This window comes from Bos grunniens, chromosome 4 (assembly GCF_055505025.1).
Source record: "Bos grunniens cultivar Pamir isolate PY7600 chromosome 4, Bosgru_T2T1.0, whole genome shotgun sequence".
Taxonomy (NCBI): domain Eukaryota; kingdom Metazoa; phylum Chordata; class Mammalia; order Artiodactyla; family Bovidae; genus Bos; species Bos grunniens.
Window position 1 is genome coordinate 99,384,294 of NC_141168.1, and position 72,089 is coordinate 99,456,382.

The following is a 72,089-nucleotide window of genomic DNA, read 5'->3' on the forward strand; positions in this document are numbered from 1 at the left end:
AAAGACTCTGATGCTGGGAGGGATTGGGGGCAGGAGGAGAAGGGGACGACAGAGGATGAGATGGCTGGATGGCATCACCGACTCGATGGACGTGAGTTTGAGTGAACTTCGGGAGTTGGTGATGGACAGGGAGGCCTGGCGTGCTGCAATTCATGGGGTCGCAAAGAGTCGGATAAGACTGAGCGACTGAACTGAACTGAAACTGGAAACAGTGTTTCCCTGGTAGCTCAGCAGTAAAGATTCCTCCTGCTAATGCAGGAGATGCAGGTTAGACCCCTGAATGAGAAAGATCCCCTACAGAATCCACTCCAGTATTCTTACCTGGGAAACCTCATGGACAGAGGAGCCAGGCTGGCGATAGTCCATGGGATCACAAAGAGTCAGACATGACTTAGTGACTAAACAGCAAACTGGAAACAATCCACATGTCATTCCACTGGTGAAAAGATAAACTGTGGTACACTGCACTCACCAATAAAAAGGATGAAGAACTGATACGTGCAGTAAAACAGATAAATTAAAATGCATTAAACTATGTGAAAGAAATCAGATTCAAAGGCTGTAATACTGTTTGATTCTATTAATATGACATTCTTGAAACAGCCATACTACTGGAATAGAGAAGAGAGATGTGGCGTGGGGAAGGATTGCCACCAAAGGGAAAGAGTCTACTTGGGAGGTGGTGATGAAACTGTTCTGTATCTTGATTGTGGTGGTAACTACATTTTATCAACATTCATAGAACTGTATACTTAGAGTAAATTTCACTGTATTTAAATTATATGTTAATGCTTTCAATGAAGAAAAGAAAAAAAAGAATAGGATATTGGTCTCACTCATGATTCATATCCATAAAACAAAATCTCTGGATAAACTCCAAGGTACTACTATACGGCACAGGGAACCATATTCCACATCCTGTAATAAACTAGAATGGAAAAGAATATGAAAAAGATATTGAAAAAGAATATGGAAAAATATAACTGAGTCACTTGCTGTATAGCAGAAATTAACACATTGTAAACCAACTCTAAGATCATGTATCAGGTCAACTAAGATCATGTGTCTTCACCTAGATCATTTGCATGTTTTTTAAATTAATTTCTTTATCATTAATTTTGTGTGTGTTTACCTAAATAAGCATTATATTTGAACACTTTAGGAAATCTAAGAATTGTAAAGTGATCCATGTTATACAGTCTAGAAAGTAAATATTTCTCAGTAATTCTCTTGGGTTCATCTCCCTGCTAATCCAGGTTTCTTAAATTAGTGACAGTAATAGGAATAATTTAGGATAATCCATTGACTCATAGATTTAAAAACTACTAAGATTAGCTTGTACTGGAAAGGGAACACATTAGGAAATAATGATTGGTAAAAGCAGGATCAGGACCAGAACAAAGGCCATAGGATATGTAAATTCCAGAGGGAGCAAACAAAGAAGTACTTCGTTGGGACTTCATGCTGGCAGCCTGGGTACCTTGCAAGATACCAGGAAGGCTGCTGCTGGATGCCGTGCCCACATCAGGGCTGTTTCCTGCCATGGCTGCAGAAGAGCATGTGTTTCCCAGGTCTGCTGCCAGACTGTCTGCTGATTAACACACTAGTCTCAAGCATGGCATTGGGTGGCATTGTCTCCTCACCAATGCCCCGCAACTGTGTGAACCTGGAGCAAACCATCACTGACAGTGAAAAGATTGACTTTGTGAATTTGGGAGAGAAAATACTGTAAAGAACCATCCTCAATCTCTAACTTCTTATATATCTCCTAGCAAAAAAGTCAAATGATGGGAGAGGGAACAAGAAGAAGAGGATAAGAAAGTGACATTATACAATTATAAGTTGTATATACAACAAACTTCATCAAGATTTTGATCTTTGCAATGAAAATCATAGTGCATGTGAAAGTGAAAGTCTTAGTCACTCAGTTATGTCTGACTCTTTGCAACCCCATGAACTGTAGCCCAACAGGTTCCTCTGTCCATGGAATTCTCCAGGCAAGAATACTGGGGTGGGTAGCCATTCCCTCCTCCAGGGAATCTTCCCAACCCAGGGATTGAACCCAGGTCTCCTTTATTGCAGGCAGATTCTTTACCATCTGAGCCACCACAGAAGCCCATACAAGACTACTGGAGTGGATTGCTATTTCCTACTCCAGGGGATCTTCCTGACCCATGGATTGAACCCACATCTCTTGTGCTTTTTGAGTCATTGCAGGCTGATGTTTTACTATCCCAAAATTACCAAACTGTAAAAATCAGGCGCTGACATTTTTTCTGCAAAATGTTTGTTAATAGAAACAAAAAGTAGAAAAACAATGAATAAATTAATAATAAAACAGACATTTGTAACACACAGCCAGGTTGGTTACATGAGTGATCTCATTCAAAACTCAAAACAATGCAATGGGATTGGCAGTATTAATTACTTGGAGTTTTAAGCTGAAGAAATGAAATCTTGGAGATGTCCAATAACTTGCCCTGAATTGGACCTGGTAACCTTATCCCTTTCCCCCTTTCAAGTTAGTGCTGCTCCCAAAGTATGAGGAATGAGCCTCCTTTTCCAATAAAAGCAAAGTGCCCTCCAGGGCACTTACCAAGATTCACCAACCATGATCTTAGGAGCTGATAGTTCAAGGAAGGAAAATTCTCTTTAATTTTCTTATGCCTCATGAAGCTTAACATCATCAGAGGAAGTAGAGTCATCTCTTCCTTTTAACACTAATTCATCTGCAATGTGAATATCAGAGAGATGTCTTGTACCACAATAGCACAGAACATAAGGCAAGAATTAATTTCCAGCCCTAATTTCACTTATCAAAAAACAAAACCATAATCAGGCCTTTTCAGCCTATTCTATAGTATCAAGGATATAGCGAATCTTCATTTAGAAGGCCAGAATAGCTACCAAAATATTTTCAATATCCACCTAAGTATAAACTCAAACTAACTCACAGAAGTTTTTAATCCCTAAGTAGAATATAACTTGAAACATTATTTTTCTATCTACATTTTCTTTGGAGAAAATATAAAGCCAAAGCCAATTATACATTAGCCAAAGTACAAAAATATAAGACTCAAAAAGTACAAATATTATATGAATAAAATGTGAAATCATAAACCAATTTATTACATTTACTGGGTTTATTTACACCTTAAATATATTTGACTTGATGACTACAATTCCCAGTACATAACCTCAGATATGCAAATGATACCACCCTTATGGTAGAAAGTGAAGAACTAAAGAGCCTCTTGATGAAAGTGAAAGTGGAGAGTGAAAAAGTTGGCTTAAAGCTCAACATTCAGAAAACGAAGATCATGGCATCCAGTCCCGTCACTTCATGGGAAATAGATGGGTAAACAGTGGAAACAGTGTCAGACTTTATTTTTCTGGGCTCCAAAATCACTACAGATAGTGACTGCAACCATGAAATTAAAAGACGCTTACTCCTTGGAAGGAAAGTTATGACCAACCTAGATAGCATATTCAAAAGCAGAGACATTACTTTGCCAACAAAAGTCCGTCTAGTCAAGGCTATGGTTTTTCCTGTGGTCATGTATGGATGTGAGAGTTGGACTATGAAGAAGGCTGAGCGCTGAAGAATTGATGCTTTTGAACTGTGGTGTTGGAGAAGACTCTTGAGAGTCCCTTGGACTGCAAGGACATCCAACCAGTCCATTCTGAAGGAGATCAGCCCTGGGATTTCTTTGGAGGGAATGATGCTAAAGCTGAAACTCCAGTACTTTGGCCACCTCATGCGAAGAGTTGACTCATTGGAAAAGACTCTGATGCTGGGAGGGATTGGGGGCAGGAGGAGAAGGGGACAACAGAGGATGAGATGGCTGGATGGCATCACTGACTCGATGGACGTGAGTCTGAGTGAACTCCGGGAGTTGGTGATGGACAGGGAGGCCTGGCCTGCTGCGATTCATGGGGTTGCAAAGAGTCGGACACGACTGAGCGACTGATCTGATCTGATCTGATCTTTTTGAAATTAATGCTTAATTGACATGATTTCCATGTTATTAGACTTGGAAATTTTCTCTTGTGCTCTCCTGCCCTTCAGAGGTTATTTATCATTTTGGGTAACTGAGTCTATGGTTCTTTCATTAATGTGTTTTCTTCCCATTTATGTGTGTATTGAAACTTTAAAAAATTTCTGGCACGAGTTAAAAAATTTGTGAAAATGGCAAATTATTCATGATCCTCCCTTTTTGCTTTGGCTCACCTGTCTTCTTTGAGATTTTATTCTCTTTAATAGACCAGCAGATAGTAATATGTTAGCTCTCAGAGGTGATGACTGTGATGTAACAGAAGTTTCTGCAGATTTAAAGGACAGATGCTATTGCTGGGAATATCAAACTGTGTGAAGTTTGAGATGAATGGCTCCTTGTAATGCCAACAACTCAATTGTGTCTGGGTTCTAAAAAAGCAAAAGCAACTTAGAAAAGTAGAATTATTAGAGTAAAAAAAAAGTCTGTACTATTTTTTAAAAAATCAGCTCTTTACTCATAATCCTACAAATCAATCCAACAGCATGAAGGAGACACCTGTTAGGAACTTGTCTTTCTACTAGAGATGCTAATAAAAAGGTAAATACAGTCTTGCTCTCAGGGAAGTCCTAAGAGAAACTACAGAGCAGTCATCACAGTGGCGCCGTGCTGTGCTGTGCTTAATGACGTCAGTCGTGTCTGACTCTTTGCAACCCCATGGACTGGAGCCGGCCAGGCTCCTCTATCCATGGGATTCTCCAGGCAAGAATACTGGAGTGGGTTGCCACACCCTCCTCCAGGACAGTGGCACTATCAGTTCCATATTAGGAGTAGATGGAACAGTAGAAGCACAAACAAGTAGAAGCCAAAATCTTCCAAGTGGGGGCAGGATGAGAAACATGATCAAAGTATTTGGAAAAGGGAAAAATACAAAAAGTGAGTTTTAAAAAATAAAGAGATATGGCATGGTGACAGGGACTTTAGGTGTTTGGGAAGCATCAGGTGTCACGGCTCAGTGAGGCAATGATGGAACTGTGAGAATTCAGAAGAGCTGGGAATGTAGGTGAAGTTGCAGAAAGAGACCCAATTAGGAACGGCCTTAGAATTCATGTTGAGTTTGATATTATCCTCTGAGTAATGATATGATGGTTAATGTGTCACTGCTTCTCTGGAGAATCCCAACTAATACAGAGAGGAAAGCATAAAAAATAATAACCAGAGAGTAACATGATCAGTTTTACATTTTGAAGAATAATTCTGGTGATAGTGAGTGGAGTTCCATCTTTTTGTTAATTTTTAAAAGATGTGTGTGTGTGTGTGTGTGTGTGCATTTAGTTATCTACCATGTGTTAGGCATCGAGATGGCATTAAAGTTATAAACAAAAAATAAACACAACACTTGTGAGATAGTAAAAGTAGTTACAAGATGTATTTATTAAAAGGAAATCAAATAAGAGATTAGTGGAAAGCCCCATTAGGAAATAATGAAAGCAGAAGTGACAAGCTAGTTATGACATGGATTCAGGAGATATCATTGTCAAGACCTAGCTAAATAACTGAATGTGGGGTAGAGGTGGTTTACCCAGGTTTCTATCTTGAGAACAGCTGGAAGATAGCATTTAGAGTAGAAGATAAAGCAATTCATTAAAGAGTTAAACTTTATTTGCATACAAATCTAGGCCATTTATAAAGATTATTCATTTAACTTATAGAACAATCCAACGGGGTAGATGTTCCATTATTATCTCATGATTCTTTTGTGGATAAAGAAACTGAGTGTGGGGAAGTTTATAATGTTTAAAGTGAAAGCGAAAGTTGTTTAGTTGTGTCCAACTCTTTGTGACCCCATAGAATATACAGTCTACAGAATTCTCCAGGCCAGAATACTGGCATGGGTAGCTTTTTCCTTCTCCAGGGGATCTTTCCAGCTCAGGGATTGAACCCAGGTCTCTGGCATTGCAGGCAGATTCTTTACCAGCTGAGCCACAAGGGAAGCCCAATAATACTGGAGTGGGTAGCCTATCCCTTCTCCAGCAGATCTTCCCGACCCAGGAATCAAACTGGGGTCTTCTGCATTGCAGGTCAATTCTTTACCAACTGAGCTATTAGGGAAGCCCCTATGATGTCTAAACTAACACATTTTGCAAGGACCAAAACTGGATTCAGACTCAGATAGGGCTGAAGGCATGTTTGACTTCTCAAGGGTAGCTTAGTGACCATAGCTAGTGGCTCTCATTTGGTTCTCAGATGACTGAGTAAATAGAAAGATGCAGACTTAGAAGTTCTCTCAAAAAATGTAACTTTATCACCAAAAACATCGTTTCCTTGTTTGATTCCCTGGTATATGAGTTTAGGTTGATTAATTAACAATCTCTTGAAAGTCATAGGCCAACACACACTTTCTGATTAACTGGTTTATTGAACTTGAGAGGTTTTCTTTTAATAAACTATTTGCAAAATGTTCTTCCAACATTTCCTTTAAACTATTTCAGCCACTGCAAATGATATCTCTTAGATATAATCACTGACCATATGCATGTACTGGTTCTGATTTGTCATTAAAATCAATGTTCAAAAAACTAAGATCATAGCATCTGGTTCTGCCACTTCATGGCAAATAGATAGGGGGAAAGTGGAAACAGTGACAGATTTTATTTTCTTGGGCTCCGAAAGAACAGTGACTGTTAAAGAGCCATGAAATTAAAAGACACTTGCTTCTTGGAAGAAAAGCTACAACAAACCTAGACAGTATATTAAAAAGCAGAAATATCACTTTGCCAAAAAAAGGTCCGTATAGTCAAAGCTATGGTATTTCCACTAGTCATGTGAGAGTTGGACCATAAAGAAGGCTGAGTGCCAGAGAACTGATGCTTCTGAATTGTGGTGCTGGACAAGACTCTTGAGAGTCCCTTGGATAGCAAGAAGATCAACCAGTCAATCCTAAAGGAAATCAGTTCTGAATATTCATTGAAAGAACTGATGCTGAAGCTCCAATCCTTTGGCCACTTGATGCAAAGAGCTGACTCACTGGAAAAGACCCTGATGCTGGGAAAGATTATGGGCAAGAGGAGAAGGGGGTGACAAAGGATGAGATGGTTGGATGGCATCATCAACTCAACATACATGAGTTTGAGCAAACTCTGGGAGGTAGTGAAGGACAGGGAAGCCTGACGTGCCGCAGTTCACAGGGTTGCAAAGAGTCGGACATGACTCAGGGACAGAACAACAAATGTGCATGTACTTGGTTCTGATTTACAGGATCAGCTTTACAGGATCAAATCATAGGATTATCATGATTTACACATGATAATCCTATGCCAGTGTGCAATGATTTGGGTATATTTAACATGTGTGCTCTTGTTATACTTGTGAACAGTCTCTTTAGGCTTAACAATGATAGGCTGTGCCACTATTTTCAAAAATGCAAAAATAGTTCTTCAATGCCAAATGATACCCAACATTTATGTAGCACTTATGTGACAGGCACCATTGTAACCACGTCATAAATATTAGCTCATCTATTCTTGACAATGGCCTTATGAAACAGATACTATTATTATTATCCCCATTTTATAGATGGAGAAACTGAGACTTTGGGTAACTTCATGGTCACAAGGCTAGAAAGCAGCACAGCCACAAGTAGAACCCAGAGTCCATAGTCCACTTCTAACCACTATTCTACACTGCCTCTCACATACAGGATCTTCCTCTTTCAATCTTCAGCCTTCCACTTTCAGAACCAGTTGTAGTCCATCTTAGGGAATCCTGAGACGCAATGGTGATGAAATTTTTTCAAGTCACAGAATAAGAGTTGGGCATGGGCTAGAATTCTGAGTCACTACAGATTCTGCAGCACAAATTTGGAGGAGCTCTACATCACTTAGGTCTCATTTATTTTCCCCTCCATATAGACCCAGGAATTGAAACCCTGAGTGGACTTCATGCCCCACCTTCCACTCAGATGATCCTGTAGAACCACGACTAAATTCCCTACTGCTACATACGGGGCAGGGTGAGGGCTGACAAAAACCAAACACGACTGTGGCAGAGAAGAGAAAGATAACATGGCTGAAAATGCACCTCTCTGCCAGTCATTTAACTGCCAAATGATCAATATTGCCTCTTTTCTTTCTGTTGCAAGATTGAGGCAGCTTGCGTTACAGGAAAGAGAAAAACTTTTGAGTTTAGACAAGCCAGATGTTCAGGCACGGTCCTGCCACCTGCTTGGTGAATGAACCCACAGAACACATGGATCTTCCCAGAGTGTGTGTTTATGCATTTGCACAAAGGGGATAGAAATAATTTCACAATGCTATCTGACAGAATAAGCGGAAGAACTAAAAGCACTGCTCAGAGATCAGATGTTATCATCATGGTTCAGCAACCAGAGTTCATCACCCTCCAGTTGCTATGCACATTATCCAATTGGCTACCCCATTTTGTGTATGAACTGCTGGCTTGGAACATTTTTCTCTATCAGATGGTTCACGTTTCATTAATATTTATATGCATAGAAAATATCTTGTAAATATACATGTATACATATTCTTATTAAATGTTTGCTTTCCAGAATAGTATTTTTCAATAATTTGCTGGCTTTATTATATTTTATAATTCTCCTCAGTATCTTAAACCTACTGATACTTACCCAATGATACCTTTTTTTGGAAGATGTAAGAAATGTGGGAATATTATAAAAGAGGAGATATATGTAGCACAGAGGAAATATTTTTGGTGGAAAATTTTCACAAATAGCTTGTTTACAACAAAACTGTTTAAATCACTGTTTTCCATAGATATTTATTACTGAAGATCACATGTATATATGTTCTGGGGAAACCTACACATTTAAACTTCTTGAATTACTTTCTAAAATTATATTAATTACTAAATATTTCATAAGCAAATAACAATGAGAAAAGAACTCATGTACAATTGTTTGTCAGAAGAGAAGATCATTCAAATGTAAAAAAAAAATAGATTTTTACAGGTTGTATACTAGAAATTAAGTTTAAATTCAGTAAGAAATTGCTCTTTGTTTTAAGGAATAAGAAAATTGTTGCAATAGTAACTTTCAAGATTCTGTTTCCTTGGAAGAAAATAGTTTTTAGTGGCAAAGGCCCAGCATACTGAAAAAGATATATCTTACTGTTAAAGAGAAAAGTAATTTCCAGGTAAAATCTAAATACAGGTAATTAATTTAGTGAAAAATGGCCATAATATTATCTACTTTTAGGACCTGTGGAACTCAAGATATTATATCTGAATAGGGACAAGAAAGGTCTGGAAGGAAACATAGCAAAGTTCAAGATAATAGCTGCCTTAAGAAGGGGGCAGAAAAGGGAATAAAGTCAGAGATGATGTTTGCACTTTATCTGCCATGGAGAAATTTCATTTATATTAATGCAAGGACATTTTAAGTATGACTATAAGCTTTTTGGCTTCATTAATTTTATAACTTAAATTTTAACTCTGTTTTGCCCCTAGTATTTTTGGAAACTGCTCAGATATAAAAGCCCAGATATAAAAGATAATGATTATGGATAGCCACACTTTTAATATCAGCACTAAAATAATGTATCATTTCTACTACTGTTTCATTCAACTGAAATAACAGATTTTGTATTTCTGCCATATTTAAAAGTATGACCTATTTCTCAAGTACTTTCTAAGTGGGGAGATACAAATGAAAATATTTCAAATATAGAAAGACTTCTGAAGTAAAACATAAATAAATATGATATAGTATGCTTTCACAAACCTAGTCATGTCCCTTGATAGAGAGATGCTCATTTTTCTTTTAAGTTTTGAATAGACTGCCTGGTGTCACAAAATGACATACCACTGCATTTAAAACTGTGGTAATATCCCAAAGACAAATTCAGAGACATAGCATTTTCCTTCACCACAAATGCAGCCCCCAAAATAACAACACCTCACGGTGAACACATTGGGCGCCTGGTGTAGTCACGTGAGTACCAGAATGAGAACAACAACCTAGGCTTCAATGATCAAATATTAACATGACATCTGTGGGTAACTCCTTGGGTCCTAGAGTCTACCAGTGATTGCATTGACCTGCAGTGAAAATCCGAGAAGGCAATGGCACCCCACTCCAGTACTCTTGCCTGGAAAATCCCATGGACCGAGGAGCCTGGTGGGCTGCAGTCCGTGGGGTCGCTAAGAGTCGGACACGACTGAGCGACTTCACTTTCACTTTTCACTTTCATGCATTGGAGAAGGAAATGGCAACCCACTCCAGTGTTCTTGCCTGGAGAATCCCAGGGACAGGGGAGCCTGGTGGGCTGCCGTCTGTGGGGTCGCACAGAGTCGGACACGACTGAAGCAACTTAGCAGCAGCAGCAGCGGTGAAAATGGTCTCCATTAATATGAATACCAAAAAAATATTAATAAAAATCTTCAGCTCTGCTGATCTTATTAATGAGTGTGAAATTAGACCCAACACTGGCAGTTTTTTATATTTGGAGATGAGATGTTGAGAATATCTTTGTAATTAAAAATTCATGTCCACTAAAAAAAAAATCTTGACTGAACAGCAAATTCTGTGGAATTTTTCTTTATATATTGGAGGAATTTTTTGAACTAGGTACACTAAAATTTTTTTTCTAGCTATTGCCTTTTATATTTACTTGCTGCTGCTGCTGCTGCTAAGTCACTTCAGTCGTGTCCGACTCTGTGCGACTCCATAGACGGCAGCCCACCAGGCTCTGCCGTCCCTGGGATTCTCTAGGCAAGAACACTGGAGTGGGTTGCCATTTCCTTCTCCAATGCATGAAAGTGAAAAGCGAAAGTGAAGTCGCTCAGTCGTGTCCAACTCTTAGCGACCCCATGGACTGCAGCCTACCACGCTCCTCCGTCCATGGGGTTTTCCAGGCAAGAGTACTGGAGTGGGGTGCCATCGCCTTCTCTGTATATTTACTTACTTCTTTATTAAAATAATCAATCTAGGGATAGTTAACAACTCCTTTATATGCCATTAAAAATAATCCATATGTTATATTTTTGTTAAAATCTGATCTGTAGATCTAGGAAAAAGCTATCATGAAATACAAGCATAAAAACTTAGGATACAAGGATTTGTCTTCTAGAAGGTCAAAGCTAAGTCTACTCAAGATTTTGTTAACCTTGGAAGGTTAACAAATTGTGATGTAATTATGATTATTTTCTAAGATGGTAAAGGATAGACAGAATATGCCACCCTAATATATGCCACTTTGGCATATGGATTATTTTGAGCTGAAGGTACTTGAAAAACTGGAAATATAGGAAGACGATTTCTCTGAATTCCTTATCTGCCTGACGACAGATCCTCCAAAGTGATTCAGTGGTCATAAATCCTCTCCCTGGAAGTTTCATCAACCAGGGAAGGCTGACTCTCACCATAGGAGAGAAAATTGGAAGCTAATACCTAACCCCAACAAACTTTGTCATACCTTCCCTCCCATCTGTTCTTTGACTGCCCATTCATCTTTCCTAAAAATCACTTTTTCCTCTCTGAAACCTAAATCTCCTCTCCCATTTCCTATTAAAATGATGTTTAAGCCTGAATTCTAAGCTACCTCTTTGAGTTACTCACTTTTCCTCAGTATCTCTCAGGTATACACAAGTTATACATGTTAATAAATACCTGTTTGTTTTTCCCTTGTTAATCTGTCTCTCATTATAGGATCTCAGCTAAGAAATCAGGAAAGTAGAAGGAAATTTATTTTTCCTCCCTTATAGAAGAACACCAGAAAGGTTATAAATATTAAACAATAATATCACTTACATCAAGTTGAAATATGGGCTATCTGACACAGCCTCTGACAATTTGATTACAGTTCTGTGTGGAAATAGGAATGAGAAATTCATTTGATGTGAAATTCACATATGTCTTCATGGAATTTTATTTTCAATCAGATTTCTGCTCCAAATGGCAACTTCTGAAGTCAAACTATAGTTATGCTGCATTTATTGAAGGCCAATAAGGGGTAAGTGCAGGTGATATTTTCTCTTTTCTGGAATCATTCAAGAGAACACCAGGATCATTTTGTAAATTTATTTTACTATAACAGTAAAATAGGCTCATAGTAAAAATTTCAAAACTATTCAGAGGCTAAAAAGGAAAAGTTAAAATCTATCTTATCCAAAACAATCCTGCATTTTCACTCCACAGAGGTAAACATTTTATAGTTTCCTGTGCATCTTTCCAAAACTCTTGTAAAATTTGCATTAATTTTTAAGACTCTACAAGGTTATAATTGTCTAGCCTTGGACTAAAATGAATAGAAATCAATAATGAATATGATGCAATTAATGTGTCAATTGGCAACTTTCTTACATAGCATCTTTTAATTTTTCTGTGCATACATATAGGCTACCTATGCAAACAATCATATAGGAATGATGTAACTATCAAAAATGACCTGAAGTTACTAAAAAGTTTCCAGAAATTTATTGTTTATCACATAGAAAATCTTTTATATTGGCAAAATTGTAAAAATCACTTTAAATATTTTAATAAATATCTTTATTCTAAACTCTATGTGTTGATGTGTTAGTTTGTTCAGTCACGTCTGACTCTTTGGGACCCCATGGTCTGTAGCCTGCCAGGCTCCTCTGTCAATGTAATTCTCCAGACAAGAATACTGGAGTGGGCAGTCATTCCCTTCTCTAGGGGATCATCTCAACCTGAGGACTGAACCCAAGACCCTGCATTACAGGCAGATTCTTTACCATCTGAGCTACCAGGGAAGCCCAAACTCTATGGGAGAAAAGCAACAATGACTGTCTGGGCTTAGACAAAATTGTGGCTATTTTTAATACAATCTGTGTAAATCCTGGGTGTCATAGAAAAATGTTTGCCTACTCAAACCATCTGCATCACCATTTAGAAAAAACTCAGCAACAAATGGCAGTATTAATTCCAAATCACAGTTTCCAAATAGGCCAGAGATTTCTGGAGAGAAATTACAACTGGCCCAGACATTAGGAAATCTCTTCACCGACATGAACAAAAATGTTCCAAAGAAAGCATTTTTTATCCTAAGGTAGGAAGAGAGGGGAAAGTACAGTAAGAAAGAACTATGAGAGCCACCCTCGCCCTCTGAGATGGTCCACACTCTCTCTGTGGAGTGTATTTTTCTCTAAATAAATCCACGTCTTACCTATCACTTTGTCTCAGTAAATTCTCTCTGCGACAAGGCATCAAGAACTTGAGCTTCACTGGGTCCTGAAACCAGGCATTCTTCTCATCCTAGGAACTTGGGATCCAGGGGTAAATCTGCCCTAGTCTAGTGGAGGAGACATCCTGGCCATATCAAGCGGAGGAGACAGAAAGGAGGTTGCCGTATAGTACACAGAAGACAATGCATCCAACTACTGGCTACCGGCCTGCCGGATACTATTGCCAGGACTGTTTTTCAAAGAGTGCAAGAGAAAGAATACAAGATACAAGAATACAACAGGACATCTTTGCTCCTCATCCCCTGTCCCTGACGCTGAGCCTTCATCTTACATCATCCCCCAGAATCTTCACAGAAAGGGGGCATAGTTGGGGCACAAGGATACTGTGTTCTCTCTTTCTGCCAGCTGAGGATTATTAAAGCTGCCTTCTATTTCCTCCAAAAAAAAAAACCAAAAACAGAAAGAATTATGAGAAGAGAATAGAATCGGTAGGATTTCAATTCACTTAATTATATCCAATTTATCTTTCTTTGCCATGTAAATTAATTTTCATAGTGAAATTAAGGCTTTCTCAAACTTACTAATAACTACTTCCCACAAGTGCACAAATAATAAAACAGTAGATAATAACATTTTATTGACTTTCTATAGACTAAAATTAAATTACCTGAGAATAAAGACAAATGATAAATAATCAACAGTGGTAAAATAGTTCAAAAAACCTGGTCCTCTGCTAAGTAAGTAAGTTAACAATTTTAGCAGGATAAGGAATCTTAAAAGAACGCATAGTTCTGGTAATGTTTCCCTATCTTTATAAGTTTTCCACAGCAAATACATTTATGAGAGCTTGTCCTCTGTTAACTTTATAAAAACATATTTGTATATGAACATAAGGACATATATTTATTCATTGCTTTGTTTGCTTGTTTAGTTGCTAAATCATGCCCAACCTTTGCAACCCATGGACTGGAGCCTGCTAGGCTTCTGTCTGTGGGATTTCCCAGGCAGGAATACTGGAGTGGGTTGCCATTTCCTTCTCCAGGGGTTCTTCCCCACCCAGAGATACAACCTGCGTCTTTGGTGGCTCCCGCATTGGCAAGCGGGTTCTTTACTACTGAGACACCAGGGAAGCCCATATTTATCTATCCCTCCTCTTTATTCTTTCATCACAGCAAATCATTATGAATCACCTGTAGCTGTTAGCTGGGCTGCATATCTACCTGAGCCTTCAGAATACATCCTGTCCCTAGAAAAACTCATCTGGATAGAGAAAAAAGTCCTAAAAACAAAACACAGTTATGGAAAAATAAGTTGTTTTAATCTTGTTTTGCCTCTGACTTCAAAGGACTCATATATGAAATAAATATTGTGAAATATGAAAGGAAGAAAAGGATTTGGCCAAGAGAACAGAAGGATAAGATCAAAGTACAAAGTTGTGAGAATGCCTGAAAAAACACTTCACTGCACTCAGAACCCCTGACTGTGCACTTTGAATAAAACAAAACTCACCCAGACTTGTCAACTAAGATAAGGAGCAAATGATGCTAATGATGGCATTTTAATTGTTTTAATGGAATGATTTAAGTTACTTAAGCATAAAGAAACGTTTCTTTTCTTCCAAAGCCAAAGTTACCTGATGTATATTTTTGGATATTGTAAATTTCTATTTGCCATTAATTTTGAATGTGGAGGTTAATTAATAATTCAAGTATGCTTGGGGTAAAAAAAAAAAACACAATATTTTGTGCTTGTATGGATTTCTAAAAATAAATCAACACATATAAATAAATACGAGTCATGTCTGACTCTTTGCGACACCATGGATTGTAGCCCACAAGGCTCCTCTGTCCGTGGAATTTTACAGGCAAGAATACTGGACTGGGTTGCCATTTCTTCCTCTAGGTCATCTTCCTGACCCAGGGATCCAACTCTCATCTCCTGAATCTCCTGCATTAGCAGGGGGATTCTTTACCACTGAGCCACCTAGGAAGCCCATAAATAAGTATAGTCTTACCTTAATTATATGATAGCTACTCAAAGATGTCGTGTAATCATTGTTTCAGTAATGCTATTGTCACTCAAAATATTTTGTGAATTTTCTTTATAATGAAATGTTGAGCCCCTGAAGAAAACTGCACTCCAACTTCCAATTTTTTAAAGAGAAATAAATATTTTGTTTTGAATACAAACTAGTATTTCCCTCATGCAAAATTTTTTTAAATTAAAAAACATGTCTATATATAATGGAAATAAAATCACTTATAATTCCCAATCACATTAACTTTTTAATATACAGTGGATCCTTGAACAACATGGGTTTGAATTGTAAGGGTTTTCTTATACTTGGATGTTTTTCACTAAATATGTACTATAGACTATAAAATTTGTGGTTGGTTGAATCTATAGATGTGGAACCACAGCTATGAAGGACTGAATGTAAAGTTACATCTGAGTTTCCACTGCGCAGAGGGTCAGCACCCTAGCTCCTGTGTTATTCAAGGGTCACCTATATATCCTTCCAGAATGTTCCTATGAATTTGACACATGAAGATAATATTTTACAAAGTGGTATCATTATTTTACTTAAGATATTATATATGTTATAAATAATCATATTGACATATACATATAAATGCATATACAATATCTAATAGTATATTATACAATATATAATAGTAATATGATTAGATATATTACTAAGACTATGTTAATAAATATGCCTTGTTAAATCCTTTGTAAATTGGTGACTACTGTTTTACTGAATTGATCTAACAAACTTTTTAACACTGTCTCTCAAAATACTTTCTGAAAGCTTTCCAAGATGTTCCAAATCATGGGAAGAGAAGATGAGTGATTTTTGACCGAACAAAATTAAAACGTCTATAAAAGATCTTAATTAAAGGACTTCTTGGAGTTTTTAGTATGCTAATTCAAAATGTTAACTTTCTAAAAGTGGAATATATTTTGATGCATTTACAAATCTAAATAAGCCACTGGATTCTTTTTTTTTTTTTTCGGTAAAGTCCTATTAATATCCTGAATTACTCAAATTCCAGGGTATGTACCTATAAAATCTCTGATACAATTATCTCCCTACTGTTGGGTTTTAGGTAATTTGGTTACTATCAAATTTGATTAACTATCATTTGATTAACTATCATTATTTCCTTGATAAATATTTTCAGATACTTATCTTTAAGCATGAATATCTAAAAATATTATTACTTCTGGCTATTCCTTTAAATAAATTTTGAGACAAAGAACTGCCTGCCCTATTTTTAAGGATTTGATGTGTATCACCAAATTGCTCCTAAAGATTTTATCATTTTCAGCCAGCACTTTCTGAGATTACATCCCATAAACTAAACAATATCTGTTTCCATTCCTCAAATTAACATTTTTTTTCTCTACCCTATTGATTAGCCACTTGATTCAAAAGTCTTACCTCTAAATGACTTTAATAACCCTTTATGTACCAAACCACATTGGCTTGGGAATATATACATATATAGAGAGCATCAGAAAAAATTAACCTTTGGAATCCCACAAACTTCTATTCCCTCTCCCCCTATTTCATCCCCCATCACCACCACTGATGCTCTCTGTTTCATAAACTTAACTTCTATGATACAGCAGGGAAGACACATATGAAGTCACACCTGTCTGACTTATCTAAGTAAATAACACCATGACAACATTGCAAAAAAATAAAAATTAAAATGCCTGTATTGAAGGGTTTTGGATCCCTTGACTTCTACCTGGTAATTATATCTACTTTACAAATAATGCTGGAACAAATAGTAAATCTCAAAGACAAGAATTCCCCAAGCAAGAATTTCCAATCATTCAGGGAAAGACAACACCATGAAAGAGAGGCTGCGAAGTCACTTCAGTCACGTCCGACTCTGTGCGACCCCAGAGACAGCAGCCCACCAGGCTCTGCCGTCCCTGGGATTCTCCAGGCAAGGACACTGGAGTGGGTTGCCATTTCCTTCTCCAATGCATGAAAGTGAAAAGTGAAAGGGAAGTCGCTCAGTCGTGTCCGACTCTTAGCAACCCCATGGACTGCAGCCCTCCAGACTTCTCCATCCATGGGATTTTCCAGGCAAAAGTACTGGAGCGGGTTACCATTGACTTCTCCTGAAAGAGAGGCAGTAGATTAAAACCATGAGAAAATTTTGTCCAGTGAAATTATAGACAAAAGAGCAGACAAAAATAAAACTCTGAAATAGTTACTAAAACATAAAAAGAAAAACAGGAGATAGGATAAACAAAAATATAATCTGATGTTTTCAAAAGGGAGGTATACAATAGGCAGATTTAATAAGATTAATAAACAGAGAGGGTATAAATAAACCAAAAGTAACATTTGATAATGTAGAGAAAACAATGAAACCTTGGAATCATAAGAGAATAATATAAACAACCTCATGTCAATAAAATTAGATGATATGAATAATTAGCTAGGAAAATATATAGTTAATGAAATTGACTCAAGAAATAGAATAGCTGATTGGAGTTGAACCATTTCAAAAACTGAATCAGTAGGTAAAGATCTACTCATCATAATAAGCACCATGGCCACGGTTTTACTCATTTCACTAAATCTCTTTGGCAAAAGCTAATCCTTATCTTATATAATTGTTCCAAATTACAGAAAAAGAAAAAAAGCTAACCAAAACATTTTATAAGGCCTTCCTAATATTGGACTCAAAATCAGACAAGGACTAAGTAACAGAAGAAAATTATGAATATAGATTCAAAAATCCTGAATAAAATATTAGCAAACTGAATTCAACAATACATAATAAATGAACATATTGTGACTATTTATAGTTTATTTAAAGAATAGAAAGATGGTTTAGCATGAGAAAATTTATTAGTTATTGCTAATTAAAAATTTAAAGAAGAAATAATTTTTATCATAGAAGTTATGCAGGAAAAATAATTTAAAATGTAAATTCATTGTAATAATGTAAATTCATTCATACAAAACAAGAAAAGCAAATTCATTCTTAACAAACCAGGAATACCTATTTTTATCAAAAACCTGCTGCAAACATTATAGGTAATACTGAGATGGTAAAATCATCTTGTTTAATGTCACAAGCAACATAAATTTATCACCACTCAGAAATGTTTAAAACAGTAAGAAGAGCTAAGAGCGGAGGGAACCTGGCGTTGTCATACACATTCTCTGTGACACAGACACTGAGGAGGGGAACTCTGCAGTGTCGGGTAAAATAAGAAAGTATGTAAATTGGGAGACTGGGATTGAATCTACTCACTACTATATATAAAACAACTTATAGAAACTGCTGTATAGCACAGGGAACTGGATTCAATACTCTGTGATGGCTGACATGGGAAAAGAATCTAAAAATTTGTGGATATTTGTATATGTATAACTGATTCACTTTGCTGTACACTGAAAACTAACACAACATTGTAAACCAACTACACTCCAATAAAAATTAAAGAAAAAAATGTATGCTCACTCTGGCAACTCTCTGTATATTTCTGAACTAATACTTGTGCATTACAACAAAGAGGCCTGCACAGGGATATGAACTGCAACATTGTTTATCATTGTTCAGAATTGGAAATAATTTAAATTTATTATTTAAATAATAAACTAATAATTATTTAAATAAGTAATTTAAATGTCCATAAATAAAGGAATTGTTAAATAATTCCTGGTGCATCTACTATATTACTAACATGGAAAATCTCCAAGACATATGGTTGGGGATAAAAAAGTAAATAGCAGAAAACTAGGCAACTATGATATAATTTAAATTTCAAAACAAGAGCAAATAATATCATATATTTTATAGGCATGTAAATATGTGTGTATATACCTATAAATAGTTCTGAAATAATCCTCACCAAAATGATAATAGCTGTCATTTCTACTATGAAGGGATAATGGATGTGGTCATGGAAGACTTTTAGCTTCCCCTGCAATGACTGAATGAGTTGATATTAATATACTATATACGTTGTTGTTGTTCAGTCACTAATTCATGTCCAATTCTTTGTGACCCCATGACCTGCAGCATGCCAGCCTTCCCTGTCCTTATTATCACCCTGAGTTTGTTCAAACTCATGTCCATTGAGTCAGTGATACCATTCAACCATCTCATCCTCTGTCACCCCCTTCTCCTCTTGCCTTCAATCTTTCCCAGGAACAGGGTCTTTTCCAATGAGTCAGGTCTTTGCATCAGGTGGCCAAAGTATTGGAGCTTCATTCAGCTTTAGCACTAGTCCTCCCAATGCATATTTAAGGTTGATTTTGTTTAGGATTGAATGGTTTGATCTCCTTGATGTCCAAGGGACTCAAGGGACTCTCAAGAGTCTTCTCCAGCACCACAGTTTGAAAGCATCAATTCTTTGGTGTTCAGTCATCCTTATGGTCCAACTCTCACATACATACATGACTCAGGAAAAAGCATAGCTTTGACTACACAGACCTCTGTAGACTAAGTGATGTCTCTGCTTTTTAATACAGTGTCTGGGTTTGTATAATTACATGTGTGTAAGTAAGTAAGTGTTAGTCATTCAGTCATGTCTGGCTCTCTGTGATCCCATGAACTGTAGCCCACCAGGCTCCTCTGTCTATGGAATTCTCCAGGCAATAATATTGGAGTGGGTAGCCACTTACTTTCCCAGGGGATCTTCCCGACTCAGGATAGAACCTGAGTCTCCCACATTGCAGGCAGATTCTTTACCATCTGAGCCACCAGGAAGTCCAATTACATGTGTAATTATACATAAATATATTTATAATTATTGGAGGCTAATAATTAACATTTTCACAAATTAATAAAATATAGAATTTGCTACCTGAATCTTTAAGAGAATGTTTTCACTATAACAGTCATCCCCAAATTTCTTAAAAGATGATAAATTTGTGATGAGACCAGAATTAGACAAAAAGCTGAATTACTATAAGATCAGAATTAGCCTTAAAACAAAACAAAACAAGCTACAAAGAAAACTTAGGGAAGTTTTCTCTTAAACAGTATTTTTCAAACCTAGTGAATGGAGAATATGAATTCTAGAACCTTCTAAACTGAGCAATCCTCTTCTCATGTGCAACTACTGTAGGTTCCCCAAATTTTCCTAGGGAAAAGCTGTAAGAATTCTCACTTGAGATAGAACTTTTAGAGTCCTCCCAATGACCACACATCTTCACCTTAGCCAAGAATTAGCAACAGGGTTCTCTAAGACAAAGTGGACTCCTAGGCCAATTATCACTACAAGTCTATGGTGGAGAGAGAACACAATACTATCATCCATTACCAGCGCTTGAGCAGCAAGCCAGGAGGCCCCGGTACTAATCCCTACTTTGCCTTGTTGCTTGGTCAACTCCTGAATTTATTTTTCTCATCTGGAAAATATAGTCATTAGATCTATTAGATCCCTTCCAATTCTCTAATTAGGTAACTTTATTGTTAACTTTGGTTAGCATGCACCTAGAAGGGGTTTCCCAGGTGGCGCTAAGTGGTAAATAACTCACCTGCCAACGCAGGAGATGTAAGAGATGCCGGTTCAATCCCTGGGTCACGAAGATCCCCTGCAGGAGGGAATCCCACTCCAGTATTCTTAAAATTCCATAGACAGAGGAGCCTGGTGAGCTCCATAGGGTATAGTCCATAGAATTACAAAGAGTCAGACACGGGACTGAAGTGACTTAACATGTACCTAGGAACATGATTATCCCTGAAAACACCTTGGGCCAACATCTGCAATGGCATTGTCAGTGCCTTCCCTCAAAAACTATATCCTCTGAGACATTAATCACTACCATAATTGCTAAATATGGGTGCGTTGGATGAAACTCTGGTATCAGAAAGTCACCTAGAATTAGAAAGTAACACAGGAGTAAGTGATAGCATAGTATGATCTATCAAAAATATTCAACCAGAAGTAGCAGGGAGATTGTGCTTACATGAGCCTTAATACTTTTCCCCTTAGAAAAATTTATTTGCATGAAAGCTTCTCTGAAATTATGTAAAAGGTCCTTTACTGGATTTCTCAGGAAAGATTTTTGAACAAGGGTGTGAGTTATTTAACTCAAAGGGTAGCTGACCTTACTCACTGGCAGAGAAGACTTGGCTTCCTGGGCAGAGAAAAGACTTGGCTTGCCAGAGAGCAAGAACCTACCTGTCCTAAAATAATTCTTCCAAGGGCTTGTCATGGCACCACCTTCCCTCTTCTCCAGCTCCAGACTGTCTTTTCTAGATTTAGTTCATGGGTAAGAAAATCAGTAGGAACAACTAGAGAGCAAACACAGCAAGAAGAGTTAGCAAAGGGAGCAATGCTGAAATAATTTTTAGGCTGTGAGAGGACTTGGGTGCTGAACAGGTAATGAAGGCCCTCCTCCCCTTGCCCAGGAGCATCAGACACCCAACCTGGGGGGCCTGGGGCTGTTTTACAGAAGGGAACGTAGAGTAGGCTGGGGTGTTTGAGAGAAAATACTTGGCAAGCTGGGTTGGAATGAAGGAGGAGATGCAAGGCGCCTTGGCCTAGGGCTAAACCCTTGCCAGAGGCTGTAATTAATTTTAATCATTTCAGAAGCCATTTTGCCAAATTATTTTTTAGTTTTTGCTTCACTACTTCTTATAAGTAGTGCTGACTCATTAAGATTAATCCCATCCCTGGAGTTTTCAGAATTTTTTTCTCCTAAATGAACAAGGAGACATCATGCAAAAGGGCTTAATATCTAAAAATAATCCCCCAATTGAAAGAAAGTAGCACAGGTTTGCCTTAGTCCTCACTAACTGGCATAATTGCACTTTATCCCATAATATTTCAAGCGTGATCACTGCCTCTACCCCACCTTGCCTCTGTGATAGCCAGAGGGAAATTATAGCAAATTCACTCCCTGTAGTTACAATGGGTATAAAAGCAGGATGGAAACTTCATGACTAATTACACACACAAAATAAGTAGATAATTAGCTAGATGAGAGAAAGAGAGTATGTATATGTATACATTTATCCAAGCTTATTGAAGTACAAGACCAAACTTTGGGGTTAGTTGCTATCAGTAACTGAGAGAATGATTGTGTATGAGTATTTTTGTATTTAAAAAATTTAAAGACAAGACAGAAAAAAAAAAAAAAAGAATTTCTATTTAAGACTGAAGGCTAGGCAAGTGAAGGCTAAATGAGTTCATGATGGATTGCTGTTGTTGGCTCAGAGTCTTTCTGTTCCCTGGATAGCCATTTGGAATCCATGTGGAAGGTTAGACTTGAATGATTTACACAATACTCAGTAAATTCTACTGACTCTGAGGGTAAAATCTGATGTACTCAAAGATAAAGTAATTCTTCTGGAATTGTTGTTTAGTCACTCAGTCGTGTCCAACCATTTGCAACCCCATGGACTGCAACACACTAGGCTTCCCTGTCCTTCACCACCTCCTAGAGTTTGTTCAAACTCATGTCCATTGAGTCAGTGATGCCATCCAAACATCTCATCCTCTGTTGTCCCCTTCTCCTCCTGCCCTCAATCTTTCCCAGCATCAGGGTGTTTTCCAATGAGTCGGCTCTTCGTATCAGGTGACCAAAATATTGGAGCTTCAGCTTCAGCATCAGCCCTTCCAATGAATATTCAGGGTTGATTTCCTTTAGGACTGACTGGTTTGATCTCCTCACAGTCCAAGGAACTCTCAAGAGTCTTCTCCAGCACCACAATTTAAAGGCATCAATTCTTTAGCACTCAGCATTTTTAATTGTCCAGCTCTAACATCTGTACATGACTACTGGAAAAACCATAGCATTGACTATATGGACCTTTGTAGGTAAAGTAATGTCTCTGCGTTTTAATATGCTGTCTAGCTTTGTCATTGGAGAAGGCAATGGCACCCCACTCCAGTACTCTTGCCTGGAAAATCCCATGGATGGAGGAGCCTGGTAGGCTACAGTCTATGGGGTCGTGAAGAGTCGGACATGTCTGAGCGACTTCACTTTCACTTTTCACTTTCATGCACTGGAGGAGGAAATGGCAACCCACTCCAGTAGTCTTGCCTGGAGAATCCCAGGGATGGGAGTCTGGTGGGCTGTCGTCTATGGGGTCGCACAGAGTCAGACACGACTGACATGACTTAGCAACAGCTAAGTTTGTCATAGCTTTTCTTACAAGGTGAAAGTGTCTTTTAATTTCATGGCTTCTTTTAATTTCATATGGAACTGCTTCACCAAAAATAATCTATTAAAGTTATTTTAAATGGTGTGGCCATTGACAATTTGTACTGACCACCTTCAACTTATATACATTAAATTTCATTTAATATTTTTTTCAATAGTTAATTTGGCATCATCCAACTACCATTACCTTCTTTCTTCAAAATTTGGCACCTTAAATTCCATCAGTTCCTAGTATCAACAATGTTCCCAATTGAAAGAAAAAATATTAGAATTCACTTAATAGATAATGTATTTTCTTTAAAAAGATTCATTGTCCTTTCTGTGAGCACTAAGTAGGACCCTTTTAAATCTCTGAATCAAAAAGGCTTAACTCTTTTTATCTCAACTTAAGAGTTGATCCATACACCCAGGAGCAAATCAAAGGTAAGAACTAAGTAAACATAACTTCCAAAAGCAGTTAAAATTACATTTATTGTCACTGTTACTCATCCTTGCTATAAAATTTCCTTATTGCCATTTGAACTGAGAAAATTTCTGAATGACTGGGCTCAATATATGAATTGTCAAATGAGTTATTCTATGCTCTAAAATCAAGAAATGACTTAGAAAGAAAAGATTTCCTTTCCTGCTGGGCTCTAAGTTCTTTGGTGGCATTAGATTTTCCATGACTTTACAAAATAAACATGTTGCAATCTGTACCCAGAACTATGTTTTTAATTAATGAATTTCTTACATGGTATAAAATGGCACATAAAACCTAAACATTTTCATCTCTGTAGACTTTTTATCAACACATCCTATGTCAAGACTAACTGTCATACCTATAGAGAGAATTAAAAGCCTGAAATAATCTCAAGAGAAGGCAACACTTCCCTGTTAAGTACCCATTTGCATGTATTAAAATTATATATACACCAACTTACAAAAGAGAGAAATTGGACATCTACCTCACACCATTCAGGAAAACTAACTCAAAATGGATCATAGGCTTAAATATAAGAGCTAAAACTATAGACAACTTCAAAAGCACAATTGATAAGAAAAAAATTAGGTAAATTAGACAATGAAATTTAAAAAAAAAATTTCTGTATGCAATATTATAAAGAAAGAAAACACACAGAAAGGGAGAAAATAATCAGAAATTGTGGATTTTGTAAGGAGAAGACGATAGCACCCCACTCCATTACTCTTGCCTGGAAAATCCCATGGACGGAGGAGCCTGGTAGGCTGCAGTCCATGGGGTCGCTAAGAGTCAGACACAACTGAACAACTTCACTTTCCCTTTTCACTTTCATGCATTGAATAAGGAAATGGCAACCCACTCCAGTGTTCTTGCCTGGAGAATCCCAGGGACGGGGGAGCCTGGTGGGCTGCCGTCTATGGGGTCACACAGAGTCAGACACGACTGAAGCGACTTAGCAGCAGCAGCAGCAGCAGTACCTGGAAAATATAAAGGACTCTTATAACTCGAAAAAAAAGAAAAAAGACAAACACTGTGATTGAAAATGGGTGAATAATTTCAATAGGTTTTTGTCCCCATAACATATATGAATGGCTAAGAACATAAAATGTTTCACATCTTTTGTCACTAAGGAAATGCAAATCAAAACCACAATGATATACTATTTCATAACCACCAAAATAGCTATGATAAAAAGAGACACACGATACATTTTTCATGAGGATGTAGCAAAGCCACACTGTAGAAGAAGCCTCACTAACATGGCTGAGCCCACTACTGGGTCCACATATGTCTGGATTGATAGATCACGGCTTGGCCCCACAGAGAAGTAAGGAGATCTGTGGAGGAAGTCCAAAGGGAAAAGAGCACTGGGCACACCAGGTAAACCTGATAACCAAGCACAGATCAGGATGGCAGAACAAAGTACTCTGTGGTCTCTGTTACTGTGATATGCCTTCCACTATTAGCTCCCAAGAATCTATGTCTGACACCCATAACACAGAGTAGACAGTAAAAACTGAAGAAAACAGATCTTTTTACCAGGAAGAGAAACACGCTCATTCTGATCTCATGTTGTTACTTTCCTTGTTCACGGATGTCTACTCTCAAAGACAGAACAGTGTGTACAGTACATTATTGTTTGTGTAAAAAGTATATTTGTGTGCTCGCTAAATTGTTTTAGTTGTGTCCAACTCTTTGCAAACCTATGAACTGTAGCCCACAGGCTCCTCTTTCCATGTGATTCTCCAGGCAAGAATACTGGAGTGGGTTGCCATGCCCTCCTTCAGGGGATCTTCCAGACCCAAGGATCCAACCTGGGTCCCTGCATTGCAGGCGGGTTCTTTACCACTAACGCCACCTGGGAAGCCCCAAAAGTACATTTGTTTATATTTTATTTGACTATATACACATAACTCTGAAAGAATTAACCAGAAGTTATAATATACACTAACTCATATGAGGAAATTTTGGGGTCTGGGAATAGGTATAGAGGGAGATTCTTTGTAATTTTTTTTTTGGTATATCTTTTGTACTTCTAGATTTGAATAATATGGATATATTATCACTTTAACTATAAGCTTAAAAAAGTGAAAAATTAAAAGGTGCCATGTATATGCAAACACACACACATATACACATATATTTACATATATATGCATGCATATTATAAAGATATACAGATCTATATCTCCCTTGGAACAATTCTGTTTACCTGAAAATACGAAATAATCAATAATCAACTAATATGGATACCTCATGCGAAGAGTTGACTCATTGGAAAAGACTGTGATGCTGGGAGGGATTGGGGGCAGGAGGAGAAGGGGACGACAGAGGATGAGATGGCTGGATGGCATCACTGACTCGATGGACGTGAGTCTCAGTGAACTCCGGGAGTTGGTGATGGACAGGGAGGCCTGGCGTGCTGCGATTCATAGGGTCACAAAGAATCGGACACGACTGAGCGACTGATCTGATCTGATGGATATTAGAATCCATATAATAACTTACTAATGTGAAAAAGCAACACATCTTTAAAATAATCAAAATAAAATGTTCTAAAACAGAATCTAGGTAAAGAAAACTTGAAAATTCTAATAAAAAATCAATAAATAGAAATATATCTTATTCTTTGAATATAAAAACAATATTTTAAAGATGGCAGATATCCCTGAATCAATTTATAAATGCAATGTGATTATCAACAAAAGTACAAAGAAAATTTTGTATTTTGAAACCTGTTAAGAATTCTATGGGGAAAATGGAAAATAAAGATATGTAAATATAAGCATGTTAGGGTGGCTAGAATAGACATGGAAAAAGGAAGAGAAATGATGGAGAACTAGCCCTTTAATGTCATACATTAAAGTATGACAGTGCTTCAGGAACCAGCTGATCATCAGCATATAATTTGCAAACAGAGCCATATGTATGTGAAAATTCTGTATACGATAAAGGTGGCTTTACAAATCAGCTGGGAAAGGTGGGATAAATCAACAATCAAAATGAGAAAATGAGTGGGAAAAAATCTAGGTATTTTATAGAAAAATAAATTCCAAATTACGAAATATTTCAAAATAAAATATGTATCCCCAACTATCCTAGGAAAACTATGGCCACTTAAGGAAAAAACTTGGAGTGGGAAAGACCTTTCTAAAGAAGATGCAAAATCTATAACTCTATAAAAGAAATGATTAACGCTTTCATAAAAAGTACAAATTTCCACATGGCAAGAAATTTAATTAACAAGTCAAAGGATGACTAAAACCCTGGGAGAGTTTAAGGATGACTAAAACCCTGGGAGAGTTTATTTACAATGCATGTAAATATGTTTTAATTGCCTTAATATACAACAGTCCAACAACCCACTAGAAAAACAAGTAGAGAGAAACACTGACTCAAAGCAGAATAAAGAAAGACAAATAGATTGTATATAGAATTGAAGTGCTTTTTCAATCTCTTAATATGACAAAAGGTCATATTCAGGAATCAATCCTGAATATTCACTGGAGGGACTGATGCTGAGGCTGAACCTCCAACACTTTGGCCACCTGATGGGAAAAGCCAACTCATTGGAAAAGACCCTGATGCTGGGAAAGATTGAATGCAGAAGTGGGTAACAGAGGACGAGATGGTTGGATGACATCACCGACTCAATGGACATGAGTTTGAGCAAGCTCTGGGAGATGGTGAAGGACAGGGAAGCCTGGCGTGTTGCAGTCCATGGGGTCACAAAGAGTTGGACAAAACTGAGTGACTGAACAACAACAGCAGCAAATATGACAAAGATAAAAAGTATTGATAATCATAGTATTGACAAAAGTGTTTAATTAGGGCCTATCATTATTGCTGGTTTCAGTGAAAATGGTACAGCCTCTTTGGAGGGTAAGTTGGCAATATCTATATTATTTATCAAAATTCTAAATGCAAAATCTCATTCAAAAACTTTGCAGAGAAATATACATACATATAAGAAAAAATGGAAGTAGAGGGCATTAATTTCAGTATCTTTTGAAGCAAAATATAAAATGTGGATGTCCACTGATATAAAACTGATTAGGTAAATGAATATTATACAACTGCTAAATATAGTGAAATATATCTAAAACTATTATGGAAAAGCTTCTCCAAAATTAGATGTTAGGTTGAAATAGCATTACATATATACATTTTTGTTTTTTTGGTTAGTAGAGACTTGGTCCTGTCTAAAACATCCGTAATACTCTTGTTCCATGACAAAAGGTCCGTGAAATTTGGTCCTATCCAAAACCTCCATAACCATGACACATGTCAAGTGGTTTGGACAGAACCAAATATCAAGGACATTTCTGAATGTGCCAAATGTCTTATGGATGTTTTGTGAGTGTGTTAAGTCACTTCACTTGTGTCTGACTCTGTGACTCTATGGACTGTGATCCACCAGGCTCCTGTGTCCATGGGATTCTCCAGGCAAGAATACTGGAATGGATGGCCATGCCCTTCTCCAGGGGATCTCCCTGACCCAAGGATCAAACCTGAGTCTCCTAAGTCTCCGGCATTGGCAGGCAGGTTCTTTACCTCTAGCGCCACCTGGGAAGCCCATGGATGTTTTATTGTGCTTAGTTGCTCAGTGCGACCTCATGTGCGACCCTATGGACTATAGCCTGCCAGGCTCCTCTGTCCATGGGGATTCTCCAGGCAAGAATACTGGAGTGGATGGCCATGCCCTCTTCCAGGGTATCTTCCCAATCCAGGGATTGAACCCAGGTCTCCCACATTGCAGGCAGGCTCTTTATCATCTGAGCCACCAGGGAAGACACAGGACCAAATCTGTCCTTCAAGGCATTTGTATATATACACATACAGTTTGTATATTTATTCTTCTATAAAAATATTTTAGTATATTCTTACAACTATACTATTTATATATTTTACACATATAGAAAATTCTGGGGAAATGCACAAGACACCTTAGCAACAGCTGCTTCTGTGACTGGGATGGGGTTGGAAGCTGATGGTTTAGGATGTATGGGAGAATTTCTTTTCATTGTACATATTTGCACAATTTGAAAATTTTTACCAAGTGCGTGTATGTCTAATTAAAATAACTATTCAAAGATAAATTCTTTATTATTTGAAAATGTAATGAAATACATAATATTTAACAAAAAATAAATAAATAAGCCCTTCCCTACAGAAACTGTAACCTAGAGACAGTTACTGGCAGCCCACAACTTGCCATCTGCTGTAATTTCTGACAATTGATCTGCTTTTATCTAAGGTGATTTAAAGGCGCTGATAACCAGGAAATAGATCTGATCTTTTACCGCCAGTTCCTATCACCTCAAAGGTCAGACTGAAAGATGATGCAACTAAGCTTACCATGGAGCAGCTAACTGAAAGACACTGCCCATCATATTCTACTAGATTTCTGATTGTTTAAAAAGTTGTTATCCAAGGAGAGTCCACTTAGCAATTGAGCTGATGTGAATAATTTAAGACTTGTACTTACTATCATTATTCATATTTAGATGGGAAATAAAAGGACATAACATATATAATGCCTTGCAATCGTGTGGACCTGAAGAGTTACACTGCCTTCGGAACAAGGCATGTGAACCATGATAAATCTTTCAGATCTAAGTTTAGGTGATAGCAAAGTTCTGGTCCCAAATCCAAGTTCAAAGTCCAAGTCCATGTCCAGAGAGACAAAGATCTTCAGTGTTTTTCAAGGGCCATTTTGTAAGAGTAAAATCATTAGAAGCATCCTTTCTAGAGACAATGTATTTTATCTTCCCTCCTTAGAATTTCTAGAGTAAGCAAGCAGTTTTTTAAATTGCTGAGGAGAAGCCTTCTGATATTTAACTTCTGTTCAGTATAATACCAAGAAAGTCTTGGAGGAAGGTATCCTGATTAAAACAGTATGTTTATCATAAAAAATAAAAAGCATAATTTCTATCTTTGAGAAAGTAAACTAGAATACCTGAGTTAGGAGAGCAGGAGAATTAATTTTCATGGTATACCTACTGCTTTCTTTTTTTATTATTTAATATTTATTGCAGGATAGTTGCCTTAGGATGTTGTGTTAGCTTTTACTGCATAGCAAAATTAATCAGCCATACATATACATATACCCCTCCCTTCTGGGTTTCCCTCCCACTTAGGCTACCACAGCTACTTACTTTAAGTACTTTGATATGTATATATATTAATTTTTAGAAATAATAGCAAGAGCGGGCTTTTCAAACATTAGGACAATTAAGTACTGTGGAGTGTTGTGCCAAAAAGCATCAGACTGATTTTTGTGCTTCTATTTCTTTTACACGCCTCTTCATTTCTTGGTGGTTCCATTCCTATATTATTTATTTGTGAGCTGTGGTGATTTCTAACAGAATCAACTTAGAAATGCTCATATCCCACACTGCTGTATTTAAAATGGATAACCAACAAGGACCTACTGAATAGCACATGGAACTCTGCTCAAGGCTATGTGGCAGCCTGGAGGGGAGGGGTGTTTGGGGGAGAATGTATCCATGTACATGAATAGCTGAGTCCTTTCCCTGTTCACCTGAAATTACCACAACATTGTTAATTGACTGTATCCCATGCAAAATAGAAAGCTTAAGAAAAAAGAAACGCTCATATCCCACCTTGTTTTACACTTACTCACACAGTACATAGGAGGGACACAGTTATGTTCCTTCACACACACTAGGTTCCCAATACACGTTCGTATGTCAGATAAACTAATGATTGAGTAATCCCAATATTGATTCCTGAGGATCCCTTCAGCAAACAGTTATCTATAAAAGGACTATTATCAAAAAGAATTTACCACCACTACCATTATCATTATTAAGAAAGAATAATACACTTACTATGTGCCTACAGTTTTTAAGTAAGCACAAATTATTGTTTCTCAAATCAAATATAGTATCCCTTTGAGAATCTGCTGAGCGCTTTAAACCTATTCTGTGGGGTAGGGTAAGGTGGAAAAGGGTGAATACATTTATTTACCCACAATTTTGTGTGTATCAGGCATTCATAGGGTAATATCAAGTTTCCCATGGACCACTTTGGTCTCAGTAAAGCCCAGATTAAAACCATTTATTGAAATCAATTCTCTGTGATTCACAAAATGTCCATCTCAAGTTAAAAAAGAAATCTGATTCTTGTTAAATATCATATTAATGGACTTTTAGACATCTAGATATAATAAATCTCAATCGCAAATAAGTCTACATAGAAGAAGACTGACTTTGAAAAAAAAAAGCAAGTAAGGGAGATAATTATTTCTTCCCACTAAATGTAATACTGGAGACTTTTTCTGTGTAGGAAGGTAAGCAAATAGTTTGGGGAAATATATATTCAATAAAAGAAGTGGTGGCTGACATCATCTTGTTTTAACAAGTATTATGCTGTCTTGTAAAACAAACATTTCTGAAGGGCCGGCTAGAAACTAGTATTTTCTGTTGGGATTATTTTGCATTACTTGTCACGCAGTAGGACTGCTAATCCTATCCTGTGTTAACAAATGTGCTGTAACTGCATTTCTTTGCTCTGCAAATGCAAGGTTTAGTGGGGTTGAAACACTTGTCCATCCATCAGTTGACTTCTTATACTCTAGGTTAGTGCAACGCCAGTCAAAAGGCAAAAATGTGAAACACTGCCAGTTCTCTGTGAACTATTCACTGATTTCAGTTTATTATTATATTAATAGATGAGAAGATTGCCTGGGAACTGCAATCCATCTCCTGAAACAATTGCTGTCAAATGAATAATATGAGGTAAAAAAGTTATTTAAAGTTCAAATTAATAAAGTTTTCGAACCCTGAAAAGAGCATAAATTGGTATTTTCAACACTGCCTTGCCATAGTCGTTAGCCTTTTGATAAAGGGAAAATTCTTAAGAGTTAAAAGTAAGAATTTTTCTTTGACACCATAAGTGTTTCTTTCTTTGGAGTCTATCTTCACATAAAAAATAAATTCCATATGGGAGGCTGGGTTTTTAAAGTCTGGGCCTAATAAGACACTCCAATCAGCCCATCACTGACTAACCCCAAGTCTGGGCCAGGTGTGACCTCACATCAATGCAGCATCATCACAGGCTCGGGGACATTCATGATGCTTCTTCTTTTATCTCATGTTGCTTCACCAAATCTCTCCAAAACTAAATCTAAAGGAACAAGAGGATTTCCCTGGTGGCTCAGTAGATAAGAAGCCACCTGCCCACCCAGGGGACATGGGTTCAGTCCCTGGTCCGGAAAGATTCCACATGCCGCAGAGCAACTAAGCCCACGCAGAACGACTATTGAGCCCACGTGATGCAACCGCTGAAGCCCGTTGGCCTGGAGCCTGTGCTCCGCAGTAAGAGAAGCCACCCCAGTGGGATTCCCACACACTGCAACGAAGAGAAGCCCCAGCTCACCTCAACTAGAGAAAGCCCACACAAAGCCCAACAAAGACACAGAGCAGTCAATAATAAATAAATAAAGTTTTTAAAAAAGAATAGAAAGACATCTCAAGGAGCCAGATACAACAGAAGAGAGGGCTCAGAGAAGTAGCAAATGTCTTAATAGTCTGTTTAGTTTTCAATAGTCCAAAGTGGGGCTTTTGCAATGTTTAGTGTAAGGGGTTTGAGGGACCTCTGTGCCCCAGATGCATCACTAGGTTCACAGAGATTAAAGGGAAACTTATTTTCATTAAGGGTCTAGTTGTAAAATCCAATCCAAATTTATTTCAGCAAATTTCTTTGACTATCTGCAGAACGTGACTCGAGACATCTGCATTCTTCCTGTAGTCTTTCCTCATTTGTCTCCTCTGCTTTGATCCTGCTGCCCAAGCAACATTGATTAAACGTGTTTCAACAGCAATGATCATTACTCAGAGACACTCTGAGTCAAAACATGTCCTAGAGAACACACTATAAATTTGGGAAGTACAATGCATAAGCCTTGTCAACTCGCATTATAGGAATTAGTCCATGTCTCCAGTTACACTGTGTTTACTGGTATATAAATCAGGATTCCAACAGGAAACAGATGGTGCACTCAAATTAGGAAAATGTGAGGAGGGTGTGTATTTAGGAAGAGACTATTTAGAAAGGTGTCGGTAAAGGAGGATCACAAGGGATCATGCAAGAATGCTGAGCGGCTCACAAGGAGTTAACACACCTAGGTTCGCAAGGACAAGAGGAAGGAGTCAAGACTAGAAGTGGAAGGAGAGGGTCATGCAGAGACACTCACCCTGAAATGATGGGTGACCTTCCAAGGGGAGCACAACTGGCCCGAGTGTATCTGACAGAGAGGTCACTCTCTTCCATCCTGTGTTCTACAAGCAAACAGGAAGCATAAAGGGAATGAGAGCTTTAATAGCCTCAGTCAATACTGCCACTCAAAGCCACCTCTCCACAACCTATCTAGGAGAATGAATACCTCTGGGTCTCCTGCAGGGGTTCCCCAGAGGCCAAACCTAAATGAAAGCTGGAAGGGACATTTGCTAAAGGATCCATGAATCAGCCTCCTGGGGCAAAGGACAGGATGAAAAAATGGCAACTCTATAAGAAGATACACAACACACATGATTAAGCCCTCTGCCTACACATGCTCTTAATACACAAATATGTTCACACATATAACATGAAAACCTCTCAGAAAGGAATTCTCCCTGGAAATTTGCACATTATTAATGTCTTTCACATTCAAAATTTCCATCATCAGTTACTTCTGTGATTTAATATTTCAGATAATCCATAAAGGCTAGGTAGCATCAATCATGAACTGGAAAGCCAAAATGGAAACTAACATTTATGAATATTACTTCCTTTACATATCTTATCTTATTTAATCTTCAAAATGATCCCTTGAGTTATAACTTAGTATTTACATTTTAAAGACACAATGAGATTCAAATAGTTTAAGTAATTTATCCAAAGCCACACAGAAGATACAAGGTGACTCACTGAAGCCAGACCTGTTTGATTCTGAGGCCCATTCAGTCGCCCTCTTACAACACGGCTTATTGTTAACTGACTGCAATTCAGCACTTTAACCCAAGATAGTTCAACACTTTTCTAATAGAAGGTAGGGAAAGCAAAGGTCAAGTAAAGATAAAAGGATAACCTTCATTGTGTGGTGTCCAAAGTCTATCTGGTAGAATATGGAAGGGAGAATCCTGGAGGTAAAGGCAGTGGATAGTTAAGAAGGGGACAGGGGCTTCCCTGGCGGCTCAGTGCATAGGAATCCACCTGCCAATGCAGGAGACACAGGTTCTATCCGTCGTCCGGGAAGATCCCACATGCCCTGCAGTAACTAAGCCCGTGTGCCACAACTACTGAGCTCACACTCTAGAGCTGGTGAGCAGCAACTACCAAGCCCATGTGCTTCAACTAGAGCCTGTGTGCCATGACTAGCGAAGCCTGCTTGCCTAGAGCCTGTGTTCCACAACAAAGAGTAGCCTCTGCTTGCTACAACTAGAGAAAGCCCACACACAGCAACAAAGGCCTAGTGAAGTCAAAAATAATTAATTAAAAAAATAAAAATTTTTTTTAAAGAAGGGCCTGGATGTCCAGGGAGAAAGGGAGATAGAGAGATTAAATGCAGTCTTTGCGTTCTTCTCACTCCCCTGTCCTGCTAACCCAGCCTTGCTGCTTCTCAGTGCCTATGGACTTTGCCCTGAGGTTTACACCCTTCCTCACAGAGGAAGCATTTGATTAGGTCTATGCTGATGCAATGCCTCACTCCTAATAATAATTTCACCTGCATTCCATCTTCCCTTGCTCCTACCTGCTGTAAGCAGCAGTGTGCAATGGTCAGTTGGCTGTAGGCTCCTACAATCACCCTGAGGGCCAATGACTCTGTCAGTTGCAGCTGCCTTTGTACACGTGTGCTGTCGCAGTACAACTAAAATCACGCCAACTCAGGCAGGAGGATGTCGCTCCCAGGGAGTGTACATCTTGTTAGGACTGAGTGAGTCAGAGACTCCAGGCAGACATTATGATTTCATAGGAAATCATAAAGGGAATGTGCTATCAGATTCCTGGGATTAGTTTGCCTAGAGAACAAATAACACGGATCCCAAACATGAGAGAGCCCTCTTTTGCTTTCAGTCATCTGCAAGCATGAGTTTAGACCACAAACAAGAAAACCCATGCACCTGTGCTTTTTCCATAGGCAAAAATGGCCAACCAGAAATGACGAGTAAGAAAGAATGTAGAGTTATGTTCTTTTATTTTATTTTTTTTGGACGAACAATAGAATTTTATTTCTCACAGTTCTGAAGACTGGAAGTCTCAGATCAGACTGCCATAATGGTTGGCTGAAGACTCTCTGTTTCTGGGGTCTGTCTTTTGTATCCTCACTTGGCAGGAGAGGCTAAGGATCTCACTGGAAACTCTTATTTTTTTCTCTTTCATTTTTATTTTTTAAATTATGAAAGTATGATAACACATTTATAGGATACTTGGAAAATACAGAACAAAGTTACATATAGTTCCACTATATATTACAATTATTTTTTAAGTAGATAAATTAAGATTTTTAGTTGGAGTTTCAATATCAAACACTCAAAAATTAATAGAATGAATATACAGAAAAGTAGGATACAGTAGACCTGAGTAGCACCACGAACCAATTCAACTTAATTAATATTTATACAACTTTCAAACAACAGTAGGATACAAATTCTGCTCATGTTCCCATAGACTATAAACTAGGAGACACTGGAACATATCTAGGGATATAAAACAAGATGCAAAAATTTCATGGTTCAAAGGTATTGAAATCATACAGAGTCTGTTCTCTTCTCACTGTGGAATTATGTTAGAAATCAATATCAAAAGATATTTGAAACTAACTCATGTATTTTCAAGTGTAAAGTGACATCTACAAAGAGAAATCATTAACTTAGCCATTGAAAGCCTCAATAAAGTTAGAACACTGAAAAAACACAGAGGGTGATTGCAGAGAAGAGAGCATTTAAATGAGAACTTAATATCAAAGATACTTTTAAAAATCCCATGTATTTGGAAATTAAATGACCACTTTTAAATTAGATACACCTTTAAGTGTATCTAAGAAGCCATAACAAGGAAAATTAGAAAATATTTGTAACAGTATAAAAATGAAGAGAGAATTTACAGGATTTGTTGTATGCAGCTGAAGCTGCTCAATCATCTTTTTAAAAAAGATGGACTCAGGGCCCTGGTGTAGGCATTCAACATTTTCTTGTTTAGAATAGAGCTAGAAATGTCTAAATAGAGAACACAAGGAAATAACTTGCAGGGCTGGGTGGCCACTCCCTGAGTCAATGGGGAATCACCAGCAGTACTTTTATTTTTGACTCAAATTCCACAGTTGTTATAAGGCCATTCTCCTAGCCTCCTCAATTTCCACACTGGATTCTACATAACTTTTTTGTGAATGTTCTGTTTACCCAGCCAGCCTTCCTGCCTGAGCTGTGAAATCATTTCAGACAGCTAAATGGATAAAGAGCTTAAAATAGGGTGGCCTTTATTCTTTATAGCTTAAAATTGCCAGCCAGTAGCCAATTTGGGCATTGGATAAAATGCAGAAATGCTTCTGAGCTATTTATATTTTCTTTGCCATTCATGGAATAATTTAATTCAGAACTAATTTAAATAAAAGAGACTTTAACTCATGGAGTATATTTTGATCAAATATCTCATTAGGAAGACCTCTTTGAATTTATTCAAATGGTTTAAAAATTAAGAGTTGGCAAATTGCTTGGAAATTAAGGGACAGTTTGAAAATACTCTCCACTGAATTCATATGCAACCAAAAATTATGCAATATTTTATATTACAACCCATATGTAGACATGTAAGTGTCCATGAGTCTTGATGGAAGAGCCTCTAGTGCAAGAGTCAAGAATACAGGATTTGGGTCACTTGTCTATCACAAATTATCTGGAAGATTTTGACAATATCACTTAAAACCCTATGCTTCAGAGTACTTCTCTGTAAAACGAAAAGTACTTCTCTGTAAAATGAATAGTTTTCAAATCAAAATCAGAAGAGCATTCAGCAATCTGAAGGGGTGACTCAGTGGCCTGTTGGAGGCAGCAAATGGGTCACCATTCAACCACACCATCACCATCAGAGCAGCTCCACATTTTCCATTTTGGCATAGATTTTGGTTGAAGATCATTTTCAAAATGTTGAAAAGCTTTCATTGCAGTATCTCTGTGGTCAATTGTATGATTTTGAATGTTCATTTCCATTGACATATAGGTGTTTCCTTTTGCAAAGCAAATATCATTTCCCCTGATGTATTTAACAAGTATAAAAAAATCAATATGCTTCACAAGATATATATAGGATTATGATAATCTTATTTCTTTGAAAATGGGCAAACACTTTGGTTTGGATAGATTTCTACAATTTTCCTTGCATTAATGCTTTACTACTTACATTTGAACAATTTGATGGTATAGAATCCACCTGCAAGGCAGGAGACCCTGGTTCAATTCCAAGGTCGGGAAGATCTCCTGGAGAAGGGATAGGCTACCCACTCCAGTACTCATGGGCTTCCCTGGTAGCTTAGACAGTAAAGAATCTGCCTGCAATGCAGGAGATGTGGGTTCGATCCCTGGGTTGGAGAGATCCCCTGGAGGATGGCATGGCAACCCACTCCAGTTTTTGTTGCCTGGAGAATCCCCATAGACTGAGGAGCCCGGAGGATACAGTCAATGGGATCACAAAGAGTCGGACATGACTTAGCGACAAAGTAGAGCACAAGTAGGTTTTCAGAGTTGATAAGGAACTAACTAATGACTGGAAGAATGATACCTCTATTTGAAATAGTCAATTTTTGTAATTGGGTTCTTCAAAATACACAAACACACCATACACAAACATACACACACATTTTGTTAGAAATATATCTGCACTTAGACAACCAAATTTCATCATTGATCAAGAAAAACAAAGCAGACTGGTGAAAATAAAGGAAGCATGATTATTCTTGTTCATTCTCTGAGTTTGGAACAAAAACAGGAGAGGTCTGGACCTCACTCATTTAAAGCTGCCTTAGAGGCCAGTACACAAATATGTTTGGGGAATGTGGGGGAATGGAGCACAGAGAAGGAAGAGAAGGATAAATCCCTGGAGAAGACCCCAAAGGAGGCCAGCTAATGCTATGAGTCCAAAAACTGCTGCAATTAGAAGGGCCCAACGCCAAGAGAATTCAGGAGGCCAATCCTCAAACTAGAAACAAAGCCATGAGTAAACTGCAGACAAAGGCTTGAGGGGCAGAGTGGGCTTGGAACCAAAGCACAAAAAGAGGTGAAGACTGTTAGAGAATGAATTTCCTAAACAAAGGTATTTCATGTGACATAATTTTCAGGGTGTGCCATGTGTTTGATGGACCAGAACCTATCCTTAAAGTGCACCATACACCATGCATGTGGGGGCTTAGTCACTTCAGTCATGTCTGACTCTTTCTGACCCTTTGGACAGTAGCCAGCGAGGCTCCTCTGTCCAAGGGATTGTCCAGACAAGAATATTGGAGTGGATTGCCATGCCCTCCTCCAGGGAATCACCATACACCATATGAGGTATTTAATCTTGTGTGTATGTGAGATAGACAGGGGTGGGGGAGACGATTTCCTATAATGTCAAAATCTATGTTAAACTCCAAACACATTTTTTTTTCCTCAGAACACAGGTTTCAATTACTTTGACATGTTAGTACTTTAGATTTAATAATGACTGTGTATTTTTAATAATTTCTTTGGATAATAGGAGATGTCTTCATTCACACAAAACTAGAGAAAAATGAATTTTTATAGTACCCTATAGGCACTTATTGTCACCCTGCTTATTTAACTTCTATGCAGAGTACATCATGAGAAACACTGGACTGGAAGAAACACAAGCCAACCTCAGATATGCAGATGACACCACCCTTATGGCAGAAAGTGAAGAGGAACTAAAAAGCCTCTTGATGAAAGTGAAAGAGGAGAGTGAAAAAGTTGGCTTAAAGCTCAACATTCAGAAAATGAAGATCATGGCATCTGGTCCCATCACTTCATGGCAAATAGATGGGGAAACAGTGAAAACAGTGTCAGACTTTATTTTGGGGGGCTCCAAAATCATTGCAGATTGTGACTGCAGCCATGAAATTAAAAGATGCTTACTCCTTGGAAGGAAAGTTATGTCAACCTAGATATCATATTCAAAAGCAGAGACATTACTTTGCCAACAAAGGTCCGTCTAGTCAAAGCCATGGTTTTTCCTGTGGTCATGTATGGATGTGAGAGTTGGACTGTGAAGAAGGCTGAGTGCCGAAGAATTGATGCTTTTGAACTGTGATGTTGGAGAAGACTCTTGAGAGTCCCTTGGACTGCAAGGACATCCAACCAGTCCATTCTGAAGGAGATCAGTCCTGGGATTTCTTTGGAAGGAACGATGCTAAAGCTGAAACTCCTGTACTTTGGCCACCTCATGCGAAGAGCTGACTCATTGGAAAAGACTCTGATGCTGGGAGGGATTGGGGGCAGGAGGAAAAGGGGACAACAGAGGATGAGATGGCTGGATGGCATCACTGACTTGATGGACGTGAGTCTGAGTGAATTCTGGGAGTTGGTGATGGACAGGGAGGCCTAGTTGCTGAGATTCATGGGGTCGCAAAGAGTAGGACACGACTGAGCGACGGAACTGAACTGATAGGCACTTAGTCACATTATAATTCTATCTCCCATCATGCACACTATTTTTAATAAGATAAATGTATTTGATATTGTTTGAACTTTTCAAATACTGAAAGATGATGCTGTGAAAGTGCTGCACTCAATATGCCAGCAAATTTGGAAAACTCAGCAGTGGCCATAGGACTGGAAAAGGTCAGTTTTCATTCCAACCCCAAAGAATGCTCAAACTACTGCACAATTGCACTCATCTCACACGCTAGTAAAGTAATGCTCAAAATTCTCCAAGCCAGGCTTCAGCAATATGTGAATCGTGAACTTCCAGGTGTTCAAGCTGGTTTTAGAAAAGGCAGAGGAACCAGAGATCAAATTGCCAACATCCGCTGGATCTTGGAAAAAGCAAGAGAGTTCCAGAAAAACATCTATTTCTGCTTTTTGGACTATGCCAAAGCCTTTGACTATATGGATCACAATGAACTGTGGAAAATTCTGAAAGAGATGGGACTACCAGACCACCTGACCTGCCTCTTGAGAAACCTATAGGCAGGTCAGGAAGCAACAGTTAGAACTGGACGTGGAACAATAGACTGGTTCCAAATAGGAAAAGGAGTATGTCGAGGCTGTATATTGTCACCCTGCTTATTTAACTTCTATGCAGAGTACATCATGAGAAATGCTGGGCTGGAAGAATCACAAGCTGGAATCAAGACTGCCAGGAAAAATATCAATAACCTCAGATATGCAGATGACACCACCCTTATGGCAGAAAGTGAAGAGGAACTAAAAAGCCTCTTGATGAAAGTGAAAGAGGAGAGTGAAAAAGTTGGCTTAAAGCTCAACATTCAGAAAACGAAGATTATGGCATCTGGTCCCATCACTTCATGGCAAATAGATGGGGAAACAGTGAAAACAGTGTCAGACTTTATTTTTGGGGGCTCCAAAATCACTGCAGATGGTGACTGCAGCCATGAAATTAAAAGATGTTTACTCCTTGGAAGGAAAGTTATGACCAACCTAGATGGCATATTGAAAAGCAGAGACATTACTTAGCCAACAAAGGTCCATCTAGTCAAGGCTATGGTTTTTCCTGTGGTCATGTATGGGTGTGAGAGTTGGACTATAAAGAAAGCTGAGCACCGAAGAATTGATGCTTTTGAACTGTAGTGTTGGAGAAGACTCTTGAGAGTCCCTTGGACTGCAAGGAGATCCAACCAGTCCATTCTAAAGGAGATCAGTCCTGGGATTTCTTTGGAAGGAACAATGCTAAAGCTGAAACTCCTGTAATTTGGCCACCTCATGCGAAGAGTTGACTCATTGGAAAAGACTCTGATGCTGGGAGGGATTGGGGGCAGGAGGAGAAGGGGACGACAGAGGATGAGATGTCTGGATGGCATCACCGACTCGATGGACATGGGTTTGAGTGAATCCCGGGAGTTGGTGATGGACAGGGAGGCCTGGCGTGCTGCGATTCATGGGGTTGCAAAGAGTTGGACACTACTGAGCAACTAAACTGAACTGAACTGAACTTTTTCTTATCTACTTAAATATTCCATAAAAACTCTACCAATATATTGTTGATGAAGTACTTACCAGTTTTTACAAAACAAAGTCAGAACTAAAAAGGTCTACTACTACTTCTGTAAGAATATACTTTGAAATAAGAAAATTCTGCTTTCAGCCAAAATTTGTAAGTGAGTGGCCCTTACATTTAAAGGCCCTCTCAAAATGCATTTGAAGGCTTCCCTGCTGGCTCAGTGATAAAGAATCCGCCTGCCAGTGCAGGAGACACGGGTTCGATCCCTGACCCGGGAAGATCTTGTGTGCCTCGGAGCCGCTTAGCCCATGTACCACAATTACTGAGCCTGTACTCTAGAGCCTGGGAATCACAACTCCTGAGGCCCCGGGCTGCAGCGACTGAAGCCTACACGCGATAGTGCCCATGCTCCACAAGAGAAGCCAGCACAGCGAGAAGCCCACACACGGCAACTGGAGGGTAGCCCTCACCCACCTCAACCAGAGAAAAACCCATACAGCAACAAAGATGCAGCACAGTCAAAAATAAATAAATATTTTTTTTTAAAAAGCATTTGAGAGGAATTCTTGGCCTGAGAATTGGTTTTCATAAGCCTTTCTTTCTGGCCTTTAATAATCTCGTACATAAAAAAATAGATCATATGCAGCATCTTTCTCTACCGTCACATACACAGAGGACCAGTTATCATTTTCACAAATTAAAATAAGTAAGTTTTGACAGTATATACAATTTGCCTAAAGGGAAGTGTCATTAGTCTCACTTTTAGTAACAACAGTCTTTTGAAAAAAGCCATAAATCACTTTGACGCAAGTGAAGTAACAGGAAATTGGCTAGCAACTGAGTGATCTCTGTCATGAGTGGAGATAGCTTAATGCTTTGTTTGTACGTTTTCTTAGCCTATGAAGCAGAAAGAACTTGGATTTTTATCTGCAAAACCACTTGCTATTTCTCTCATGATTTCCTTCATTCAAATGTAGGGAGAAATCACAGAATTTTTAAAATTTATTTTTAATTGGAGGGTAATTGCTTTGCAAGGCTGTGTTGGTTTCTGCCACACAACATGAATCAGCTATAGATATACATATGTCCCGTCCCTCTTGAACCTCCCTCCCACCCCCAAGCCCATCCCACCCCTCTAGGTTATCACAGAGCACCAGTTGAGCTCCCTGTGTTGCACAGTAACTTCCCACTGGCAGTCTATTTTACGTATGGTAATGCATATGTTTCAATGCTACTCTCTCCATTCGTCCCACCCTCTCCTTCCCTTGCTGTCTCCACAAGTCTGTTCTCTATGTCTGCATCTCTATTCCTGCCTTGCAGATAGGTATAGGTTCATCAGTACAGATTTTCTAAAATAATATAACTCCTCACAAAGATACCAGACATCTGACAATGCCAAAGTGATCGCCATCTAGATCATCGCTATGTTTTCACAGAGGTACTCCTATTGGTTTTGGAGAATGGGAGCACTAAAATGTAATGCCCTTTGAGTTAAATTTCTCCTAGTATCTCAAGGCGTAAACTAGAATTTATAAATGGACTATAAAAGAAACTAAACAAACCATCAAGAATCTTAGTAACATGTAACTTGTAGCATTTTAAGAGTCACTGGTGATCTTACTAGTCATGAATACATTGTGCTTTAAGTATACATTTTAAACCTAAAGAATTATGTAAATGATTTTGGGTTACCAGTTTTATGCTTGTTAATCATGAATGGGACATTATTTCGTTAGCACTACTATTGAAAACAAGATTAAAATCAGAAGTACAAATCTATTAAATTCACAACTCATATTTCGAAGTAAAAATAAAGAGGGTATATGATTGTCTTGGGTTTCCCTCATGGCTCAGATGGTAAAGAATTCACCTGCAATGCAGGAAACTTGGGTTTGATCTCTGTGTCAGGAAGATCCCCTCGAGAAGAGAATGGCTACCCACTCCAGCATTCTTGCCTAGAGAATTCCATGGACAGAGGAGCCTGGCAGGGTCACAAAGAGTTGGATACAACTGAGCAACTATCACTTTCACTTTCACTAAGATTATTTTCAGTAAGGGTCCTCAAGAGAAAGACTAAGAAACAGAAATGTGTGTCCTTAATGTCACTGTGGGATGCTTTGGGGACGAATCCCCTTTTAGGCTGTGAGAGAATCAGGATAGGGCAGAACTGAACCTCAGTATAATAGAAGCCTTATGGGCTGCTGATATGGAAATAGAATAGTCTTTCAGCACTGCGCTTGATGAGGCAACAAGGCCCAGTCTCCACTACTGCATGCCCCTGACAGTCGTTTGACATGGTCTACCACTGGTGAGAGTGTTAACTGGGGTGAAATGGTTCCCTTCAGCAGAAGGCAATGTTCTGAGAGGTACTCAGATGTGAGCCTTCAGTAACTGTAATACGAGTACCGTAAAGGAGGCATGTGTACGTATGTAGCACACCACAGCATCCACTACAGTGATGAATTTTTTTTAAAACCTAGGATCTTCAGACTCTCATTCCAAATGAAGTAGCAATCCTATTTAGTTAGGTAAACTAAATGGTTTAAACTTTAGCATCTCTAGAATATCCACTGTTAATGTCTCTCTCATAGATTGACATGAAATAAAATTCAGAGAAAGAACTGACAGAACACATCAGTATCTTTAAAAAATAATGATCATAACCAAACAACTAACAGTCTTGGGAGCTAAGTTCCAAACAGCTAAATCCCTGGACCTCTGATCTGTAAAACCATTCTTAGAGACTTACCTTTTAGTCACCTAATGAGAAGAACAATGAAAAAGTAACACTTGCTTCCTAATAGTTTTTCATTTTCAACCTGGTGTCCCAATCTTATCTTGGGAGTGTGGTTTGGCTCTTCATGTTTAAGAGCCCAAAGTAGACAGATGGCATGGGAGGTGGAGGGGTCAAGAAGAATACTGTGTACATATTGCAATTTAGCAGAAAAGACCGAGTATCTCAAGATACTAAAGAATCTTTTTCTGTTTTCCTTTTTTGCCAACTTGAAATGGAATAACACGTCTATCAACTTACAAGCTCCTATGAGTTCTTTCTCTCCTAATGCTGTGTGCATTTCCAGTTAAAAGATATTCCAGAGATGTCCTTTATCTTCTAGGCTCTAGAACAACTCAACCCAACAAATGAACTTTAAGAAAAGATAAGTATAAATATAGGCTGCTTTCTAAAAACCATAGTAGGAGATTGTAACTTGTTTTTGAAAAAGAAATGTGCGTATTTCAAGTTGGCATTCAAATTTTCTTGGAACATTTTCATAAGCTGAGAAAAAAATGTTATTTTGCTGTAACCCATGGCTAAAGCAACATATCTCAATGGGATACTTCCTATACATCATAGAAAAAAAATTGTAAAAAATGAAGCCTTTCAAAGTTGTGGAAAAGAACAAAAGAAAAAAAAAAACAATAATTGACTTTCAAGTTACAAACTAATAATTTCCTTGACAAAAAAAGCACTCTCACAAAATACTAGGAATTAGAGGAAAATTAGTGCATTGTATAAGGAACATTGCATCTGTGTCTAGGAAAAGATTTTACTGGAATGACATCCTGCAGATTCTGTCAAGTACAAACAGGTTCTCCTTAAAATCATTTACCCTGATACATACACCACAGTATAAGATCTACTCCTCAGTAGCTTTGCCAGTTTAAATATTTGATTTTATGTCCCAGAGTAGCTTATTCTCAAGAACACAGGTTCATACTAACAAAGTCATAGGGACTGACAAATCAGATTATAATAAAACAAGTGGTGCAAGTGTTAGCTAATGAGTCTAGTTACCCGAGCAAATTGACCAGCACATCCTCACATTTTAGAAAAACTATGTGGAAAGCCAAACCATCAGGCAGTGGCTGGATGAACAAGGATTATGATTCGGTTATTTAGTGAACTCTCATTCTGATCAACAAACACAGACTTCATTGTACACAATAGATATTTCTGAGAAGCAACCAGGAAACTTATCTAAGCTGGGTCAGACAGTATCTCCCCTGAATAGAGAATTCTTTGATAGAATATGACAATGATTATGTGATTATTATTTTTCTATAGTTCCATGGATAGATCCACATTTGGTCTGTATTGTAGTTTATATAATTTGGTGATCCCTGGGGTTTATATGTACATAAAACTAGGTATAAAAGCGATTATTTATTTAATAGAATGACAAAAGAAATCACAAATATATATAAAGAGAGTAAATATCAACAGCATCACAATATTTATAAAAATTATGTATTTGTATTCCTGTTAACTGTCTAAAACTGTCCAATTTCATATTTAATACTTTCCTACATATGTGATCCCTTCTTCATATAACCACAATTTTGTAATGTTTTCTATAGAAATAATAGAAAGAAATTTCAGCCTTTCCTCTAGCACAGCATGTCAAAATTTCTTTTTTATTACAGAGATTTAGAAAAGTTCATTTTTGTTTCTCAGGTGTTTACTATCATGTCATATCTGCATCTTCCTCCCTTGTTTCTGGCTTAGGTGGTGGGGAATAAACGGAGGGAAGAGGGCAATGGAGAGGGGGTTCCTTGAGACCCCCAGCGCTTTGATCTTTACGGCGAATTTCTGACGACGTTCCAGATCCACATGAGCCATTTCCACTGGTGGCCCACTGACTGTGGACAAGTGTCGGTACTGCCGGCAGCAGAGGCCACACGCCTGGCCACAGGCCTACCCCCACCCAGCTCAGAAGGGACCCCTCCCTCCCCAAGATGGACCAGAGCTTCCTGCCTCCTTCTGCCTCCAAAGAGAAGACTAGACACCCAGAGCCTGGAGAAAGGCTTGATCAGTGAGGGTCCCGAAGCTTACCCTTCATCATCACCAGGACATAGCACCCTACCTCACTCAAGTTAGACAAGTTTTACTCCAGAATCTACCTCTCTCAAAGGGAAGGATATTAAACACACAGATTTCAGGTCCCTCCCTGTGAATTCTGTTCAGAATTTGAGGCAGGGCCCAGACTGTATTTTTAATAACTGCCTCAGGTGATCTTTATGCTGTGGTACATTTCAGACACAGAGCTTTAAGCCCATGTAACAGCATTCCTCAACCTTGAACAATTTAAGCACAGGTTAAATATTTTAACTCTCAACAGGCAATCTTACGGAGAAGGAAATGGCAACCCACTCCAGTACTCTTGCTTGGTAAATCCCATAGACGGAGGAGCCTGGTAGGCTGCAGTCCGTGGGGTTGCTAAGAGTTGGACACAACTGAGTGACTTCACTTTCACTTTTCACTTTCATGCATTGGAGGAGGAAATGGCAACCCACTCCAGTGTTCTTGCCTGGAGAATCCCAGGGACGGGGGAGCCTGGTGGGCTTCTGCCTATGGGGTTGCACAGAGTCAGACACGACTGAAGCAACTTAGCAGCAGCAGGCAATCTTATTCCCCTCATCTTCTAAATTTCTAAGGCATGACTGTGTGGGCGAGTGTATATGAGTGGTGACATGAGTGTGTATTGTGTGGTGGGTGTGAGAATGTGTGGTGTGTGCCTTTGTGTGGTGTGTGCCTTTGTGTGGTGGGAGCAGTGTGTGTGTGGTGGGTGTATAGGTGTGTGAATGTGTGGGGTGGTGTATGAGTGTGTGGAGGCCTGATGGACAACACCTCACCTACACGGCCCAGTATTGCCTACAGTGGGTGCCTTGAAAATCAAGACTCTCATCCCTTCTAGAAATGTGTAACTCTTTCTGAGAGAGAAGTAAAGAAGATTAGTTTTCAACTAACCATTCTTAAAAGAGTTATCTTTTAAGTTGACATTGCTTTTCCTCTTTCTAGATTTCTACTTATTACCAGGTTTCTGTGATTAGGTGTTACTAAGTTGGGCCTTCCCCAATGAATCAAATAATTAAGTTCAAAGAAAAATATTGTTGATTCAAAGAAAATTATGCACTTTAAATAGTAGATTCATGTTAGAATGACACTGCCTATACACAACCATATTATTTTTTAGAGATACAGTTTGAGCTGATGAAGTGCTGAGCTAAATTAAACTTTTAAAATGATAATATAGTAGTCTGCCTTTATCTTTCACTTGAAAAGCTCTATTCATATTAAAGGTATAGTTTGTGGCAGTTGCAAAAATAAAAACCACAAATGGTCAATCTTTGTATCCATTAAAGATGAGAAATAATTAGACAACAATTTATTAACATCCCATTTCAGTCAGTGGCAGAGCCAGAAATCAGACATAGCTGCCTAAACATCTCCTCGGCTTTATGCTCTATATTCTCTCACTTTGAGGAGAAAAGTTTGAAGACTTTTGAAGATGAGAGATTTGTATTTGAATATTTGCTCAACCGCTTGAAATTTTATCAACCATAATATGGATAAAAATACCAAGGCCAGTGGCCCACATGGTGCTACTGGTAAAGAACCCGCCTGCCAGTGCTGGAGATGCAAGAGACGTGGGTTCAATACCTGGGTCAGGAAGATCCCCTGGAGGAGGAAATGGCAACCCACTTCAGAATTGCTGCCTGGAGAATTCCATGGACAGAAGAGCCTGGTGGGCTACAGTCCATGGGTTCGCAAAGAGTTGGACATGACTAAGCACACACAAATCTCATAGGTTTGAAGAAGTTTAAATGGGATAATAACTGATAAACATCTGGCTATAATAATAAATGTTAGTAAATTTTGTTTTTTTCCACCTCTTTTAGTGTTCTAACCCTAACATTGTTGTCCATCCTCTAAACACTATATCACAAAATGTATTGACTCACAAAAAAAAATCCTTCAAGATTTTTGTCATCTCCACATAACGTCAATGTAAAATTATACTTTGTTTCACATACTTTCTTTTTACATTATTTACTGCACTTACCTAAAGCAGTAGTAAGTGAGAAATAGGGGTTTAAATTTTAGAGATATTGTAATACACATTACCATAAATTACAACTATTAACAAATGTATCCATATAACACCTGAAGTCAAGTTCTCTGCCACTGGAGTAAAAGAACCATACTTCAGTTCAGCCAAAACTGGCTAAAAGTGATTGTCTCTGGATTTGTCGATGAGACAGCTGATGCTCCTTCTGCTCATGGCCTGTCCTCATAAGCCAGGAATAGAGGTTGCTGATTCTATCACATACATTTACCATGGCCCCCCAAACAACTTTCAAGGTCTGGAGTTAAGCTATTAAATAAATTCCAAGAAATCCACAAAGCTTCTAGATAATTGCACTTTCCAATTAAATGCACCTGTCTCTAATATATCATTGAACAATATATAGGAAGGCATCTTGGCTACTTAGCTTATCTGTGTGAAAATACACATCTCCCTATAGCAAATCTATAGTCATGAACCCCTTCAGTGCCAGAGTACAAAATATTAAGAAAGCTAATTACATGTCAGTAGAAAGAACAATTAAAATTTATGAGACTTCTTTCTAAGGTTTACACTTGAACTTGTTTTCTAGGCGAGAGGTACTCGAATATATCAATCTATATGCTGGGTGGCACATTAACACAAAAGATAAATTTAGCAATTTGAGTCCATTACACAAACAATTTATTCTGTATGTTTAAGATGACTGTTACTGTTCAGTCACTGGGTACTGTCTGACTCTTTAAGACTCCATGGACTGTAGCACACCAAATTACTTTGTCCTCCACTGTCTCCCAAAGTTTGCTTCAATTCATGTCCATTGAGTCAGTGATGCTCGCTACCATTTCATCCACTGCTGGGCCCTTCACATTTCACCTTCAATCTTTCCCAGAATCAGAGTTTATTCCAATGAGTCAGCTCTTCACATCAGGTGGCCAAAGTACTGGAGCTTTACCTTCAGCATCAGTCCTTCCAATAATATCGGGTTGATTTCCTTTAGGATTGACTGGTTTGGTCTCCAAACAGTCCAAGGGATTCTCAAGAGTCTTCTCCAGCATCACATTTTGAAAGAATCATTTCTTCAGTGCTCAGACTTTCTTATGGTCCAGCTCTCACATCTGTACATGACTACTGGAAAAACCATAGCTTTGACTATATGGACCTTTGTTTGCAAAATGATATCTCTGGTTTTTAATATGCTGCCTAGATTTGTCATAGCTTTTCTTCCAAGGAGCAAGCATCTTTTAATTTCATGGCTGCAGTCACCGTCTGCAGTGATTTTGGAGCCCAAGAAAATAAAGTCTGTCAGTGTTTCCACTTTTTCTCTGTATATTTGCCATAAAGTGATGAGACCAGATGCCATATCTTAGTTTTTTGAATGCTGAGGTGTAAGCCAACTTTTTCATTCTCCTATTTCACCCTCATCAGGAAGCTCTTTATTTCCTCTTCACTTTCTGCCATTAGAGTGGTACCATCCGTGTATGTGAGGTTGTTGACATTTCTCCCAGCAAAATGATTCCATCTTGTGATTCATCCAGACTTGCATTTCGTATGATGTAGTCTGCATACAAGTTAAATAAGCAGGATGACAATACACAGCCTTGTCATATTCCTTTCCCAGTTTTCAACCAGTCCTTTTTTCTACATCCAGTTCTAACTATTACTTCTTGATCCGCATACAGGTTTCTTAGGAGACAGGTAAGGTAGTCTGGTATTCCCATCTCTTTAAGAATTTTCCAGTTTGTTGTGATCTACACAGTCAAAGGCTTTAGCATAGTCAATGAAGCAGAAGCAGATGCTTTTCCGGAATTCCTCTGCTCTCTCCATAATCCAATGAATGCTGGCATTTTGATCTCTGGTTCATCTGCTCTTCATACCCAGATTGTGCATCTGAATGTTCTCAGTTCATATACTGCTGAAGCCTAGCTTGAAGGATTTTGAGCATAACCCTGCTAGCATGTAAAATGAGTACAACTGTATAGTAGATTGAACATTATTTGCCATTGACTGTCTTTTAGATCGGAGAAGGCAATGGCACCCCACTCCAATACTCTTGCCTGGAAAATCCCATGGACGGAGGAGCTTGGTGGGCTGTAGTCCATGGGGTTGCTAAGAGTCAGACACGACTGAGTGACTTCCCTTTCGCTTTTCACTTTCATGCGTTGGAGAAGGAAATGGCACCCCACTTCAGTACTCTTGCCTGGAAAATCCCATGGATGGGGGAGCCTGGTGGGCTGTAGTCCATGGGGTCGCTAAGAGTCAGACACGACTGAGTGACTTCCCTTTCGCTTTTCACTTTCATGCATTGGAGAAGGAAATGGCAACCCACTCCAGTGTTCTTGCCTAGAGAGTCCCAGGGACGGGGGAGCCTGGTGGGCTGCCGTCTATGGGGTCGCACAGAGTCGGACACGACTGAAGCAACTTAGCAGCAGCAGCAGTCTTTTACATTAGAATGAAAACTGATCTTTTCCAATCCTGTGGCCACTGCTAAGTTTTCCAAATTTGCTGGCATATTGGGTACAGCACTTTCACAGCATCCTCATTTAGGATTTTAAATAGCTTAGCTGGAAATCCATCACCTCCACTAGCTTTGTTCATAGTAATGCCTCCTAAGGCCCACTTGACTTCACACTCCAGGATGTCTGGCTCTAAGTGAGTGACCACATCATCACGGTTATCTAGGTCATTAAGACTTTTTTTGTATGGTTCTTCTGTGTATTCTTGCTACCTATTTATAAACTCTTCTGCTTTTCTTAGGTCCTGTCATTTCTGTCCTTTATTATACCTATCCTTGCATGAAATGTTCCATTGATAGCTCCAATTTTCTTGAAGAGATCTCTAGTCTTTCCCATTCTATTTTTTCCCTCTATTTCTTTACATTGTTTATTTCAGAAGGCCTTCTTATTTCTCCTTGCTACTCTGTGGAAGTCTGCATTCAGTTGGGTATATCTTTTCCTTTCGCCTTTGCCTTTCACTTCTGTTCTTTCATTAGCTATTTGCAAAACCTCCTCAGACAACCACCTTACCTTCTTGCATTTCTTTTCCTTTGGGATGGCTTTAGTCACTGCCTCCTGTACAATGTTATGAACTTCCCTCTATAGTTCTTCAAGCACTCTATCAGATCTAATCCCTTAATCTATTTATCACCTCCACAGTATAATCATATAGGTTTGATTTAGGTCATACCTGAATGACCTGGTCAAAATAACTATGTATATTTTAAATTGAGTTACAAGAGATGGTACATAAATTTAGCACAGACAGATCAGGAGAAAATCTTTTAAATAAGAAGGAAAATAGAAAACATGGATTTATCAATGGGCTTGCTAACCTTTGGTATTCAGCATTCTTGAAAAAGAACCAGAGGCCAGGTTGCAGCTGCTGCTAAGTAGATTAAGCTGCTGCTGCTGCTGCTAAGTCGCTAAGTCGCTTCAGTCGTATCCAACTCTGTGCAACCCCATAGACGGCAGCCCACTAGGCTCCTCTGTCCCTGGGATTCTCCAGGCAAGAACACTGGAGTGGGTTGCCATTTCCTTCTCCCATGCATGAAAGTGAAAAGTGAAAGTGAAGTCGCTCAGTCGTGCCCGACTCTTAGCAACCCCATGGACTGCAACCTAACAGGCTCCTCCATCCATGGGATTTTCCAGGCAAGAGTACTGGAGTGGGGTGCCATTGCCTTCTCCTAGAAGCTGTCATTCAGGTGCTTTCAGATAAGATGTGACGACTATGATCAGATCTACTAAAGTCTGCAGAACACTGGGACCAACTACAAAATTGCTTTGGAAAATAGGTTAATAATTCAAAATAAATGTATGATACTTTAATATTAAAAGAACTAAAATTTTTCATAAAAAGGAAACAATTTCATGTTTAGATCTAAAATCAGTCTCATTTTGGAAAAAAAACAGAACACAAAAACCATGAAAATTAAACTCAAGGAATTTCTTGGGACATAGCTGTGCTCATTTTCCAATCAATTTCTGAACTGGGACATTTCAATTGTGGAAAAGAAATTAATTCTATTTGCCACAGTGAAATTCAAGACAATGGTGGAAAGCCTTCCAGCATGAACTTTTTCAAGCCAATTCTGATTTGGCCAAAGAAGAGCCAAACATTTAGAAATTCTAACCAAAAACATGAGGAAAAGTAGGAAAATGTGTGCCATTTTAACACACTCTCTGTGTCAGGAGCCAACATTATTATCTTTCCTTTCAATGGAATTTCATGTTCATCAAAATTTAAATACAGCTGTACAACGTTCATCAAAACAGATATGTTTTTGAGAAGATATTACTCAAATATTTGAATAGAGGATGATATTTTACATACACTAGGGTAGTGGTTCCCATTTTTAGGTTTTAATGACAATTCTATTTTTAAACTATTTCTTAAAAACTAAATTGGATATGGGCACCTTATCTTTGACAAAGGAGGCAAGAACAAACAATGGAGAAAAGATGGTCTCTTCAATAAGTGGTGCTAGGAAAACTAGACAGCTACCTGTAAAAGAATGAAATTAGAATATTTCCTAACATCATACACAAAGATAAACTCAAAAGGGAATAGAGACCTAAATGTAGGAAAAGATACTGTAAAGCTCCTATAGGAAATCATAGGCAGAACATTCAATGACATAAATCACAGCAAGATCCTCCACGACCCACCTCCTAGAGTAATGGAAACAAAAACAGAAATAAATACGCAGGACCTAACTAAACTCAAAAGCTTTTACACAGCAAAGGAAACTATAAACAAAGTGAAAAGACAATCCTCAGAAGGAGAAAAAATAATAGCAAATGAAACAACTGACAAATGACCAACCTCCAAAATATACAAGCAGCTTATACATCTCAATACCAGAAAAACAAACAAGCCAATCAACAAGTGGGCAGAAGATCTAAACAGACATTTCTCCAAAGAAGACAGACAGATGGCTAATAAACATATGAAAAGTGTAGAGAAATGCAAATCAAAACTACAATGAGATATCACCTCACATGGGTCAGAATGGCCGTCGTCAAAAAATCTACAAACAATAAATGCTAGAGGGGGTGGAGAAAAGGGAATCCCCTTGCACTGTTGGTAGGAATGTAAACTGATTCAGCCACTATGGAACACAGTATGGAGATTTCTGAAAAAACTAGGAATAAAACTACCACATGACCCAACAATCCCACTACGGGCATATACCCTGAGAAAACCATAATTGAAAAAGACACATGTACCCCATTGTTCACTGCAGCACTATTTACAATAGCTAAGTTGTGGAAGCAACCTAGATGTCCATTAACAGATGAATAGATAAAGAAGCTGTGAACAATACATACAACTGAATTTTACTCAGCCATAAGAAGAAATACATTTGAGTCAGTTCTAATGAGGTGGATAAACCTAGAGCCTATCATACAGAGTGAAGTGAGCCAGAAAGAGGAAAACAAATACAGTATGTTGACACATATATATGGAATCTAGAAAGATGGTATTGATGAACATTTTTGCAGGGCAGCAATGGACACACAGACATAGAAAACAGACTTGTGGACACAGAGGGAAAGGAGAGGGTGGGACAAATGGAGAGAGCAGCATGGAAACATACACCTTACCATGCGTAAAATAGACAGCAAGTGGGAATTTGCCCTCTGATGCACGAAGCTCAAACTGGTGCTCTGTGACAACCTAGGGGGGTGGGATGGGGTGGGAGGTGGAGGGAAGGGCCAAGAGGGAGGGACATATGCACAGCTATGGCTGATTCATGGTGGTGTATGGTAGAAACCAACACAATATTGCAAAGCAATTATCCTTCAATTAAAAATAAATAAAAATTTTAATTAATTTCTTTATTTTAATTGGAAGCCAATTACTTTAAATACTGTGGTGGTTTTTGCCAGACATGAATCAGCCACGAGTGTACATGGGTCCCTCCATCCTGAACCCCACTCTCACTTCCCTCCCCACCCCATCCCTCTGGGTTGTCCCAGAGCACCAGCTTTGAATGCCCTGCTTCATGCATCGAACCTGCACTGGTCATCTATTTCACATATGGTAATATACATGATCCAATGCTATTCCCTCAAATCATCCCACCCTCACCTTCTCCCACATAGTCCAAAAGTCTGTTCTTTACACCTGTGTCTCTTTTGTTGTCTTACATATAGGCTCATCATTACCAACTTTCTAAATTCCATCAGTTCGGTTAAGTTCAGTAGCTCGTCATGTCCAGCTCTTTGTGACCTCAAGGACTGCAGCATGCCAGGCCTCCCTGTCTATCACCAACTCCTGGAGTTTACTCAAACTTATGTCCCTTGAGTTGGTGATACCATCCCACTATCTCATCCTCTGTGGTCCCCTTCTCCTCCCACCTTCAGTCTTTCCCAGCATCAGGGTCTTTTCAAATGAGTTAGTTCTTCGAATCAAGTGACCGAAGTATTGGAGTTTCAGCTTCAACATCAGTCCTTCCAATGAAAATTCAGGACTGATTTCCTTTAGGAAGGACTGGTTGGATCTCCTTGAAGTCCAAGGGATTCTCAAGAGTTTTCTCCAACACCACAGGTCAAAAGCATCAATTCTTCCGCGCTCAGCTTTCTTTATAGTCCAACTCTCACATCCATACATGACTACTAGGAAAACCATAGCCTTGACTCGACAACTTTTTTGGCAAAATAATGAGTCTGCTTTTTAATATAGTGTCTAGTTTGGTCACAGCTTTTCTTCCAAGGAGCAAACGTCTTTTCATTTCATGGCTGCAGTCACAATCTGCAGTCATTTTGGAGCCCCCAAAAATAAATTCTGTCACTGTTTCCACTGTTCCCCATCTATTTGACATAAAGTGATGGGACCAGATGCCATGATCTTAGTTTCCTGAATGTTGAGTTTTAAGCCAACTTTTTCACTCTCTTCTTTGACTTTCATCAAGAGGCTTTTAGTTCTTCTTCACTTTCTGCCATAAGAGTGGCGTCATCTGCATATCTGAGGTTATTGATATTTCTCCTGGCAACCTTGACTAGTTGTGCTTCATTCAGCCTGGCATTTCTCATGATGTACTCTGAATATAAGTTAAATAAACAGGGTGACAATATACAGCCTTGATGTACTCCTTTCCTGATTTGGAACCAGTCTGTTGTTCCATATCCAGTTCTAACTGTTGCTTCTTGGCCTGCATACAAATGTCTCAGGAGGCGAGTCAGGTGGTCTGATATTCCCATCTCTTGAAGAATTTTCCACAGTTTGCTGTGATCCACACAGTCAAAGTCTTTGGAATAGTAAATAAATCAAAAGTAGATGTTTCTCTGGAACATCTCTTGCCAGCAGATGTTGGCAATTTGATCTCTGGTTCCCTTGTCTTTTCTAAATCCAGCTTGAACATCTGGAAGTTCATGGTTCAGGTATATTGTTGAAACCTGGCTTGGAGAATTTTGAACAGCACTTTGCTAGCCTTTGAGATGAGTGCAACTTGTGCGGTAGTTTGAGCATTCTTTGGCATTGCCTTTCTTTGGGATTGGAATGAAAACTGAACTTTTCCACTCCTGTGGCCACTGCTGAGTTACCCAAATTTGCTGGCATTTTGAGTGCAGTACTTTCACAGCATCATCTGTTAGGATTCGAAATATCTCAATTGGAATTTTATCGCCTCCACTAGCTTTGTTCATAGTGATGCTTCCTAAGGCCCACCTGACTTCACATTCCAGGATGTTTGGCTCTAGGTGAATGATCACACCATCGTGATCATCTCGGTCATGAAGGTCTTTTTTGTATAGTTCTTCTGTGTATTCTTGCCATCTTCTGCTTCTGTTAGGTTCATACCATTACTGTCCTTTATTGAGCCCATCATTGCATGAAAATTTCCCTTGGTATCTCTTATTTTCTTGAAGAGATCTCCAGCATTTCCCATTCTATTGTTTTCCTCTATTTTTTTGCACTGATCACTGAGGAAGGCTTTCTTATCTCTTCTTGCTATTCTTTGGAACTCTGCATTCAACTGGCTATATCTTTCTTTTTCTCCTTTGCCTTTCACTTGTCTTCTTTTCTCAACTATTTGAAAGGCATCCTCAGACAACCATTTTGCCTTTTTGCATTTCTTTTTCTTGGGGATGGTCTTGATCACTACCTCTTGTACAATGTCACAAACCTCCATCCATAGTTCATCAGGCAGTCTGTCTATCACATCCAATCCCTTGAATCTATTTCTCACTTCCACTGAATAATTGTAAGGGATTTTATTTAGGTCATACCTGAATGGGCTAGTGGTTTTCCCTACTTTCTTCAATTTAAGTCTGAATTTGGCAATAAGGAATTCATAATCTGAACCACAGTCAGCTCCCAGTCTTGTTTTTTTCTGACTGTATAGAGCTTCTCCATCTTTGGCTGCAAGGAATAAAATCAATCTGATTTCAGTATTGACCATCTAGTAATTTCCATGTGTAGAGTCTTCTCTTCTATTGTTGTAACAGGGTGTTTGCTATGACCAGTATGTTCTCTTGGCAAAACTCTCTTAGCCTTTGCATTGCTTCATTTTGTACTCCAAGGCCAAATTTGCCTGTTACTCCAGGTATTTCTTGACTTCCTACTTTTGCATTCCAGTCCCCTATAATGAAAAGGACATCTTTTGGGGGTGTTATTTCTAGAAAGTCTTGTAGGTCTTCATAGAACCGTTCAACGTCAGCTTCTTCAGCATTACTGGTCGGGGCATAAACTTGGATTATGGTGATATTGAATGGTTTGCCTTGGAAACAGACAGAGATCATTCTATTGTTTTGAGATTGCATCCAAGTACTGCATTTCGGACTCTTTTGTCGACTATGATGACTACTCCATTTGTTCTAATGGATTCTTGCCCACGGTAGTAGATATAATGGTCATCTGAGTTAAATTCACCTGTTCCAGTCCATTTTAGTTCTGTGATTCCTAAAATGTCGATATTCACTCTTGCCATCTTCTGTTTGACCATTCTATATATGTGCATTAATATATATTAATGCACATATACAATACATTAATACTGTATTGGTGTTTCTCTTTCTGACTTACTTCACTCTGTGTAATAGACTCCAGTTTCACTGACCTCATTAGAACTGACTCAGATGGGCTCTTTTATACAGCTGAGTAATATTCCATTGTGTATATGTACCACAATTTCCTTATCCATTCCTCTGCCAATGGACATCTAGGTTGCTTCCTAGTTATTGTAAACAGTGTTGCACTGAAATTGGGGTACATGTGTCTCTTTCGATTCCGGTTCCCTCTGTACGCCCAGCAGCGGGACTGCTGGGTTGTATGGCAGTTCTAGTTCCAGTTTTTTAAAGAATCTCCACACTGCTCTCCATAGTGGTTATACCAGTTTGCATTCCCACCAACAGTGTAAGAGGGCTCCCTTTTTTTCACACCCTTTCCAGCATTTAAAAATAAACAAATTTTTAAACCTAAATTGGATTCAAAATCAAATAAAAACAGAATATATTAAATCTAATTTGCAAAGACATAATCCCACAATAAAGAACAATACTTCTCCAGAAGATATTAATATTTGGTAACCAACATGTCTAATCAAAAGGTTTTTTAAAAGTTTGGGTGAGATAAAAAAAAATATTTTATACTGTTACATTCGGCAGTGTCTTTTTATAAATTAATTTCTAAAATATGTGACCCATATCATAAGATCTCTACCTGTTGATTTCTACTTATGCTTCTTTTTGAATTGTATCATTTGGCAGAGGTAATCAATTACTTTTAAAACTACTGAATCATCAAATTTTTTCCAAGCAAGCATGTTTTAAATATGGTTTAATTAACGTCCAGGAAGTATAAATGACATCTTGATTAAAAAACACACTTGAAATAAATTAAAGACAAACGTTGAGAAGAAAAAAATAAAGAAGTAAATAAATAAATATAAATAAATAATCTAACAAATGTTATATAAGTAGAATCATGCCATATGCAACCTTCTGAGACTTTTTTCACTTAGGACAATTTTGTTGAGGTTTATATAAGTTTCGTGTGTATCAATACTTTATTTCTTTTTATTGCTGATTAGTATTCCATGATGTGGATTTGAACAGTTCATCTATTGAAGGACATTTGGGTAATTTCCAGTGTTTGGATATTATGACTGCCATAAACATTCATATACAAATTTCTATGTGAAAATAAGTTTTCATTTATCTGAGGTATATATATCCATGAGTATAATGGCCAGACTGTATGTAGTTCTGTTTTTAGTTAAAAGTAATTGCCAAACTATTTTCCAGAATATCTGTGTCACTGATACCCTCCCATCAACAATGTACAATGATCCAGTTACTCTTCAATCTCACCAGCACTTGGAGTTATCACTATATGTTATTCTGACAGGTGTATGGTGATATCTCATTGTGGTTTTAATATCATTTCTATAATGACTTATGATGAACATCTTGTCACGTGCTTGGGAAGTGAAAGTCACTCAGTCGTGTCCAACTCTTTGCAACCCCATGGACTATACAGCCCATGGAATTCTCCAGGCCAGAATACTAGAGTGGGTAGCCATTCCCTTCTAAAGGGGATCTTCCCCATGCAAGGATCAAACACAGGTCTCCCACATTGCAGGCAGATTCTTTACCAGCTGAGCCACCAGGGAAGCCCTTTTATGTGTTTAACTGTCATCTTTATATCTTCTTTGGTTGAAACATTTGTTCCCATCTTTTGCCCCTTTTCTAAATGAATTGCTGGGGTTTTTATATTGAATTTTCATGTATTTTTATATATTTTTATTATAATTAAAGTTTTTAAAATTTCATATATTTTTGAAAATAATTTATACATTGTAGACATAAATTATTTGTCAGATATATATTTTCTCCCTATCTGTGATTTATCTTTTTATTCTCTTAACAGAGGCTTTTGCATAGCAAAAGTTTTAATTTTTGTGAAGTTCAAATTTTGTAACAGGCTTTTGAGAGTACTTTTTTCTGTTTATTACAATTTTTAGTTATGCTTTAAGTGTGGAACATTTTCTTTCAATAAATATTTTTCATTTTGTATTGCAATGTTTAACTTTATAAATACCTAAGTGTGATGGTTTCATAGAATTATTCCAGAGGATAAACTCATACATGACACACTCCAGGGATAGTTTTTATTTACTTTAATCAACCCAAACTGATTTATGAATATTGTCCCTATATCTTTCACATCTCCATGACCAATAAAAGCTTTGCCATTTAAAGGGGCAGGTGCTGAGATATGCCACAGACAGCCACCACACTGAAGTATAAATTCACTGAATTAAGATCAGAAAACAAAAACTGACTTGGCTTGGATTACTATTTTGCCAAAGTGGTTCTAAGTTGTATTTCAGTTCTGAAAAAAAAAAAAAAAAAGAAAAATGACTTTATATAAGCAAAACCTTCAAAATCACTTGACAAGTGTCAAAAAACAGAGACCAACCTTCCAGTGTATCTAATACAAGTTTGATTTTTTTCTTGTAGTTAAGGAGAAACTGCTGGCAAAATACAATCTCTCTGAACAAAGCTAAGAGCCCCATCTATGTCACATTTAGGAGAAGCCGGCAGTTTTGGCATTGGCTGATTTTCCAAAGAAAAGACACTGAAGTAATGCTGTCACATGGATCTTCAGGACTGGAGCCCTAAGGCTGAGTTAACGTCTGTGTGTGGGACTTCCTGGTGGTGGAGTGGATAAGAATCTGCCTGCCAGTGCAAAGGACACAAGTTTGATCCCCGATCCAGGAAGATCCCACATGCCTCGGCAGCAAACTAAGCCCATGAGCCACAACTACTGAGCCTGTGTGTGGCAATTACTAAAGCCCATGCACCTAGAGCTCATGGTCTGCAACAGAGCAGCACCACAGTGAGAAGCCCTTGCGCCACAATAAGGAGCCACACCCACCTGCACAGCTGGAGAAAGCCCTCTCAGAGCAAGAAGAGCCAGCACAGCCAAAAGTAAAGTAAATACATTTTTAAAAATAAAATCTGCATATGGTTTAGGACTAGAGCCAAGGATTCAGCCTTTCCCCTATATGAGATCAAGATAGGAATTTTTTTTAAAAAATATGGAATCTGACCACATCCCATACCTATTGAATCCGAATCACTGGTGCTAACCAGGGACATAGATATAGTTATACTTATAAATAGAAAATGAATAACTGATGTATATATCAATATACATCTATATAAGTATATATATACATTTATCTACTGATACATATACATGTATAGATGTTTAGATAAAGTTATAGTTATGATATAGATATTGATATATTCATCAGTCAAGCATTTCCTGTTTAAAGTAAAGCAATGTGAAGCGGCTCTGAGTTTGTGATATTTTTGAGACCACTAGAAACACCCTGAAGCAGAGCAAACCAAGATGAGGAAACATAAAAAGGAGGCTACAGTCTCTACAGACTCTTTTTGGACTCAACAGAGAGTATTAACTAGCATGACTCCCCCTGTGTATCTTCAAACCCAAGGCACCCTCTTCTGTTCTTATTTCCAATTCTTTCTTTTTTCCTCCACAAATGGCCTGAATTATGAAGAAGGAAAATCCTCTCAGAACCTTTGGCCTCTCATTTGTCCCTTAGAGGGAAGACATTAGCACATCATACACTTAGTCACTTACTTTGAGGTCAAAGTTCTTTTCATTATTGCAAAATGAGAGAGTCTTTAGATAAATTAGAGTGATTCAGCTTACTTATTGAATCTTTTACTAGACCAATCAGCTCATACTGGGCTCTTTGGGATAGTCAGAACTCTTAGAAGTTCAAATCTTTATGTTCAGACTGAATTTGCCCCATTTCCAGCCATCTCAACTCCCTAATTATCTGCTCATTTGTTATTTGACCCTGGAAACTCTTTAACTTATTTACTCATTTAAAGGGATTTGACTCAGTAATATATGTAAGTGTTTAACCAAAATTAGATGGTTTTATTAAAAAATAACAACAAACCAAATCTCTTGTCTCTGCTGCTGCTGCTGCTGCTAAATCACTTCAGTCGTGTCTGACTCATGCAATCCCATAGACGTCAGCCCACCAGGCTCCCCCGTCCCTGGGCTTCTCCAAGCAAGAACACTGGAGTGAGTTGCCATTTCCTTCTCCAATGCAGGAAAGTGAAAAGTGAAAGTGAAGTTGGTCAGTCGTGTCCGACTCTTAGTGACCCCATGGACTGCAGCCCACCAGGCTCCCCCATCCATGGGGTTCCCCAGGCAAGAGTACTGGAGTGGGGTGCCGTTGCCTTCTCCGTCTCTACCCTCTCACAAATCCTCTGCTCAAAGGCTAAAACTTTTAACTGGTTTTGGTTTTTCTTGGGTGTACTGCCATATCTATTTTTTAAAATATGATGACTGTATTAGTTTTGTAGTTCTCTTGTAACAAAGCCCACAGACTAGGTGGCTAGATATAACAGATTCTTTCCTCCTAGTTTTGAAGGTTAGAAGTATGAAATCAAGGTGTTGTCAGGACACTGAAAGCTCTAAGGAAAAATATCCTTCTTCCAATCACATCACTCCAATATCTGCAAATACATACAGCTGGAAAATGCATACCACCACCAGTATTAAGATCTCTGTCACTTAGAAAAATTCCCTTGTGCACCTTTGCACCCAATCCCTCCCACCCCCAGCCAGAGAACACTACTTCCTTTCACTACAGATTAGGACTTCCCTTTCTAGAATTTAATATAAATGGAATTATACTAGTTGTATTCTTTTGTGTCTGGCTTTTTTCCCTTGGTATAATATTTTTAAGATTCAACTGTGTTCTTACTATATCAGGAGTTTGCTTCATTATGTGGCTACATCATAATTTGTTTATTCATTTAGCTTATTAATGTTTCTACTTTGAAACTATTCTGAATAATGCTGCAATGAACACTCATGCAAATCTTTGTATGGTTTTAGGTTTTCATTTATCTTGACTACAAACTCAAAACTAGACTTGTATTATATACCTTTTTTTAGTACAAAGTTGACAAACTCTTTTCCAAAGTTGACAAACTGTTTTCCAAAGTTATTGTACCATTTTAGAATCTAGTTAGTAAATATGAGAGTTCTAATTATTCTACCACCTTGCCAAAGCTTGGTATTATCACGCTTTTAATTTTAGCCATTCTAAGAGGTGTGTAGTGATAAATCACTGTGAATTTCTTTTGCATTTCCCTGATGACCAACGGTATTCAAAGTCTTTTCATGTGCTTATTGCTCATTTAAAGATTTATTTTTGTGAAGTACCTGTTTAAACACATTTTTGCTCATTTTAAATAGGCTTACTATTGAGCTGTAAAAATGCTTCAAGTCTTTTGGATATAGTTCTTTCCCATATATATTATGCCCTAACATTGTGGCAATACATTCTAATGATAACTTCCTAAGAAAGGATAAATACTTCAGTTTTTGTATGCCTAATATTTAACATTTTGACTGAGTATGGAATACTAATTTGCATACCATATTTATCTTCAGAACTTGAACAGTGTCTTCCATCATTAGGGTTAGTGTTGAGAAAAATAAGGCTTCCCTCTCTGATTATTTTTCCCTTTTTAGATACATGACTATTGTTGATTTTCTTTCCCTTCTTTAGAAACTCTTAGGTTTGTTACTTTTCCTTCATGGTATAAAGTTTTACTAATTTTTCACGTGTTTTTTTTTTTCAATAACTGACCTAAGTCCTTGGTGAGTCCTATCAACTTGAAGACATATGTTCCTTACTAATGGTTACGAGCATAGTCTCTGGTACCACGCTACCACTATACTAGCTTCAGACCACTAGGAATGGTTTATTAGTTAACCTGAGGGTTTAGTTAGTTAATATAGTTAAGCAGAATAGCAAGGCACTAAATTATTACTATTAGTAGCGACATTAGTATCTCTTTGATGGGTTTTTCTCTTTTTGGAATACCAATTATTGACATGCTGCATCCCTAGGGTTGACTCCTTATTTCTGTAAAATTTTTTCTCTTATATGTTCTGTCTTTTTGTTACACTTTCTGGATAATTTCATTGAGTTTTTCTTTCAACGCTAACATCAATATATGTTTTTAATTTTTAAGAGCTCTTGTCAGACTGTGCTTTTTCATTACATTCTGTTCTTGTTTTATGGATGCAATTCTACTTCACTCTCTCTACTAATATATATTCTGGAGAAGGAAACTGCAACCCATTCCAGTATCCTTGCCTGGAAATTCCCATGGACAGAGGAGCCTGGTGGGCTATAGTTCATGGGGTCACAAGAGTCCGACATGACTCAGTAATTGAACCACACCACAGGAATATATATTAGAGTCAGGAGATCTGTTTGCTTTTTTTTCATTGCTTATTTGTTTTTAACCTTCTTTCATTTTATAAATTTTCTTGTATTCCAAAATAAATTAAAAAAAATTTTTTTGTCTTGGACTTTCTTTTATTTTGCAAGCACTTGTCAAATATGTAATAATTTATGATTTTTTTCTGATGCTTAATTATTGCAACACTAGAATTATTAGTAGTGAGCTCTAGATATATAATGAAACTTATTGACAGGTCTCATGACCTGTACCCTTAATGTGTATTCTAGGTGTGACCTACACTTCATCAAGTGCCCCTTTTTTCATATATTTTCTGATTCCAGAAATCTATGGGGGAAAGTACTATGTAGATGCAGTTCTCATTTTCCTTTTTGAGTTTACCCCTCTGTATTTTATTTAAATTTAAAGGCTTAAAGAAGAATATAACAAACCACTTTCATTCAAGGGTGTGCAAACTGTCATAACTGCCTCATCTCCTTCTATACATGAAAACATACTTTTCTTTTGCTAAACCATTTGCAAATTGGTGACATACATCTTGACATTTTAAATACCTCAGAATGTGTCTTTCCAAAATGAAAACATTTTCCCATGTAACCACACCACCACCTCAGAAATAATCATTAATTCAAATATATTATCCCATATTCCAGATCATCATCAAATCTTTCCAGTTATCACAAAAATATCTTCAACCAACTTTTATGTAATGCAAATGGCTATTATATCTCTTTAGAACCGCCAGCTCGGAACATTCTACCAGCTGCTTCTGCTCTTATGACACGTAATCCTTTGAAGGGTCTAGTCTGTATCCTTTCTGTTATCTTCCTCTGTATGTCTGCTTCCGTTTCCAGGAAGAAAAACTAGTGGCAACTTACTATTCTTCATTCTAAAATTTCCAATTGCTTTTCTTTCTTCTTTTTCTTTAAAAGTAAGTTTTTCCAACTATTTGCCTCCTAGATGCTCAGAGTTGCTCCTTTGCCCTATCAAATTACACTTTTTTTAGGATCCTCATTTTTCTCTAAACTTGCTTTAAACATCGCCAAGTCACTCTTCACACTAGATTACTTGCAAATGTTCTGAACCACAGTCTTGTCACCATTCCTCCTCCAACATCAAGACACCTCTGTGCACATGCAGGTAAAGTGTTTTCTTTGTATGAAAAAATTAGAAGCATGCTTAGATTTCATACACAAACAGGCAGATGGACACGTGCTTACACTCTATTTATGGATGAGTCATTTACCACATTATGTTTCAAATAAAAATTCTCTTTTGGTATCTAACGTGTGTTTGATTTATATTTCAAGTTAATATTTCTGAAAATGCCAGTGATCTAATACTTTAAATGGAACCCAGGGTAATTTTTTTGTTCAGTATCCTCAACTCAAAGGCATGTAAGAAAAGAAACAGAATCACATGTAGCATTAACAAACTGAAATTATTTTTTAAATATAGCATAACATACAATAATAATATTTCTAACTTTAAGCATAGGAAAATGATATTACCTTACCCTGTAAATAAAATATACATCATAGATGACATTATGCTACTATTAGCTATTAGTAGCAGTAGCTATTATTATTGCAAGAATTAACTTGCAACTCAACCCTTTAAATAAAATTTATGATAAAAGATGTTGTTTTCCTTCTTTCTCTCACCCATAAAATATCAAAGTCAGTGGTGATGTAACTCTCAGTGCATTTTTAGAGACTTAATCTAATATGACTAATAATAAAATCTGATTTCAGAAATCAGATTTTAGTAATCTATTTTCCAATAGAAAATAAGATTTTTAAGGCATAAAAAAATGGTTGTGTTGAAGATACCTCTGAGAAACTGGTGGCTAGATAGAGCTATAAACTGTGATATTCTTTGATTCATACATGCATTTTTAATTAGGTAAGTGAAGTAATTTAGGGCCTAACAGGGATAATTTTATGACTATTAAGCCAATTCTCATGGAGAAGGCAATGGCACCCCACTCCAGTACTCTTGCCTGGAAATCCCATGGATGGAGGAGCCTGGTAGGCTGCAGACCATGGGGTCGCAAAGAGTCGGACATGACTGAGCGACTTCACTTTCACTTTTCCCTTTCATGCATTGGAGAAAGAAATGGCAACCCACTCCAGTGTTCTTGCCTGGAGAATCCCAGGGACGGGGGAGCCTGGTGGGCCGCTGTCTATGGGGTCGCACAGAGTCGGACACGACTGAAGCGACTTAGCAGTAGCAGTAGCAGCAAGCCAGTTCTCAGGGGAAATTTACAGTGGGATGGTCAGAGAATTTGGCATCCTGCTCCTTGTATCCTAGTAAAGCTTACCCTTTCATCTTTACTTTGGAACTCAAATATTCAGTGATTATAAGGATTTGGTGGGGTAAATAGCTGGTTAGTATCTGTGAAGTTAATCTGTAATGTTTACTTCTTTCTTTCAAATAAAGTTGATAGTCACACAGTGTGGGATGAAATGGCAGCCCAGGGATTCAATTCACTGGCACTCAGATTCATCATCTGTTCTCTTGATTTAAAATTACTTTCTTAAATAATAAAAAAATGTACATACCAAAGATATCCAAGAATAAGAATATGTCTTTCATTTTTTTTACCATGAGTAAATAGTAAACCTAGGTGTCAACATGCAAAATACATGTAGAGCAATAAGAAAAGCACAGCTTTTTACAAACGTGTAACCTGGAAGGGATTGGGGGCAGGAAGAGAAGGTGACGACAGAGGATGAGATGGCTGGATGGCATCGCTGACTCGATGGACGTGAGTCTCAGTGAACTCCAGGAGTTGGTGATGGACAGGGAGGCCTGGCGTGCTACAATTCATGAGGTCGCAAAGAGTCGGACACAATTGAGCGACTGATCCGATCTGATCTGAACGTGGAAGAAACAGCTGATCACTACATTGACTGAAGTTCAAGCCTTTGCTCTACAGAACCACACCAGAACTAGGTCTTTCTCCAGATTTGTTTAGCCACAGGCTCTGTCTTGTCTAACTTTTGAGCTAATTATGATAAAAATAAGCAAGATATACCAACCTGAGCCCAGGACGTGTCCATGGGGCCTCCTCCCGGTTTGCCCCGGCTACCTGACTAGCCTGGGTTTCCTGCAAGGTCATCTTGGGGCTGAGCCCTGGCTGAACATTCAGACCATTTGTGTGACACCCTGACACGCTGCCAGAAAAGCCTACTGGTTCCTGCCTCCACGACTTTATGTGATTTGACTCTACAAGCTTCCTGCTCTGAACCAAACACCAGGAATGCTCACCTCTTTTCAATGCTCACCACTTCCTAGAAATTCCTGTTACTACAGTGCCTGCCCCCGCCATGAGTTGTAATGTCTACCTAAATCAAGCTCTTTGAATATGGTTTTGGACCCTTTACCACTGGTGGAGACACAATCTCTACTCACGTTGGATTCCAGAATCTAAGAATTTTTTTTTTTTCCTTCCTCCCTTCAGGAGAAACCAGGATCTGGAGTGGGGTCCACAGACCTCAAATTATCATGCCTTGGAACACTGGTTTGTATCCAGTTAATGGTTGAGATGCATTTGAAAAAGATCTACATGGTGTCTTCACACCAGAAAAATGCTTGCATGCACAGACACTCATATTACAGGGGGTTAACAAATTCCCTAATGTCCTCCCAGGCTTAAGAAATCCTACTAAGGTATGTGTCTGTGTGTGTGTGCTTAGTCACTCAGTCATCTCCAGCTCTTTGAGACCCTTTTGACTGTAGCCCCGCATGGGATTTCCCAAGCAAGAATACTGGAGTGGGTTGCTGTTTCCTCCTCCAAGGGATCTTTCCGACCCAGGGATTGAACCCACGTCTCTTGTGTCTCTTGCATTACAAGTGGATTCTTTACCCACTGAGCCATAGAGGGAGCCCATTGCTAAGGTACAGGTGCATTTATATCCTCAGCTGCACATGAACCCTTAATTTCAATTACTCTACATGTTTCAATACAAGAAGACCCCAGCCCCCAAGCAATCTTACTTCATTTTTCTCAGGGATAAGTTTAAAAATTAAATAAACTTTTACAAGAGTCAGAGATCTCTTATAATGTTTAATATAACAGCTTAATACACATCTATGATAAAAAATTATTCTTGTGAACACTTAGATTTTATGAAGCAGTTGTACTCAATTCTTCCTATTTCTCTTCTGCATCATTTACATGCCTCTTGCATTCAGTACTAGAGCTTCTTGCTAAATCACCCACCAGTTTTCAATGGCATCTATTTTTCATTTCTGTGCAAATTTTCAAAATACAGTACTTTTAACCCATATATGATGAAAACTATAACCCAAACTACAAACCAAAACATTAAGCTCCATTTTCATCCTGAAAATATGTATATGTGGCCTCCACAATAGAATCACTTGCTTTTTAAAGTGATCTTAATTCTTGTTTACAGGCATCAATACCCACATTAGTGAGGTAATATCTTTAATTTTAAAAATGTGTATAATGCATCAGATTCTTGAGTGGAGAAATGAATTGGTTTTGCCGAGCATGTCTACTCTGTATTTTGATATACAAATTAAAATCATTTCGAAAAAGCTCTAAGTGTGCTGTGCTTAGTTGCTCAGTCGTGTCTGACTCTTCGTGACCCCATGGACTGTAGCCTGCCAGGCTCCTCTGTCCATGAGGATTCTCCAAGCAAAGAAAAATAGAGTAGGTTTCCATGTCCTCCTCCAGGGGATCTTACCAACCCAGGTATCCAGCCCAGGTCTCCCACATTGTAGGTAGATTCTTTACCATCTGAGCCTCCAGGGAAACCCAAAAAGCTCTATAAGAATATTTTTAAGAGCTTTAAAACTAGGCATCTTTCTTTTTTCTAAGGTATAATGTTTTTAGGAGAAAAACCAATACTATTAAGATAGATAAGATAAAACTTTATGTTGAGGTTGTAAAATTCAATTAATTTTCCCCACTTCAAAGGTATAGTTAGGAAGTTTGGAGTCAACATGTGCTCACTGCTATATTTAAAATGGATAATCAGCAGGACCTACTGTACAGCACAAAGAATTCTGTTCAATGTCATGTGGCAGCCTGGATGGGAGGGGACTCTGTGGGAGAATGGAATCATGTATTTGTATGACTTGGGTTTTGCTGTGCACATGATACTCTCACAACATTGTTAATAGGCTATCAGTTCAACTGAGTTCAGTTCAGTTCAGTCGTTCAGTCGTATCCAACTCTTTGCGACCCTATGAACTGCAGCACGCCAGGCCTCCCTGTCTATCACCAACTCCCGGAGTTCAGTCAAACTCACGTCAATTGAGTCAGTGATGCCATCCAGCCATCTCATCCTCTGTTGTCCCCTTCTCCTCCTGTCCCCAATCCCTCCCAGCATCAGAGTCTTTTCCAATGAGTCAACTCTTCGCATGAGGGGGCCAAAGTACTGGAGTTTCAGCTTCAGCATCAGTCCTTCCAAAGAACACCCAGGACTGATCTCCTTTAGGTGGACTGGTTGGATCTCCTTGCAGTCCAAGGGACTCTCAAGAGTCTTCTCCAACACCACAGTTCAAAAGCATCAATTCTTCGGCGCTCAGCTTTCTTCACAGTCCAACTCTCGCATCCATACGTGACTACTGGAAAAACCATAGCCTTGACTGGACGGACCTTTCTTGGCAAAGTAATGTCTCTGCTTTTGAATATGCTATCTAGGTTGGTCATAACTTTCCTTCCAAGGAGTAAGCATCTTTTAATTTCATGGCTACGATCACCATCTGCAGTGATTTTGGAGCCCAAAAAAATAATACTTCAGTGTAAAATAAAAAGTTTAAATAAATAAAAGTTGCCACTTCAAACATTTCAACATACTTAGTCTCAAAAAGAAACTAAGCCTCTTAAGTATATTTCATGTAATGTCAATTTCTATACAGTCTTTTCTAAGGGCTTCTCTGGAGGCTCCATGGTAAAGAATCTGTGTGCCAAAGCAGGAGACACAGGTTCAATCCCTGGTCCAGGAAGATTCCCCACACTGTGGAGCAACTAAGCCCATGCACCACAACACTTGAGCCTGGGCTCTAGAGCCTGAGACTGCAACTCCTGAGCCCATGAGCTGCAGCTACTGAAGCCTACGTACTCTAGAGCCTGTGCTCTACAGCAAGAGAAGCCACTGCAATGAGAAGCCTTCACACTACAACAGAGTGGCCGCCACTTGCTGCAACTAGAGAAAAGACCGTGGAGCCACGAAGACTCAGCACAGCCAAAAATAAATAAATTATTTTTTTAATTTCTTCTATACATCTTCACCTTTGATAGCTACATTTGGAAAACTGCATAAATATGCACTATAAGAAGATGGGTAGATCGACAGAGACAGGTGACAGCTGATAGACATATACAGATACTCTTCTCTCTAATATTCCCCATAATGATATATACTTTTCCCCTTTGTTCCTTTTTCCTCCCTCCCCCATGTCACTTCTTTTCTGTATGCTCTTAGATATTTCTGGGTGTTTTATAATTGAGATACTTCAAAATGATTTATGACGCAACTTATAATATTAAGATAGTAAATTCTCCTTAATTTTTATTGTCATAAAAGATTAGAAAAGAAAACAGAATTACTTGTGTTTTGTTCTAGATATTTTTTTCCTTCACCTATTCCAAGAAGATAATGAGGCCAGCAGATAAGTTCTGTGGGTGAAAACAACCTCTCTTCCTTTAAATAAGCCTGAGCTCATTGACTGTATTGTGCTGGGAGAGAGAATAGTAACCCCAAGAAGCACCCTCCCAGTCCCGGGCCTCCCCCTCTGGAGCAACACTCTTGTGCCCAAGAATGGACCACCAGCCATGGAAGTGGCTGATTTCAAGGGCTCGTGAGGGACTAGAACCAAACCATCTTTGCTAAAGACCAGAGGAACTTCACCAAGTATCCCACTGTATGTCAGATCCTTTGGATCTTTGTGAAACCCCAGGGAAGGGACAAGCCCAGTGACTTCATGGCAGTTTTAATGAATAAGAACTTGGCCTTAAGTTAAATTTGCCTTGAAGGAAACAAAGAAACATTTCATCTTATATACATCCAAGATTGTTGGGATACTTGCCATACCTATTATCTAAATATCCATCCTTTTCTCTCTAGAATATCATTATGAACTCTCTTTTTTATTTTCTATATCCCTTTAAAGAAAAGAAACAAAACTCTATAGTCTTACGTTCCTTGATTTTTCATGTACTAGTACCTTCTCTCTCCCTCAAAACCTGCTGAGAACGATTCTTTCATCCTTAGGACTTGCCTTATAATCATGAGCAAAACAGTGTATTTGTTGGATTCTATACCTAGTTTTTATCATGGTTGTACCACAGAATACACTGTTGAATGAACAGCATCATATTTTCTGCTAATCTTTAAGTTCTAATTATTTTTAGCATCGTGAAATGCAAAGTTGGTTACACAGAGACATAAATTCAAAATAATGCGACAAGAGAAATTTATTTTTAATCAGTTATTTCACAGTATGTGGTAGTGGCTAAAAATCGGGTAGGTAGGACATATGTAAGAAAACAACTCAGCTCATGAAAGCGACACAGTCCATCTGCTCTCTGGACCAGCCCAACATCCCTGCGCTGTAACTGAGACAAGATATATTTTCTGACTACAGCTGCATTGAGAAGACTTCATATCTATAGTCAAAACATACTGACTTGTTTAACTGGATCACTATTCTTTCCATTAATTTGGTTTTTTAAATATTTACACATAAATGTGAAACGTATTAGACTGTGGTTTTATTAAAAGAAGAAGGGCACATTTTAATCATTTTATTAAATGTTATAAGACTTGTGGGGACTTTCCTGACGGTCCAGTTGTTGAGAGTCCCCCTTGCAGTGCAGGAGACACATGTCTGATCCCCGTTTGGGTACCTAGGATCCCATGTGCTATGGAACAACTGGGCCAGTGTGATGCAACTACGGAGCCTATGCCCTCTGACACCCACATGCCGCAACTAGAGAGTCTTTGTGCCACAAGGAAAGATACCACATTATGCAACAAAGATCCCATGTGCTGCAGCTAAGACCTGACACAGCCAAAAACATAAATAAATATTTTAAAATAAATGAAATTCAGAAAGAGACTTTTGGTACAATACAATGTCAGGCTATAGATTCAGTCCTTTGCACAAATGGACTCTTTTTTTGTTTTAGTTGTTTTTAAATGAACTAGTTGTGGTTGTCAACATTTAAAAACAAGAGACATCAAATAAAAATCTAGGCTTCCTTGGACAAAAGAAAGATCTAGCCAGACCAGACTGACTTTCCCTCAATTCACGTTACCCACATGCCAACAATCTGCTCTCCAAAATCATGCAACTGATCCACTTCAGTCAGTAAGTTGGGGGCTCCCAAAATATTTTGGTTTGAAAACCTGGCTTATATTTTCTTTGAGTAATCATGAATGGACTAAAGCACTTTATGAGATTCTTTCACTATTTGTAACAAATAGTATTAATCCACGTAGTTTGCTTTAAGGTGGCATTGCAGGGAGTAAATCAAGTAACTAAATGCATCTATCTAAAATGACACCTAAAATGTCTTTATGCAACAACTGCAGCATGCCCTCTTACTCAAAAATAAATCTCAGCATTGGACAGGGATGGATAATTACCTAATTTTTCTGCCTGGTATACTTCCCATTCTTTGCCTGCAAGTAAAGTGAAACCAAATATCCAGGAAAGAAATAATATCATAGAAAACAAATATCTGTTATGTTAAAATGGCAGTCACTCATGCCAATGAGATTACAGCTCAATACATAGGAAAAAAGAGAATGATCTGGACCCAGAGGTAATGCCTTAAAGGAATTCATTTTCCTGTCCCCGCTGAGAATACTTTCTATCATAGCCTGAGAGGCACTAAAGTAAATTGGCAAAAAGGAAACCTCTCTGCATATGGTGTTTACTCGGAAGGGTGAGGAGCCAAAGACACCTTCAGTCACAGCAAGTTGGGCCCGTCTCTAGCGCAGTATCATT

The 72,089-nt window shown here is 38.3% G+C and overlaps 2 long non-coding RNA genes across 2 annotated transcripts; both read right to left on the bottom strand.

The window, feature by feature from the left end:
- Positions 1-16,889: 16,889 nt before the first annotated feature.
- On the bottom strand, positions 16,890-21,544 carry LOC147374578 (uncharacterized). The gene is made up of 2 exons (XR_015162922.1): positions 21,351-21,544; positions 16,890-17,321 (listed from the first exon to the last, which is right to left on the bottom strand). It is a non-coding gene; the product is annotated as an uncharacterized LOC147374578 (long non-coding RNA).
- Positions 21,545-24,656: 3,112 nt separating this feature from the next.
- LOC147374579 (uncharacterized) lies at positions 24,657-34,687 on the bottom strand. Its single transcript, XR_015162921.1, has 3 exons — positions 34,560-34,687; positions 33,021-33,105; positions 24,657-24,777 (listed from the first exon to the last, which is right to left on the bottom strand). It is a non-coding gene; the product is annotated as an uncharacterized LOC147374579 (long non-coding RNA).
- Between the last annotated feature and the right edge of the window lie 37,402 nt (positions 34,688-72,089).